At 47.3% G+C, this 71,469-nt stretch overlaps 1 protein-coding gene across 1 annotated transcript; it reads left to right on the forward strand.

Annotated features, from left to right (window-relative positions):
• Positions 1 to 6,325: 6,325 nt before the first annotated feature.
• LOC147627227 (phosphatidylinositol 3,4,5-trisphosphate 3-phosphatase and protein-tyrosine-phosphatase PTEN2A-like) lies at positions 6,326 to 55,470 on the forward strand. The gene is given in 15 exon segments (XM_086815896.1): positions 6,326 to 6,493; positions 7,901 to 7,941; positions 8,124 to 8,663; positions 8,892 to 8,993; positions 9,075 to 9,131; positions 21,341 to 21,406; positions 37,625 to 37,801; positions 37,951 to 38,037; positions 38,138 to 38,202; positions 38,301 to 38,377; positions 38,581 to 38,627; positions 39,294 to 39,424; positions 54,278 to 54,347; positions 54,446 to 54,595; positions 54,597 to 55,470. Coding segments are annotated over 13 exon segments (2,016 nt in total). The 5' UTR covers positions 6,326 to 6,493; positions 7,901 to 7,941; positions 8,124 to 8,174; the 3' UTR covers positions 55,095 to 55,470.
• The last annotated feature ends 15,999 nt before the right edge of the window (positions 55,471 to 71,469 follow it).

A 71,469-nucleotide genomic window follows, 5' to 3' on the forward strand; every position in this document is an offset into this window, starting at 1 on the left:
TTTGAATAACCTGGCTGTGTGTGTGTTGACCTCTAGGACATAGCTTTTACCCCTTTGTCGAAAGGATACAAGAATACATTATAGTTCAGTAGTAGCAAAGATCAAAAGAAATAAATTTAAAAAAAAAAGCCTACAATAAATGGCAATGCAAGTCTATTATGTGCTCTAATGTTGGCCTATCGCCTTATTGACACTTGGTAGGCGAGGAGTATTGATGCCTTGGTTGGTAGGGGGTAACCTTGCCTAAGGTGAACTAATAGATTCCTGGATAATGCTTTGTGTTAAACATGGTACCAAGATCGATGTTAGTTTTGCCTTAGAGAGGTCGCCATTGTGTGTAAAAATTATCACGTGCATAAAGAAATAAAGGCAAAAGGCTCCTGTAACTCTGATGTTTCTTGTGTCCCTAGGCTCGTGGTATTAACTTGTTCTTAGAGTAGACACATTGTGGTCATCTGATTATTTATTAAGCTTGGTTATTTTCCTTGACTTATAAACCTTGATTAACCTTTGACACCTTGCTAACTCTTGATTTACTTTCAATAATTTTAAACTCCTGTTAATTTGCTACACTAGCTCATTCATTGTGGTCATCTGTTTATTTATTAAGCTTGGTTATTTTCCTTGACTTAGGCCAGTTATAAACCTTGATTAACCTTTGACACCTTGCTAACTCTTGATTTACTTTCAATAATTTTAAACTCCTGTTAATTTGCTACACTAGCTCATTCATGTGACCCCTTAAACTAAGTTCTCATAGCAAATTCCATTGTGGTCTAACATGCTTGAATTTATTACACTTTATATCTTTTGAATTCCAACATACTTTCACTCTACTTCCCTGTTTTGCAGACGGTCTACCACAACAAACCCTATTGAGCTTACCATAGCATAGCTTCCGAGGAGACGGAATCTACATCAGGAAAGGGGGCATGTTAACCTATGAGACAGACATTGAGACGTACTATGTTTTATGTCATGTAATTAATTTAAATATTCTGAGTCATGGGCCGGGCTTGTCGGTCGGCACCATATATAAAGGATAAAGGGATTGGGTGATCGCCGATGAGAGGCGCACCTTGAATATCAGCAGGATAAGGGTTAGGATCACCCGGCCATGTATGGGCACTCATGTGTGAACGGCTAAGTCACCTATAAGAGTCAAATGTAACCCTAAAACTCGGATTCTCAATGTGTTGAATACAAAGTGTGCTCTTGCCTTACCTTCTCGTTCCCCTTCTCCTACGTATGTGTGTGTGTGTGAGAGAGAGAGAGAGAGAGAGAGTGAGAGAGTGATCGAGCACTGTGTGGCAGCACGGCGAGACGACGAGGCGGTAGAGCGACGACGGCGGCTCCTTCTTCATTGCGACGCGAGAATCCACGGCGGCGGTTTGAGCGGTGAGTGACACACCTTTGCTTTCTGTTTGAGCTTGCTAGGTTTCTGGTTGTATGCTTGCAGCCATTCGTGGCTCGCATATGGTGTTCGGCAAGGCCCCAGCTTCGACTCGTACGGTAAAAGTGCACATTTTTGGCTCATGTTAACCTATGATGACGGACATTGAGACGTACTATGTTTTACGTCATGTAATTAATTTAAATATTATGAGTCATGGGTCGGGCTTGTCGGCACCATATGTAAAGGATAAAGGGATTGGGTGATCGCCGATGAGAGGTGCACCTTGAATATCAGCAGGATAAGGGTTAGGATCGGCCGGCCATGTATGGGCACCCATGTGTGAACGGCTAAGTGACCTATAAGAGTCAAATGTAACCCTAAAACTCGGATTCTCAATGTGTTGAATACAAAGTGTGCTCTTGCCTTACCTTCTCGTTCCCCTTCTCTTGCGTATGTGAGAGAGAGAGAGAGAGAGAGTGATCGAGCACTGTGTGGCGGCACGATGGCGGCGAGGCGGTAGAGCGGCGACGACAGCTCCTTCTTCACTGCGACGCGAGAATCCTTCATGGCAGCGGTTTGAGCGGTGAGTGACACACCTTTGCTTTCTGTTGAAGCTTGCTAAGTTTCTGGTTGTATGCTTGCAGCCATTCGTGGCTCGCATACGGTGTTCGGCAAGGCCCCAGCTCCGACTCGTGCGGTAAAAGCGCACACCTACTTAGCATGTTTACATTATGGAGTGCTTGTATATAGTACTCTACTTCTTATATTAGTTTTAATTTATTTTTTGTAGACCTCTCTTGAGATCATCAAGGAGAAGAAGATTTTAGTCTTCCATTTATGTGTGTCATATCTATTGTTGTGAGTGTGTGTGTCAAGCTCTCTATTTCCCCAATCTTTTCAAAGCGAGCATTGAAGGATGTAAATAATAAGTAAGCTAAAACTTCAATCTCAAAGAAAGTAGCTAAAAGCCCAATACACAAGCCCTGAAGGCTATTGTAGTCCCTGAAAAGGCTAAAGGACCAGAACTTGAGGTCCAAAAAAAGAAGACATCGAAGAGAACACGAAAGTATAATGTAAGATGAATTGTCAAGGATAATGACATCGTGACCATTGAAAGTGCTTCGCACATGAGAGCTCTGAAGCTGACTCCCTCCTCACGATCTCCCATTCATGAGAGGAGAAGAAACAAATTGACTATGCTAACCTCCCCGAGAAATTGAAAGAGTATCCCAACTAGGTCTTGGAAAAGGAGCAAAAGTGAAACAAGCCCAAGAGCTTCTAATGGACTGAACTTGAGACTTTTCTTGAGCAATTGGTCATCCCCAGTACAACCACTAACCATGTATAAGCATGTTCTGGATCCAACTCCATAGCCAACCCTAAAACCAATAAGGGGACCTCATAGCTTGCCAAAGGCTCTAATTAAATCCATGACCATTCTTTAAAAAAAGAGAGCATGTTTCAGAGTCTTTGGCTTAAGAACTAATTATTCAATTGGATCCCACATTGCTAGATGCAGTAGAGGAGGGTTGAACGTTACCTCTGATAGGCCAACACAATATTTTCTTTGAGGTGATTGGTGATGAGTTTCTTTCATCCCCTTCAGAGGCATTACCACTTGGGTCAATGCCATGATGATAGGTCCTCCTCCGAGTGAATGTGAATATTTCCCATAGGATATAGTAGGCTTCACAACCTTCTTATCCTTGGAAGTCTTGGGCATGATAAAGGCACTCTTTTGCAAGGAAATTCTCAACTTTGGAGAGACTTATCCGAATAAATGAATGGGAATTTAAGAGCCTATATAGTGAAGCTAGAAGAGGATGATTTAGGCCACAATATGGACTTTGGTATGGATGAATGGGAGTTTAAGAGAGCCAATTTTGAACTGGTCTTCCCATATTACTAGATGCAGTAGACAAGGACTCAGAGGAAGGCCTATTGCCTCCAATGGGTGAACAAAATATTTTATCCGAGGTGATTGGTGATAACTTAATTTCATCCCCTTCAAAGGCAACATGTCTAAAGGGGAAGAATTAATGCACATTCCCTATTGGTGGCATGTCCTAACCCATCGTCGAGATTGAATGCAAATATCATATGCAAGACATAGACATAGTAGGTCTTATAACCTTGTTATCGAGGCACTGAGATAATCTCTCTTTTTGTAAGGAAATTCTCAACTTTGGAGAAACTTATTTGACTTGATGAATGGTAATTTAAGAGCCCACATATAGTGGGGTTAGAAGAGGATGAGCCAGGCCACAATGAGCGCTCTCTTTCCATATAGCAAATACCAAAAGAGTACCGAAAGTGACCATGAACAAGTTGGGACACTATTTGAAAATCATGACATGCTACCTATTATTGTGTAGAGGAAAAGATGGTCTCCATAATCTTGGATGGTGGTGCTAGTGTTAGCATAATCACTAGGAAACCCAAGGAAGCCCACCACTTGTAGGCACCAATTTTGTGGTAAAGCTTGCTCTTACAAGAACACAACAAAACCTTTGGTTATCCTTCAGGATACAAAAATCAAAACCTTTGGGTTGAGTTTTTGGATGCAAAAATCAAGACCTTTGGGTTGAGATTTCATCACTCATTCGTGGTGATGTATTTCCAGAGAAAAGGATTGTAAAATACGATCCTTGAAAAGCCTTACATGAGAGATGCAAGGTTGGTTTCACAATTGGGAACTAATCACAATTACATACACAAAGGTGACTAGAAGATAGACTTAAAAATAGGGAAGACAAATAGATCAAGGTATGTCTCGTAAACAAGCTCGATTGGATCGCTTCAACCAATATCTGTAGAGCATGCAACACACTATAGCTTTGACCACTTCAATTGATATTTGTAGAGCTTGTAACAAAAGCTCTTGGATGGTGAATATGATGAGGACTTGGAGGATTAGATATGACGACCATGGAAACTTTCATAGAAGCTTGGGATAAGGTTTGCACAGTTGGACGATGCCAAAAACTCCCCTCTTCATACTAGGTGTGTTTAGAAATTGAAATTGTTGCCTTGAGCTACAGTTTTCTCAAAAAGACCACGTAGTCATGTGGCCAACCTTAGTTGACGTAAGGGCTAGTCACAACCTCATGTCTCAGGAGAGAAATGGACCTCATTAGGGTACCAGCCCCCAACACCATCTGCAATTACCCTCATCATGGTAAACAATTGCCAATCCATATTGTCATTGTTGTTGTTCCACATTTGAACTAAACCTACATCTTGCAAGTTGCAGGTACCATGGAAGAGAGCATTATCCTTAGGGAGATGGATTGCGGCGGTCACAATTGAACTGCTATAATTGAGGGGATGGATTTTAATTGAGCTTTCCTTGGGATGGCTACCATACCCTTAATGGATGAGGACACCCCGAACCTTACAATATCCCAACCCTTGTCTTCCAAATAGTGCTCTCATCTATATCAAGTAGCTTCTCAAACTTAACATTGCTCTCACCTCGTCGTGTAATCTATCCCTTCAAATCAGTATGGTAATTTAAAACCGTGTCGAGAGAAACAAAGACCACCTCGTCAAACTGAACAACACCTCAAAGAGGCACCTAAGAGCACTCTGCCTAGACAAAGATGGTACGATGCCTAATTGAAAACCTGACAGCCACCATTTAACTAGAAGCCTTTCCACGAGGAGAAATATGCCAAGTGAGCAACACAACTTTACCGACAACATGAGCCTCATTGGACCCCCATTAAGATGCGAGAAGCTCAAGACTTCTATGAAGGGAACCCTTCCGTTTGTGTGCCAAAAACCAAGCCATTTGCTGCCTAAGCGAAAGAAAGTTACGCAATAGCCCTAAACCTCAATTCAATTCTAGCATCCCTAACACCTTGTTGGATCTCAAAAAAGCTATAAGTATGTAAAGCAGCCGCTATCGCCTCTATTCATGAGAGCAACAAAGAGGTTGAAAGATCCTATTGAGCGAGCATTGAACACCGAGCAATAAGAGGCAATCCCCCCTCTTTATCTATTTCATTATGTCTTTTTTGTTTTTAATATATTATTTTAATCTTTTAATTTATTTTAGTTTTAGTTTTTTCAATCCCCCTTTTTGTTTTATTATTTTCACCCCTCATTTATTTTTTTATATTTTATGATTTTTATTTATTTTTTACTTTCATTTAAAATAAAAACCCCTAATTTCTAGCCCTCCCTCATTTTTCATCCCCCTCCCCCTAGTTTCTTTTCACTTCTTACCTTTTTTAATTATACTTTTAAAATTAACTATCTCAATTTAATTTATTTTAAGTATTATTTTTTCCCTTTAATTAATTAATTTATAATTTAAAAACATTTAAACCTACCCGGTCCCTTCATTTAAACCCACCTTGGTCTCAATCAAACCTACCCTGGTCCCAATCAAACCCACCTACCCCTACCCCTCCTACAAACTAGACTTGCCAATCCTAACCCCCCTATAAACCCAAACCCGCCTCCCCCAAAGGATACGTTAGATTTTAGGTTGTTCAGAAGTTCCAGTGCTAAAAAAGAACTCCCAAAGAGAAAAAAGATTAGGATTGGACCGTAATCGATTTCTTTAATCAAATTCCTATGCTTTGGTGGTTTTTTTTTGGGGATCTTTATGCTTGCGTGCTTTCATACCGTCGTCAACACTAGCATGCTTTGAACCCATCACCTCATGCATGGAACTTCAACACCTTATCACTAGGCTGTGTCTCCATTGGCTAGCTTTGGTGGTTTTATGACTACTAAGAATGCAAAAATTTCATTGGTGATGACAAGGTAACTTTGGGCCCTTTATTTTGGTTGGGCTCATTGTTTTTTAAAATAATAAGGATAATAACTCCCAACCCCAATACCGTTTGAACACACCCTAAAGGACGTGGAAGGAGTGGAAAAATACTTTAAATAGTAGACTATTATTATTATTGACATGAAGGTTTATTAGTTAGAGTTCCTATATTTATCTGCTATATGTATCTACATCTAACCAACAGTATTAATCATCCAAATGGAGACTCTCAACTCAGCTGGCGATCTAAAGCATTGTGCCCAGGATTGGACTTCCGTGCCTTTTGCAACAGATCTGTGAACTTCGAAGAGGTACTTCCCTCACTATTCTCATCTGTTCTCTTTTCTGAAAATTTGAAGTGTTCACAGCGTTCTGAATAACATACAAATTTTTTAGAATGCTGCACCTCGTGAGGGATCCTGCCAGAGGTAGAAAGAAGCTTTTTTTTGGGGAGGAGGAGGGAGGGGGATTTTTTTTTTGTTTGACCTAGGGTAAGCGTTTTATACCCAAGGTCTCATCATGGCCGCACCAGCTGAATGGGGGAGGGTTTTGAAGAATAGGGTACTCTAAAATTGTGGCATCGCAATGGAAACGGTGAGCTTCAAGATAGCTTGTCAATTGTTTTGCGGATGTCAACTTTGCAATTTCATTGGTTCATTTAGTGGAATGGCAGGCAAGTGGTTTTGACAAATGGGACGATCCTTCTCCTCTTGCTTTGGGTGGGAAAAGTTATGGTCGTCATCATATGGGGCATACACAGTTAACAGTGAGTTGGGTGGTATCATGTTAGTAGGATAGTGTTGCATACCTCAGAAGGGCATTGAGACATTTCATTGGACTTAATTGAGAATTAACTGGAGAACGAAACAACGGGTAGCACATAAATCAATCAAGAGCGCTGTTGGCAGTATGTGGTTGAGTATACAGGCTTGGAAGGATACCTTTTATGGGTACCAAGTGATTTTGTTACTCACTTGGTCCCAATGGTGTCTCCACGTGCATACAAGGTTTCATGAGGTGTGATTATATTTTTCTGTGCCAAGATTTAGTTTGTATTGATTCTGATGTTGATGCCAATGCTAATCTCGATGTAGATGCCAAAGTCAATGTCGATCCACTTGATTTCTTTGATAGGTGCCAATGCATGCATTGAGGCCTTTGCTTCTACACCATGCAACATTTTCTTTTGATGTCTACCCTTTTGGAGCCAGTGAAGGCCTCACTGTTCTGCCACTACAAACCAGAGAGGAGCCCTTGAGTCCCGTGACCTCCTGTGTGCTCCCAAGTTGGAAACTTGGAGGACCTTGTATGGCAACTTGGACTTGTATGTCAGCATGTCACTCACGCTTGTGTCACCTCATGTATGGGTTGTGTCAACTATATGGACAGCTGCTTGGGTGCTGATGTGAGCACAGTGCTGTTGCATAGGGGACTGTGTAGGCTGCATGGATCGTAAAATGTTGGAGGTTGCGGGATCTTGCAGGTGGGAGAAAGCGTGATGATTGTTGCTAATCGTACGGTATACAGGCTTCTGTGCACACGATTTGTTATTAGGCCCTAAGAGAGGGTAGTGGTAATAGTTTTAACTCATGAGCATACTTATGTGACATACACACGTGAATCAGCAGGTTTGTTCTTGCAATCGAGGGTATTTAAGCATATTTTCTAAAATTGAATACAGCGTGACTGAGATGCTTTAAGACCATTGCTTTTTGCAGGACCAGCAAGGGCTGGAAAGTAAAGGGACACTCTACTTGGGGTAACTTTTCTGCAGCATCTTTTTGTTGCATTTCTCTGCATGTTACTCTTAGGGTGGCTACGGATAAGGGTGCACCTGCAGTGGGGTGCCCGTCTATGTGTGATTGCCCATCCATCTCTTAGTTTGCACCCTGGAAGGTGAGATTTGTGTAACCAGCCTTATACTGTCCTTCTCTGCCTCAGGTTGGCCACGCTAAAGTAACCATATCAGCAACTGGAAGTGCAGTGGTCATTATGGAGGAAAACACAGATTCAGGTGGAGGAAACACCTTGGAGAAGAACCCCCCTGTGACTAATGAAATCTTGTACAGTAACGATCAATCTGCTGTTCTTGAAGAAAATCAATTACACTCGAATATTTTACCAAAGAGCACTACTGGATTTGCTTCAGACACATCTGGAAAGTTCTCAGCTGCTGGGCTCGCTAATTGGGCAAAAAGTCTTCGAATCAATCCGAACTCTAACACTCAAGAAAATGCTGTTTCTGGTGAAGCAGTGAAGAACCCCTTCACTCTCCTTAGCAATAGCTTTGGCAGACGAGCTGCTTCAAAGATTCCAGTTGTTGAAGCACCAGTTGAGAGCCCCTCATCAGTGTCATCTGGCTCTCAAGAGGGAGCTTTTGGAAATCTTGCAAAAGGGCTACTAGATACATCCAAAAATGCCATGAAGGCAGTTCAAACAAAAGCCCGCCATCTTGTGTCTCAAAATAAACGAAGATACCAGGTAATGCATTGGCTCATCCACCTTTCCTTCTTGTGGTTTTGGTGAGAACATAGATTAGTCCCCAGGATTTCGGCTGGACAACTCAGTTTTTTCTGTTATTTTCTTTTCTGTGTGCACGTGCACGTGCACGTGTGTGTGTGTGTGTGTGTGCGTGTGCATGTGTGTGTGTATTCGGGGTTGATCGTGGTTTTTTCACTGCAATACATTGACTTAGTTGAATCTATATAGGAGGGTGGCTTTGATCTTGACTTGGCATATATCACCGACAATATAATTGCGATGGGATTTCCTGCGGGTGATTTGAGCTCTGGTATTCTTGGATACGTGGAGGTGAATTTTATGTGCACATGGGTTTCTTGTTTTTGAATACATAATTAGCATCAGCTCTGCAACTAAAAAAAGTTGCTGCAGGGGTTTTACCGCAATCACATGGAAGAAGTCATCAAGTTTTTTGAAACCCATCATAAGGTAATTCCTCTTGCCTGTTGGTTTCTTTGTTTTTTTTTGACCATCTTTCCATCAATTTGTCACATGCCAGTGATTGCTTTTTAATCTTGTCTTGTAACCAAGCTTGTCGGGAGAATGCTGTTGCAATGGCTGGTGGCTGTGGAGTCAGCCTGCATTTGTTTAAGGGGGTGGAGGAGTGGGAAGAGGAGAGATCTCAGATGATGTCAGAAGGATAAATCCTTACACCACACTTGAGGTTGTTCTGTACTCTTAAACTGCTCTAAAGTCACCTTGGATCTACTCCCTTTGTTGGCAAGGAGAGTGGATGAGATACATCCAAGTCATACTCATCCTCGCCACATGCAGGGTGTTGGTGGCCGTGAATGGTCTCTGTAGACCTTGTCCAGCAGGGTTTGCTTTGAGTTGTGCCCAGTGGGAAGGCTATAGTTGGTCTCCCTCTACTCAACCTTTCCTTGGGATGTGTTGTTTCTCAATCACAGTTATGGAAATCGTTTTCACATGAGTGATGCAACGAAAGGCTTAAATATAGATTAACAGTAAGCACATTAGAGATTAACGCTAATCACATTGATCTTGCAAATGCACAGAAGACGAGAGATGTAGTCTTAATCTACTGTATATTGCAAAACATGCTATTGTTACATGTGTTGCGGAAGCATGATCTTGATCTGAGCAAGAGAGATCAAAGCTAATCCTATTTTTCTAGCAAACACACTTAAAACAAGAGTAAACCCTAACGTACTGTTGGAGGTTGCTAGAATTTGACGAACGTGGTGGAGCATCCCCCATCTGCGCACCTGCTGCCCTTTGCCATCGCTCCTCTCCCCTCTTCCCCATCCTCCTTCGTGCTGCCCCTGCCTCCCTCCTCCTGAGCACACCTGCCCCACCATTGCCTTCACCCACCTTCCCCTCCTGCGCGCTGCCCTCCTGCGTGCTGCCTCTGCCGTTCTGCCCGCACCTTGCTTCTTGAGCGCCCCCTGCCTTCCACCCTTCTGCCCGCTTCCTGTGTGCTGTGGTGCTGAGGAGGTCTAATATAGCTGTTTCTCTGACCATTCTCGCATCATCCAGCTCCTTGAAATTCCTTGTTTCTTCTTCTTGCGCACATCTGGCAATAGCCTCCCTTCCCTGAGCTTTTGTGATTATTTGAAGCCTTTCGGCGGCCAATCCTTGACTGTCTTGTAGCTGTTGGGTTACTTGTGCCATTGCTTCTTGGTGTGCAATCATCATTCTCTTCATTTCAGCTTGATTGGTGCTGATTGTGTCATTAAGCGCTCTTATCTTGTGCCTTTTTTCTGGAGTGGACCTCCAGCTCCTAGCATCAATAGTAGCCTCTCTGGAAGTCTCAACACTTGTATTCAAGATTGTGGGTAGCTGCCTAACGGGCAGCCAGCTTCGTGACTTGCTCTAGGCCAGCCTCCTTGGCGAGCCAGGCAAGATCATAGATATCCTTACCCTCGGGTGCAGTTACTACGAGGTGGAGTTCAACACTGTAGCAGCTTCGGACTGTGTGCTTCAGTTGAGCCTCGTTGCATTGTGCATGGCCCAGGCATTTTTTGCATGTTGGCAGCATGGCTTTGATCCTGCCTCCGACTCTCTTGCTGGTGTATCCAGATTCCCAGGCACAATTTGTTTACAGGCCTCAAGAAGGAGTACCTTCCGCTTCTCCCTATTATTGGGAGAACGATAGGGCAAGTGCCGGAATCCCACGTGACAACCGGCCTCGATGTTGGCATATGTGGCTGGGATCCCTTCACTTTGTATTAGCATTTCTTCACTGGAGATAGTATCGCACGTCATTTCTCTTCGATGCCTCCGAGTGTGTCACACACCTACGAGTATGCAAGGTAGAGCCAAACATCATATAGCAGCGGACGGGCAGAATTAGACAACGCATGTGACACATTGCACCGCCACGTGGCAATGATGAGGTGGCGATCGGGCACAGCTAGCTGACAACAATACTACTGGCTGACTAGGAGCATTGGTGCATATATATGCATGGGTAGCCAATTGTCATATTCATCTACTTTCCTCAGTGTGGGACTTCAAAGAGCGTTTCTCCGTAGACGAAGTGCTAGCTAGAGTGTATAGTAAGTAGATCACAGGGCCGTGATTTGACATCTTCATTCTCAGCCACATCTTGTACTTGAATTTCAGCTATATTACTTCTTTCTTGTACATAATACAGAGCGGTAGTTTAGGACTCGTGTATGTGGTATGTGTGATTCCTCGGCACTCTTCTTTCTATCTTTGGAAAACCCTAGCACATAGGCACAAGTGTTCTACAGTTGGTATTAGAGCCTAGGGAATCTTTCTTTTCTGGCACCCATGTGCGTTGATTGCTTGGATAGGGCAGAACACCTAGATTCCAAGAATGCACAAGTTCGAGTTGGGGGAAAGTGAATATTTGGGTTCTCTTCATTGCACTTGGGTTAATTGAGGTATACTGTGCTTCCTTGCCCCACCAAACCCCCACCAAACCCTCGTAGGGCTGATATTTGTCATGGACTTACAACTCATTTTGCTTGTCGGCATGAAGGCATCCATGGACGCACATGTAGATCAAATGAAGGCTATTTTTCCCCGTCTTGACAAGATGGAGTCGGCATCTTGAGCACCTAGTATTTCGGATCTAGAATCTACAAGGGCCGGTACTTAAGAGCAAGTATTGGACGATTCCGAGGCCGGCGTTGCAAAACTTTTTGGAGGAGGATTTTTCACTCCTTTGGATGCAAGCAAGGATGTACTGGATGAGCTTCACTCCCAATCCGCAAGTTATCATTCTACACCTGCGTGTAGTCGGTAGGAGAGAGACCGTTCGTGTCACCGATGATCTCCTTCACAGAGTCCCTCCCCACTGGATTCTTTGGATAGTTCTCACTCGCCTTCACCAGCTCAACACCGGGGGACTTTCGGTTTGGCGAGTTCCTCCTCCATGTCTCGTGAGGAGAAAGGAGCTCAATTATTGAAGCTTCTGAAGCCTCCCAAGTTCAACGGGTAGTTGGACCCGTGAGATGGTTGCCACGTTGGTAGCAACAAGTGGTTTAGATATTTTTCAGCTCCATTTGGTGCGGGTGCTACTCTCTTGTGGTGGAAGACCACCTTAGGCACCACTCTGTGACTTGCTAGGATGACTATCACAAGGCGGTCTTGAAGCAATTTATTCTCATAGATTACGAGTGTGAATTGAAGAAACAATGAAAGCATTTTATGCAGAAACATGGCCAATTGATAACCAATTATCTCGCTTGTTTCTGGAAGCTTTTGCTGATGCTCCCAAGGACCGTTCGAGGATCGAAGGAGATTGAGCGATTTGTGGATGGTTTGAAACCGTCTTTGCACATAGACGTTTGTGTGTCAGAATACGTAGCGGAGATGATGACCAGATCTGGGAACACGAGAGCAAAAAACGCATGCAAAAAAAAAAACAGCACGAGAGAGAGATGTAGGCGTGTAACTTTGCTCTGATATACACAAAAAGATCCCGTATATGATACAAATGTGGTATGGGGGCTGGGGGCCTATTTATATGCCCCCAGATAGGCAGTCGGCCTGCTGAAGAGGCCTCCACGACTGTAGCATCAGTCGGCCAGCACTGAATGAAGCCCACGACTGAAGGCCAGCAGCACAGGGGTCCACGACTGCTGTTGGGTCAGTCTGCCAGCTACTCAGTGCTCCTGCCAATTCAGAATTGCCTCCCAAGCCACAGAAAAATGGGAAAAATAGGGGAAAAATGCGGAGAGTGGGGAAAAATGATAAAACACCTGATAAGGGCGGGCACACCCACAACAAAGGCCCTGGTGTATAAAACTGGACAGGAGATGACTTCTAACACCCCCTCTCAGCTCCTGGCTGTGAGGGGGTGTCAACCACCCCCTTTGAATCCGGAACCACAAAGCTTGGAGAAACCACCTCCTTCTGCAAGTAATCGATTGCCACCTGCCTGGCTTTCCGAAAGGTTCCCGTGGAAAGAACATCCTCATCTATTGGAGGTTCTTTGTCCCGAACACGATGAGACATCAGAGCATAAGTGACCTGTTCAGTTTCCTCTGACTCACAAACACAAGAACCACCAACATCAGTACTGGAAAGTTCCTGCCAACTGCTACCATCTACTGGCAAGCTATCCACCACCTGGTCTCGGAAAGCTTGCACCTGTAGCGTATCCACACTTAAGTGGCCATTACCAGACTGTCACTCATCACAAACGTGAGGACGTGGGAGAGAGAGTGCTGAAAGCCTGTAAACTCCATTCTCCACTCCGCCTTTCCAAACCACTTGGCCTGTTGCTTTATCGCGGAGAGCAACAAAATGCTCATCAAACTCCACCCGTACGCCAGTCTTGCAAACCTGATGCACTGACAACAGATGAAAACCAAGTGCCGGAACATATAACACGTGGGAGGAAAGCTTCCCCCCTCTGCCATCGGGAACTATCTCCATCCTGCCCTCACTGTGAACTGGGATAGTGGATGTATCACCAGTAAGAATATGACCAGAAAGCCTGCAGAGATCCTGTAAACCGGAACGGGAAGGAGTCATGTGCCTGGAAGCACCACTATCGAGAATCCACTCCCGAGTATCCTCTGCGGAGAGTCCTCCAATCTCCTCCCTGCCTGAAGAAAATGAAGCATCGGTGTCCATCACCTCCAGGTGCACAAAAGCCGGAGTCTTCATGATTGCTGTTGAGGAGGCTTCACCCTTCTCGTTCTTCCGCTTGGGACACTGCCTCCGATAGTGGCCTTTCTCGCCACAATCATTACAGGTCCTCTCTGCCTTCAGTTTCTCGTGGTCAGCGTCGGACTTCTTCTCAGAAGACTTCTTCGATGAAGCCTTCCCTTTGCTTGAGTTACGGCCTTTCGACCGTTGGCCAGTAAAGGCCTCCAAACCTCCACCCTGAGGAGGGTTCGTGAATCGTTCCTCCTGGTCCAGGACCATGGGCCCAAGCTCCTCCCACGTGATGGTGCTGAGCCTGCCATTGGTAATCAAAGACGAGTAAAATGCTGAGTACGAAGAGGGCAAATGTGACAGCAACGTTATGGCCATGTCCTCTGACGATATCTCCTTCCCAGCTTGAAGAACTTCTTGTTGAAGAGCCTGCAGCTTGTTAATATGCTCCCGCATCGTCGACGACTTTGTAGGGCTCATAACCCGCATCTGTACTTCCAAGGAAATCCTCTTCATGGGCGATACCCTGTTGTAAAGAGAAGCCAAATGCTGCCATATACCTCTGGCCAGCGTCATATGCTTTACATGATTGATTACCTGCGGTGTGCAGTTGAGGAAAATAAACGAACGGACCTTGGCGTTGACACGATCCCACATCTGTGTCTGGACCTCCCGGTCCTTTCGGGTTGACGGTAACTCCCCTTCCTCTACTTCCGGCCGTGGAACACCAACAACGACGAAATCAGCGAGGTCGTAAGACTCCAGAACAGATTCCATCATAACCTTCCATATGCTGTAGTTGCTACCGTCCAACTGACGGTCCACCGGGAACGTGGGGAGTGTCGGGATCTTCACATGTCTCTCGGCCATCTCAAACAGATCTGCCATTGCGGGGATGTACTCTGAAAAGGGTGGGTCGGTGGGAACAAAGAAGAACTAACACCTGCAAGTGGCTGTCCAGCAAATCAGCCCGCCTTCCTCTTGCTTCTCCTCTTCCCTAACAGTCCAAAACAGTCCACCAATCAGCCACAAAACAGTCCCCCTCTTGCTCACACAAATCCCAAGACCTATCTAGAGCCTAGGGCTCTGATACCATGTCAGAATACGCAGCGGAGATGATGACCAGATCTGGGAACACAAGAGCAAAAAACGCATGCAGAAAAAACAGCACAAGAGAGAGAGATGTAGGCATGTAACTCTGCTCTGATATACACAAGAAGATCCCGCATATGATACAAATGTGGTATGGGGGCTGGGGGCCTATTTATATGCCCCCAGATAGGCAGTCGGCCTGCTGAAGAGGCCTCCACGACTGTAGCATCAGTCGGCCAGCACTGAATGAAGCCCACGACTGAATATGCCCAGTCGGCCAGTAGCACAGGGGTCCACGACTGCTGTTGGGTCAGTCGGCCAGCTACTCAGTGCTCCTACCCACGACTGAATATGCCCAGTTGGCCAGCAGCACAGGGGTCCACGACTGCTGTAGCATCAGTTGGCCAGCACTGAATATACCCATGACTGAATATGCCCAGTCGGCCAGCAGCACAGGGGCCCACGACTGCTGTTGGGTCAGTCGGCCAGCTACTCAGTGCTCCTACCAACTCAGAATTGCCTCCCAAGCCACAGAAAAATGGGAAAAATAGGGAAAAAATGCGGAGAGTGGGGAAAAATGATAAAACACCTGATAAGGGCGGGCACACCCACAACAAAGGCCCTGGTGTATAAAACTGGACAGGAGATGACTCCTCGTGTCCGGATCTCCTCCCCAAACCGAGTCACTCCAACCGTGGAGTCGGACTCCATCCAACAATCCCCCTCCTGTGTACGAGAGTCCATGATCCTTCGCATGCCACAGAAACCACAGGAAAGGCAATCCTGCCTCCCAAAGAGACATCTGCAACCATGAGCTCAACTGCCTCATCAGGAAGCTCCCATCCAATCTGGTGTCCATCAACCAGATCAATGAACCTACAGCTTTTGAGTCACAGAGACATCACACTGCTCACAAGGATCAACACTTGTTATGGTGCACAAACAAGTCTTGGAAACCTTATGAAGACCAAGCAAGGCCTTCTGAAACCTGTCAACCACCCCCTCTGAATCCGGAACCACAAAGCCTGGAGAAACCACCTCCTTCTGCAAGTAATCGATTGCCACCTGCCTGGCTTTCCGAAAGGTCCCCATGGAAAGAATATCCTCTTCTACTGGAGGTTCTTTGTCCCGAACACGACGAGACATCAGAGCATAAGTGACCTGTCGAGTTTCCTCTGACTCACGAACACAAGAACCACCAACATCAGTACTAGAAAGTTCCTGCCAACTGCTGCCATCTACTGGCAAGCTATCCACCATCTGGACCCGGAAAGCCCGCACCTCCCAAGCCACAGAAAAATGGGAAAAAATAGGGGAAAAATGCGGAGAGTGGGGAAAAATGATAAAACACCTCATAAGGGCGGGCACACCCACAACAAAGGCCCTGGTGTATAAAACTGGACAGGAGATGACTTCTAACATGGTATCAGAGCCTAGGCTCTAGATAGGTCTTGGGCTTTGTGTGAGCAAGAGGGGGACTGTTTTGTGGCTGATTGGTGGACTGTTTTGGACTGTTCTTCGGGAAGAGGAGAAGCAAGAGGAAGGCGGGCTGATTTGCTGGACAGCCACTTGCAGGTATTAGTTCTTCTTTGTTCCCACGCACCCACCCTTTTCAGAGTACATCCCCGCAATGGCAGATCTGTTTGAGATGGCCGAGAGACATGTGAAGATCCCGACACTCCCCACGTTCCCGGTGGACCGTCAGTTGGACGGGAGCAACTACGGCATATGGAAGGTGATGATGGAATCTGTTCTGGAGTCTTACTACCTCGCCGATTTCGTCGTTGTTGGTGTTCCACGGCCGGAAGTAGAGGAAGGGGAGTTACCGTCAACCCGAAAGGACCAGGAGGCTCAGGCACAGATGTGGGATCGTGTCAATGCCGGGGTCCGTTCGTTTATTTTCCTCAATTGCACACCACAGGTAATCAATCATGTAAAGCATATGACGTTGGCCAGAGGTATATGGCAGCATTTGGCCTCACTTTACAACAGGGTATCGCCCATGAAGAGGATTTCCTTGGAAGTACAGATGCGGGTTATGAGCCCTGGAAAGTCGTCGACGATGCGGGAGCATATTGACTCGGTTTGGGGAGGAGATCCGGACACGAGGAGATCCACACCTGATAAGGGCTCTGATACACATCGGCCTTGTGATCTTTCAGACGTGGTACGTCATATGTCATGACCCTGTGAAAATGGAACAGCACAAGTGTGGGCATGGTGGTTGCTGAGCATAATAAATATTAAATGATTCGTATTTGGGGTGCCCGGACAAAGAGAATGATGTGTGGACATCTCCAGGTGTGAAGGGGAACCAAGAACATTAATATTATTAATGTTTGAATCATGGGTGGCCCCTAGGAAACTTTAATAAACATTAAAGTAGGGGGCCTAGGATAATTTTGGAGAGAGGGGCAACTCCACTTTTGGAGTTACATGCCTCTCTCATCTCTCTCTCTTGCTTTTGGAAATACGTGCAAGTTTTCATGCATGGAGGGGAGGAGAAGCAAAGTCGACTGGTTGCTGCTGGTTTTTGGCTGCATACAGAAGTGCCCGTACAGCCAGGCCGTACAGCCCACGTGTAGGCTGCCCGTACAGTTGGCTGCTGCAAGTACAGGGTACGGCTGTTGCAGGTACAGGCAGCGCCGACAGGGAGTGAAAGCAGGTACAGTCCGTGCTGCAGGCTTTGGCGTCGGCTGTGCTGCAGGTACAGGTGTACGGACAGTACAGGGTCTGGCGGCGTTGGTACAGTCTGCGCTGGCAGGAACAGACAACAGGTGGCTGCTGTGGAGGTACTGATCTATACTATACAGGCGGCTGCAGAGACTGTACGGACAGGTACATTGGAGATTTACTGACCTGTACGGACAGGTACAGTCGGTTTCAATTCTGTTTTAGACCTGAACAGTAGTGGGCGGTGCATCTACAGCTGCACAGCAGGCAGTGCTGTATGAGAGCTTATTTGGTGCATCAGTCAAGTGGTTGCAGGGAGGAAAGTACAGACTGGTACGATCGGCTTCACGAGTGCAGAACCACGCACTGATTTGGTAAGCTCTGAACTTGTCCATCTTTCTTTCTTTCCATTGGCTTATGTCTGCAGACCTGTGTTATCTGGCCCCTTGTGAGAGGAGGGGAATGGAAGATTGAAAGGGTGGAAACAGAGATTGGACAGTGGATGTATATGTGAACTGAATTGTGGAACCATGTACTTGGGATATGCCAAATGTGTGCTCAAGGCTGCCCTGATGAATGGTCTTGGCTGATCAGAGGGAAACACAGAGTGTTGCTTTTGTGGGACACAGATCTGTTTGTGTGAATCCTCTGTGCTAAGAGGTCTTGTGGGCTGCCAGATTGGACATACAAGTGTATTCTCCTGGCTGGTTATGTTGTACTCAGTTTTACATCACTTTGAAATTGAATAAAGAAATACCGAAAGGGGCGCCAAGCTTTGGGGCCAACAGGTGTCGTTCTCATTTCAGTTTTGGGGCACTCTAGCTCCAATTAAATTTGTTTTTTTATTTGGACCTACAAGTGGAAGGGTGACTACTAGTCTACCGCACTTTGGTTTCTACCAGAGGCCGGTTTCATCATGCTACAACCCTCAAGATGCGGGAGAGTTCCGAGTCTGGGACTCAACAACAAGGGCAACAGAGAGGCAAAGACAAGGGCGCGTGTCCAAGGCCAAGGATGGTAAGGACAAAGTAAGTGGGGGAGCCTCAGCGATTGCCTCACTCTGAATAGCGTAACGCCAAGATGGCTACTAGACTGCTTTTATTGTGACTCCACCGAGCACATCGAGAAGGACATTTGACGACCTTGGAGGAGCAATCCGAGCAGGAGGCTTCTTCAAAACTGGAGGAGCAGTTTGAGGAGGAAGCTTCTTCAAAACTGGAGGATGGGTGTAAAGGAGATGCATGTGTGCGTGTCTCAGCTCTTTTCATTTCTCGGGTCGAGCACACACCCACGGTGCTTCATTGCATCAAGCCACAGGTATGAACAAAGGAATTTTTCAGCCAGGTCTCTAAGGGAGAGTCTTCAGAGTTGCCGTTCCCACTTAGTGGGAGAATCTTTGGCTTCAATGGCGTTGCTTTAGTTTCTGGGGCACTCAGGAGAACTCTTCTCACCTGTAGTTTGCATTGGGTGGAGTATCTTTAGTGTCTGATGTGGTGGAAGGACCACATGAGGATATGTCATTAGATTTGTCTTCGTCCTGGGAGGATAGGCTAGTTGGTGTAGCTTCACAGTTTGGAGACTGTATTGACAACAATCGAGGTTTTGACTTTGGTGTGTCAACGGATGTATTACTTGGAGTATGTTCCACAAGACATGGGTGGTTTAGACATATAGGTGCCGAGCAGTATTGATGGATATAGATTTGGTGCAACGTTTTTGAGGAGTATTGTTCTTGATTCTACTTTCTTTCTTCAGGGTGCATTGAAGCTGATGCAAGCAGTTCTTGTGCTCCATCTGAGCCGATGCATTTGTGGCTAGAGTTTGGATAGCGGAGTTTTGCTCAGCCATTCTTTGGAGCGTTCTTTTCGTGGGCTACGAGAGGATACTTAGTGGTTTGCAATGTTTTTATATGGACGGTTGGATAGACGGAAAGTGCTCGATCCGGTGGAAGTTGGTCATGTGTAGGTTTCTTTGCAGGTCTTTGTGCTGACGCGGTGGTGGCGAGGACGGAATGTGAGTGCCATAGTCTATTGTCTCTAGAATGCGGATACTAGAAAATAAACCATGTCTACATAAATATAGCTTGGGTAGAGGGCCCTAAAGGCTGAGCTGCACATGTGACATCCAAGGTTGAAGCCTACGGCTGTAATATGCGGAAGCTTCGGAGAAGAATCGGTAACTTCAATACTCAGAATTCAGCACTCTTTTCGCGACGGACATTAACGCACAAACTGAAAGGAGATGTGCAGAAAATAGAGAGAGAGAGAGAGGGAGAGGTGGAGAATGAGATGAATGAATGGGATTATGGGCAATTCTATTTATACTACCCCATCAGGAGTAGTCGGCCAGTGCTACTGGAGTCGGCCAGCCCCCACGACTGGAAATTCAGCTTTAAATGCTGAATTAAATCTCATTAAATGCTGTGTTTTTTTCCTAAAAGGCTTGGGCAGGGACAGCCGGTTGTCTCGTGTGGGCCAAGGTGGCCCGGAGAGTGATTATCCAGCCTTGTCATCGGATTAGGCATTATTGATCCAACTATTCAGAGCAGATCCTTGTTGGGCAAGCTGATCATTCGAGGCCTTTAGCCAGGGGGTGAGCCATGGAAGGCTTTCCTTGTTACACAGATGTTGGTCCACACTCCATCTCTTGGTGGCCCCTGGAGCCACAGTGTGCGGTGGATATTTGTGGAGGCCTCAGTTCCTCCTTCAAGGACCTCAAGTCAGCGCTCTTCCAATTGCCTCCGGCCACAGATGAGGAGAGACTCCGCCAGCCTTTGATATGGAACCCCTTCTTCAGGATGCCATGTGTCCACCCCTTGGGCACTTGCTCTCACGTTGCCTAGGGTTCCCTTTGCATTGGTCCCGCTCAGTCTTTGGGAGAGTGGGCCAGCTTCAGGTGACTGCTCCTAGAGATGCAGGACAGATGCCTTGCTGGGATCTGGCGCAGAGCTTAGATTACCTTTGCCATTGGCTCAGACCCCCACCCCCCCTTCCCGGGCTCGACTGGCAGACCTCTGCACAGGATCCTCCCCTCCATAGTGGCTCGGCGCTTTCACCCGCCATGATATCCCCCTAGCAGTCCTCGGTTCAGATGAGGGACCTGCTCTTATTTTCTCAGTTGCTCCCCAGGGCTGGCTGGCCCTCTCCCTCTCTAAGATTTCAGTAGGAGAGCTGATCACTTGGGAAAGGCAATCTTGGTGCTAGGGAGCTTGATATCGGTATCCCGTGGTCTTGGAGATATTACAATAGGCAATTCATGGTTGCATGACCAATTGTATCTGGAAAGTCTCTTGACGAGGGTTAATACACTCTCCTTGAGGGAAGAAGAAGACTGTTGTGAATTGGATGTACCAGCATTTTATGCAATCTGGGGTTTACAGGGACTGATGCTGCATAGACTCCCCCTTGTGAAGGTTTGTTGTGGCTGGGTTAGCTGCTGCCCCCAGCTTTGGGGTGGTATGCTGCATCTGAGATTTCAGAAGATTCTTTCACATCTCCCCTTGTGGCTGCATGCGTAGGAGTTAAAAGGCGAGAACACATCGCTGCATGTGTGGGTCCTCAGTGGCCAGTCCTCTCTGATGAGGAGGGAGAATTCGGGTGTCCCACACTGCTATGGCAATGTTCCATCAGCTGCCACATTGGGCCAATGCATGCCTTGAAATATAGAGGATTGAATAAGAAATACTTGTTTGCAGCTTTGTGGGGTAAACTGTTTTCCTTTTTTCAAGCTTTTCAGAATATGTATGAAAATATTTACAAGTGCTCATGTGTTGTCAGGAAAGGTACAAAGTGTACAATCTGTGCTCTGAGCGACTATATGATGCTTCACTTTTCGAAGGAAAGGTAAAATTAATGATTTGACACCAAGAAGATCAGTTCTAATTCTTTTTTTTTTTTGGCAGAATGTATATTATTTAGTTATAGTGTGTCTGTGGATGTAGACTGGGTCACAGCTTGTGAGGCCAACTTTCACCACCAGGCTACACGCTGGTGGACAAGAAATTAATATTTTTTTCTCCTGTACTGGTGGACATTGAGTCAGGAAGTGGATGGCACATGAATGGCTGTTCAGTCTCACTGCACAACAGCAGATCTGGTAGCTAAGCATATCCCAAGCTTGGTGCCTTAGGCTGAGCAGAGGTGGAATTTTGATGGAAGGGTTGCTCAAAGTTGCAGGCTGCATTAGGCAGCCCACAGTTTGCATCCTCAGGCGGAGGATGCCAGGTTTGGTAATGTGTTTCTTTTGGTTTAGGAATTGTGTATTCAATCAGCAAGAACCAAATTTTAGCAAGAATGAAACGTTGAGGGTGTTACTTAGACTCAAGGAGTACTCAAGTTGATCTGATACCAACCGAAGCGCCCACTTATCTCCCAAGCAACTCCAGTAGGATTTAAACACACAAAACCAACACAAATATAGTGCTCGTGGCTCACCACTCAACTATAGGTCCTCCTGGAGCACCTACGAGTTATGAGGCTAGACCGACATTGCTACCATACTCTACACCACACCCCGGCATCCCATACCAGGGGAGCCCACCCATCCAGGTGTGTGGCTAGAGCCACGCCAAGGCCTCAATTGGGGGGTGTGCACTTATGGGCCAATAACTCACTTATATAGGTCTTGTGCTATAAATAAAGCAGGGAAACACACTCACTAATAAATATAGCAAAATATACCTTTTTACATTAGCCTTGCCAATAAGTGCCCTTAAGTCACTTCTTACCTATGTGCTCCACCCTAGGCTGCCGTGAGTATAAACCTAGCCTCAAAATACATGCCAACATGTTATGACCTTTTGGGGTTGTAACATTGAAATTTTGAAGATTGTTTGGGTATTTAATTGAGTCCTTTGTGTAAGAAGTTCAAGATTATGTTGGTTCTTGATTTATAGGGTGAGGATCTTGAACCATAGAGAGTAAGATTTCAATGTTGTGTATTGGGCATTCATGATTTGCGAGTGATAGTTTACTTTCCAGCCAAGGCACCATTTTGTGCATGATGTAAGCAGTGTGTGATGTGCATGTCTTGTTAAGGACTTGTTTAGGCGAAGACTATCTCATACAATTGGGGGGGGGGGGGGGGGGGGGATAACCACACAGGTGGTCTGCAATGCCAAGTGGGCTCACCACCTCTATATGTAAGAAAGGGACCATGCTGCCAGATCCTGAGGAAGGCCTCCCGACGCTTCCTCATGTGGTCTGAGCCACCTTGAAGTGTGCGGAGGTATGAATGATATCGAGCGAGATGCTCTGAATAGACTCCGTTGGCAGGGTGAGGGTGCCTTCTATGGCTTTGTTGCATCGAGCTCTCCATATATGCCACACAGCTATACTGCTGCAAATCTCCCATCTCTGGCAAGAACCCATGAGCCAACAACCGATAGGTGGAGCTAGAATTGGCGCAATGGAAATATGAAGGTGAGAGACCTGAAGGGCTAGTCCCCCACCTTCCTCCTTGTACGGCATGATGATCACAGCCTCAGTGGCCCAAGCAAAAGTGTCCCATGTGACCGTACGGGTGGGTGCCTGATCCATAGTGAAAATGCACAAGATCCTCTGCCAGACCGCTGGGGCACTTGATTAGCCATCGGGGGTAGACTAGCATTATGTCAGAGGTGTGGCCATCCCCAAGAGTCTTAGCATCACTATCTTTGGAAATTGGAATCACCCAAAGGCAACTACTAAGCTCCTATGTGCCAGCTGCTGTGACATGAAAAGAGTGATCTTCGCAGGTGAAAGCTGTCCCAAAGCCGCTTCCAGAAATCTGCTGTGGCGGGAGGCCCTGGGACTCCAATGTGCTGCTGGTGGTGGAGTGCCCTCCATCTCTGACATATGAATCCTGTGGCCCAGTCGTGCAGTGTAAGCAAAGAAGGGGGTACGAGACGACTCCTCTGTCCTTTGGATCCTGCCATGTCCACTCTCTCCACTGGAGACTTGTAATAGGCCAGCCCTCCCACATCCATAGCCGTTAGTCTCTCTGTGGCCACCTTGGCTGGTGGAGGCTTGTGGGCTTTGCATACAACAACACAATGCATATATCTACGGGAAAGGCCTTGTTTGAGATTGTTTATGGTAAGGTGGTTTTGCCACCTATCCTTTGCGCAAAGAATGAGATATTTGTAGTTGATGAGTATGTAAGAGACTTGGATATTACCTTTTCTCAGGTGCGGACAGCCATTGCAAGGTCACAAGAGAAACATAAAAAGGCTGCCAACAAGCATAGAAGGCAATTTGATGTTTCCCTAGCTTCTTAAAAGTTGTCCGCCGCAACTTTAAGCTTCAAGCTATATATCCAAGATATAATCATGTCCCATTAAATAGGCGAGATGAGACAGTCTCAAAAATCCAATATAACTGAAAGAATCCGTGTCCCAAATAAATGGATGAGACTAAATAAGTCTCCATAATACCAATATCAAAATCATGTCCCAAGATAAATGGGCGAGATAAAACAGTCCCATAAGTCAATATATCATAATCATGTCCCAAGTAAATGGGCGAGACAAAACAGTCCCATAAATCCAAATATTATCACTCTTTGTCCATGTTCCTAGAGTATATCCAAACAAAATAAGTTTTGGTGTCGGTGGATTATATCATCTCCAGAGGGTCTACATCACCTTTTTTCATGCTTGTATTGGCCATTTATGAGGCCCTGCATTGGCATATCTTAGTAGAGATTATTCAGCATTTTTCTACCATTTTTTGGTATTTTTAGGCAGTTTTGTAGCATTTTATGCTACTGTCTTGCGGTCGACCTGCTACAGTTGGCTGACCAGCACTCTGGGGGAATATATAAGGGTTGACTCCCTTTCCCCCAGTTTTTCTCATTTTTCAACATTCAGTTGAGGTCATTAGCAGCTGCTTTTGTTTCCTACCATTGTACAGCACCTATGGGCTTCCCTTGTGCTCCGTTTTCAATAATAAACATCAGTTTCGAGCTTTTACAGGTCCAGTACCTGGGCCTACATTTGTGTTTTCTATTTGCTTCACTTTCTTTCATGGTTTCAGAGAAAAATGCTAACTTGTGAGTGGAAGAAAGGTGCGTTTTCTGTTTCGGAGTAGAGGCTTCGACAGTTTGCTGAGTTTTCTGCAGTTTTCAGTGTAGAAGGTGCTGCGTGTTTGTTCGGGAGCAAGGGCTTCCTCATGAGTGTTGCGTTTTCTTCATCTGACACTTGGGACTGTTGTATTTCTGAACTTTAAGCAAAGATTGTTGATTTTTTTGATTGCTTAAGCCCTCTTCTAGGTGTTGAGGATAGGGATCTACATCTTGGAGAGATCTTCTTCCTCTCCTTTTAGTTTCCCACCCTCGCTCCCTTTCTTCTTGCTGTGCATAGCCGGAGAGGAGGACTTGCTGATTTTTTTCAGCCCCTTTCTTCAGAGAAGGTTTCTTGTCAGAGGTCATGGCTTCATGAGGTTTCGCTACTGTTGCTCCTTCTCCTGTTGATTCTCCTGCACCATCACAGCCTGGATACCCTGCTACCGTCGCTCCACAAGTGGTTCCTATTCCCAATCTCTCCGCTTCGAGTTTCTCTCATCGAGTCTTGCTTGTATTATCACCTCTAGAGGGTCTACATCACCTTTTTTCAGGCTTGTATTGGCCATTTATGAGGCCCTGCATTGGCATATCTTTGCAGAGGTTATTCAGCATTTTTCTACCATTTTTTTTGGGGGTATTTTTAGGCATTTTTGTAGCATTTTATGCTACTATCTTGCTGTTGGCCTGCTACAGTTGGCCGACCAGCACTCTGGGGGAATATATAAGGGCTGACTCCCTTTCCCCCAATTTATCTCATTTTTCAGCTATTAGTTGAGGTCTTTTTTTTTTTTTTTTCCCGAGAAAAGATCCTTTCATTAGTTATGTAAAAAAAAACGCCCGTAGGGCTACAAAAGAGATCTCTCCTGCTCCTAACAGAGAGAAGAGCAGTGACTACATCATGGCAGCCCGGGAGACTCTCCCTAGGTGCTGCAAAATACAAACATCAGTCTAAAGGACTGAACGGCTAAATCATACAATGGGGGGGGGGGGGAAGAGCCAAACAGGTGGCCTGTAGTGCCAACGGGGGGATCCCGTGTGTAGGGTGTAGAACGGGCCGCAGCGCCAAGTGGTATGAAAGGCCTGGCGCCGTAAGATCGCCTCATCCGAGTCTCCCCGGATGCGGTCGTACTGTCCTCGCAGGGTGTGGATCAACTCCTGCCAAATCCCTCGAACAGTCTCTGCTGGTGGCTCCAATCTCCCCTCAAAGGCCGTGAAGCACCGGGCCCTCCAGGTGAACCAGATGGTGAGGCTGCTGAGGAGCTCCCATCGTAAATCCCTCTCCTGTGTCCAGCTGGCGGACGAGTAATCCGGTGCCGGAACCAGGCGAGGCTGGCCCCTAATAAAGCTGATGGCCTGACTGCCCTGCTCCATCTCATAGCCCATAGCAGGCCCTGACGAAGTCGACCAAGCAGCGGCACCCCACGTAAACATACCCTCTGGAGAGAGGGGGGCCAGAATACACAGCATCCGCAGCCAAATCTGCTGAGCCTGAGGGCAGTCCCAAGGGCAATGTCTCTGTGTCTCCATAGGGTGGCCGCATCGGACGCAGGCCGCCGGGAGACCGCTGTAAACAAGCCAAGTGCCAACTGCTGAGCCCCTGTGGGCGACCAGCCACTGAAAAGCCGAGATCCTGCGGGCCTGTCGACTAGCCCAGAGCCGAGCCCAGAAATCCTCCAGGAACTCCTGTGATAGTCCCTGCAATCGCCAATGCCCCGATGCCGCTGGAGAAACCGTCCTCCTCGCCGTCAAGATATGCCGTCCCAGCCGAACAGTATACTGGAAAAATGTGATCTCTGTGGCCTCAAGGGATGCATAAGGATCATGCCACTCGTACTCTCCGGGGTCCCACTGCAGCCGGGCCAAGGGGCGCGCTGCATATGCCCATATGCGCCAATCCGGGAGCACGTCAGCAGGGTCGGGGTCAATATGCCACTTCCGAGAAGCGGCAGCCACTACCCGAATCCTCTGAAAGGTGCACTCTGCAACCAAAGGCGACTCCACCTCCACTCTCTGGAGTCGGCCCTCATCCTGAATCTCATAATAGAGGCATCTGCCATCCTCAGTGCTAGCTCTGACAGCAATCAGGATCTCCAACTGTGTGAAGGCACCCATCCACCGTGGGGCCACTGGCTCGAGAGGTGTGAACCACTCCTCTGTAAGTGCCTCCTGAATATCATCCCTCATAATCAACCCCCCTCTGAAGTGACTCAGCCTCTCCACCTGGGTCTCCTCTGGTAGACTGCAGAAAGCCTGCCAGTCTCCAAAACTACGAGCTGGGCCTGCCGCTAAAGGTCCCCAGGCTAGACGAGGCCGAGAACCCAGCATATGACCCTGCTCTGTACGAACCGCTGGGCTCCAGATGAGCGGCTGCTTGGCCCGCTCCTCAACACAAGACGGAGGCCGCTGAGAGAGCCCCGGTCTCAGTAGCTCCCAAGCTCGCAGGATACTCAAAGCAAATCTGTCCTCCCATCCTCTACTGAGGCCTGTCCTCCTCATCTCTATGAATATCCAGCGAATCTCTGGTGCCCAAGTACCCCCTGCAGGAGGCGCCCGGGCCTGCAGTCGCTGCAAGAGGAGCTCTTTCCAAGGCTCAGCGCCTGGAAGCAACCCCCGAACAATAAGCTTCCCCAATAAGGCTCTACTCTGATCGACTGGATCTATAATGCCCAAACCGCCCTGAGCCAGCGGAAGTGTAATAACTGCCCATGCAACCTTTGCCCGGGCTGGCTGACCGTCCCGCCCAGACCACAGAAAGTTCCTGATCAGCCTCTGTACCTGGCTGATGCAAGAGCTCGAGAAAATCCAGCAAGACGTAATGTACCACATAGTCGCTAACAGCACCTGATTTGCCACCACCACCCTCCCAGCCAAGGATAGTCGAGCTGTACTCCAATACAATAGCTTCTTCCGAATGCTCAGAAGAAGCGGGGCAATCTGCTGCTCAGGTGACAAATCGAGGCCAATCTGGCATCCCAAATACCGCACTGCTGTGCCGGAAGGAATCCATCTAAAACCGGGGTCCGGACTCCATGCCGGAGTGGGAGCACTACTGATCCAAAAGGCCACTGTCTTGCGCCAATTGATCAATGCTCCCGAAGCTGCACTAAAAACCTGGAGCGACTGCTCTGCCCGAATAAGATTGGCCTCTTGGCCATGCAAAAATAAGCCCGTGTCGTCTGCAAACTCTGCATCAAGCAAATCCTCCCCCCGGACTGGGAGCTGAAGTCCTCTCAAACCAACCTCCTCTGCCGTCAAATACATACTCATAGCCTCCGCAAAGAAGAGAAAAAGGAAAGGGGCGAGAGGACACCCCTGACGGACTGATCTGGTCAGCTCAAAACTCGGCCCCCGACCTCCTGCAATCAGCACCTGGCTGCGAGCTGTGGAATACAAAGCTGCCACCCCTCTGATCCATCCTGGCTCAAAGCCCAGGCGCAGCATAGTGCCCTCTAAGAATCCCCAATCAACTCTATCGTATGCCTTCTCAAAATCGAGAAGCATCACGACCAAGTCCTCGCCAAGAAACCTAGCTCGGGCCGTCGCCTCCCAAAAAGTAAAGATGTTGTCAAGGATACTGCGCTCCTTGACAAATCCTGTCTGAGTAGCATGAATCAACTCCCCCAGGAAGGGCTGGATCCTCAAACTCAAGGCCTTTGCCAAGACCTTGTATACAGTATTGAGGATCGTAATAGGCCTCCAATGCCGAATGTCATCCGATACTCCCTCCCCCTTGGGGATAAGATAGATCAAGCCCTCTGAAAAGCTCTGCGGCATCACCCCAGTGTCCAAAACATGCTGAAAGCCCCTGCGGAGGCCTGGCCCCAAAAGGTCCCAATAGCGCATAAAAAAGGCCGGCGTCAGTCCGTCCTCCCCTGGGCAACTATGTCGCGGCAGGACCCTCAAGGCCTCGGCAAGCTCAATCTCTGACAGAGGCGCACCTAGAACTGTGCGCATATGGTCTGTGACCCTCCTCTGCACATGGGCCCACACTGTCTGTCTGCATACATCTCGATCCTCAGTGGCTGGCTCCGCTGAAAGCAAGTCACGATAAAAAGCAGTGGCAATGGCTCTGATCTCCCCGAGCTCAGTAGCTATCGATCCATCCGGTCTACCAAGCTGGCGAACCCCTGCACGCGCATGACGGGGTCCAGTGATCTCAAAAAACTCCCCAGTCACTCTATCACCAAGCTGCGTCCACTGAGAGGCCTGACGACGATAGTAAAACTCATGTCTCTGCTCCTCTGCCTCTCTAACCTCCTGGCGTGCCTGGCTCAGCTGGGACGCCACCTACTCACATGCAGGCTGCTGCTCCTGAAGGCGCTGTAGCGAAGCAAGGCTGCGTCTCAGCCGTTGCTCCCGCTCGCGAATCTCTCCCAGTCGTGTCAAAGCTGCAGCGTGTAGAAAAGAGCTAAGATCAATGAGTCCCTGGGCACACTGGCCCGCTGCATCCTGGTCAGAGCACTGACTATCATGCCAGATCCTCTCAATGTCCTCAGCGAGACTGGGGTCTGCAAGTACCCTCTCTGGGATCCTCAACTGCAAGCTGGGCTCCCGTGTCCCCTCCTCCAAAGTCAGTATAACTGGCGCATGATCTGAAAATGAGGTGCCAGCAAGAATGCCGACGGAGCCCCCTCGCTCCCCCAACCAATCGCCCACATAAAAGCGATCAATCCGAGATAGATTAGTCCCTCCCTGCCGGCGATCCGACCGAGAGAAACTAAGACTGTCCTGAGACCGGGAGAAAGCCCCATGTTGCCATGCATCAGTGATCCTCAATGTCATACAAAACCGGTCCCAAGCTGCAAGCTCCGTGCCGTGCACTGTTACATGACTGCCTCCCACCCTATCTGCCGGGTCCTCAAGCATGTTGAAGTCTCCCCCAACACACCAATGTGCGGCCTCTGGCAATGCATCTGTAACCTGAGTCCAGAACTCTGCTCTGGCACTAGCATGATTGGGCGCATAGATGTTGAGCACACCCAATAGCTCATCATGCATCCTCAGAATGACATACTGTGCTCTACCAGGCACAATGATCCCTCGATCCACAATGGCCTGCCGCCATGCATCTGCAATAACCATGCATACTCCCCCCTGTCCTCCCAAAGGACCAAACCCTGCAGACCAGAAAGTATCCCATCTACCAGGCATCACCGAACCATATCTCCGGATCCTGCTCTCACCCAAGTGATGCTCCTGCATCATCAGAATGTCAATGCTGCCACCAACCAGGCATCTCTGTAGCTCCTGCCTCAAGCAGCCTCGATAGCGTATAAAGTGTGCTCCGCCAAGGCCCTGTACATTCCATGAGATGATCCTCATGGATGTCCTACTGAGGTGGAGGCTGTCTCAGCCGTGCGGCGGGCCTTCGCAAGCGGCTTGGATGGAGAGTAGTCCCCATCCGAACGGCTGCGAGTCTGCCCACCCGGTGTACTGCAAGAATCCCGGATCAGGCGCCAGTGGCTGTGACCCATGACGACTGCCTCCTGCTCGGACATAGTAACCTCGTGAATACTCACATATCCTGGGTCGCGTGCCAAATCTGCAACTATGCGCACGACCAAATGCCGAATCCCGGATGTATCCACACCCTCGGGATCCAAGACAAAATGAGCCAACTCCCAAAGTCGGCCTAGCACATCTGTAACCTCCAAGTCGCTCATGTGATGAGAAAACTCAACTGCCTGAGTCTTCAACGTGCTGAGAGCGAGCTCTAGAGTCCACTCCCGATCACAAGGTCCACATAGAGGGAACGAGAAGGCCACCGCTGAGTCTAGTGCCTCCTCCCCGCGGGCCGGGGGTATCACTACATGCACTCGGATGGGTGCTGGCTCATGGGGGCCCTCTGCTCCAAAAAGCCGTGTGAAGGTATAATCAAACGCCGCCGAGCGCTGTCGAATGCCGAGACGACTCAGCCGACTGCGGATAGATGAAATCCGTGAGGCCCTACTCGGCATAGGTCTCCTCTGTGATGCTCGAGCGAGGTCAGTGCTCAGCGCCCTCCGGACTGCAGGTGAGCGCCAGGGAGCTGCCAGAACCTCCCGGGAAGGCGAGGCGGGCGGAGGGGGAGGAGGGGGAGGCGAGGGAGGAGGAGAGGGAGCCGCTGCCGAGGCCGGAGCGGGGACGGGAGGAGGCGAAGGTGGAAGCGAGGCGGTGGGAGGGGATGGGTGTGGGGGAGGTGAAGGAGGGGGAGCTGGCATCTCCTGGTCCTCGGTCGCTGCAGGGGTCTCCTCCTGAAGGGGAGCAAATCTGTTCCTCACGGGAACCCAGTGAGGCTGAGACTGTTGCTGCTGCTGCAGCGGTACCTGGGCGTGCTGCTGTGGCTGTCTCCCTCGACGGCGCCCCTGTCCAGGCTGCCACTCCGAGGTCTCTGTGGCCTGAGCAGGTGTCCCTGAGGCAGCCTGCCGAGCCGAATCTGTGGGCGGGCCATCCGTGGCCTGCTGCTGTGGTGAGGGCCGAGGTCTCCTGCGAGGGCAGGCCTTGGCCAAATGACCGACCTGCCTGCAAATGAAGCACTGGTTCGGGAGCCCCGAGAACTCCACTCTCTGATCTATCCACCCCCCCCCTATCCTAGGTAGCTGAATGACCTTAGGAAGGGAGGAGATGTCAGATACCAACACTCTGACCGAAGGTAGCCCAGCTGCTCTGGCCACCACTGAAGCTGCTGAGGGGCCCGTCGCAAGAACCGAGCCCACCAATGCTCCGATCCTGGAGAGGAGCGGAAGATACTCCCGGCGGAGACCAGGGAAACAAACTGTAATATGGAAGAGGCGCTCTCCCTGCTCCGCCGCAGCTGGGTCAAATCCATGCTGCCAAGGCCTGAAGAAAGCCCGAGCACCCCTGATATCCAGAGGACTCATGGCAAGGACCTTGGCAACGCTCTGGGCGGCCTCGAACTCGATCTGATAATGTCCCCGGCCCAAGAGCTGTACATCAAGGATCTTGCCCACATCTGCAAGAAGGCGAGCTTGAAGTAGATCCCTGATCTCCCCTCTGCTGGGGCGAGTGCCGACTATACGGCAGATGGTGGAGTGAGCCTGAAGGCGTTCCACCTCTGCGGTGAGGCTCGCTTCCTCTTCCGGCGAAAGAGAAAGCCTGATGGGGATGACCTCGGGGGCGGGCGAGGGGGCTGCGGAAGAGTCCCTCTGAGGCGAGGCGGGAGGAGTCTCCATCAGAGTCTGAAGCTCAAGCGAAGGCGAGGCGAAAGCGAAAAACCCCAGCAAGAAGCGGGCTGCACACCAAGAGGCGGAAGACGGATGACGAAGAGGGAAAAAAAAAAAAAAACCAAAAACCCCCAAGGGGGGAAAGGCAGCGCGACAGAGGAGGGAAGGGGGGGGGCGGCGAACGCGAGAAGGAGAGGGGGGGGGGCGCTGCTGAATGGAGGCGGGCGAGATGAGAGCGAGGCGGCGGGGGGGCAGCAGGCGGAAGCGGGGGGGGGATGGCGAGCAGGTGGAAGCGGGGGGGATGGCGAAAAGGCGGCAGCGGGGGGGGGGGGAACATGCGGAAGCGGGGGGGATGGCGAGCAGGCAGCAGCGGGGGGGGGGAAGGCGCAATGGCGCAGAGGGGAGGGGGCGAAACAGGCGAAAAGGGGGGGGCGGCGCAGCAGCGAGGTAGGAGAGGGGGGGCGCAGCGGCAAAGGGGGGGGGGGAGCGAAGGTGCGCAGAGCTGGGGGGAGGCGGGAGCTTCAGCGAGCAAGTCTCCTAGGCCGGGATTAGTTGAGGTCATTAGCATTTGCTTCTGCTTCTTACCATTATACAGCACCTCTACGGGCTTCCCTTGTGCTCGGTTTTCAGCAATAAACATCAGTTTCCAACATTTACAGGTCTAGTACCTGGGTCTACATCTGTGTTTTCTATTTGCTTCACTTTCTTTCAGTCGTATCCACCAACTCGAAGGAGCAATCTCTCGTTTCCCAATCCCCAGTGTCACGTCAAACGGATGCTATTCTCCAATGGCTTCCATGCTTACACATGCAAACACTAGGTCGAGAAATATAAGACCGATTGCCCGTCCACGCGGACGTAGAACGTCCACTAGATTTGAGTGCAAACATCAGGTCCCCAGCATATGAGATTCCAGTCTATTGACACTTGGCGTAGACATAGTTCTTTGCCAACAAGGTGTCAGTCCGCATGACCCTTGGCGTAGACATAAGTCCCCTGCCAACCAAGCGTCATGTCCACTCTACCACTTGCACTCCGTGTTGGTACTATGACCACACACCTGGGAGGAGAGGTGGGCTCAAGTGTGTAACATAAGATAAGAATCACTCATCTCAAGCATAGATATCCTTTGTCAGTCCTCATGACCCTTGGTGTAGACATAAGTCCCCAGCCATCAAGGCGTCATGTCCACTCTACCACATGCACTCCATGTCGGTACTCAAAGGACACACCTTAGAGGAGAGGTGGGCTCAAGTTCACTCTTACCACTTACATTGTGAGTTGGTACTCTGACCACACACCTTGGAGGAGATGTGGGCTCAAGTTCACTCTACCACGTGCACTCCGTGGTGGCATTTTGATCACAAACCCGGAAGGAGAGGTGGACGCAAGTGTAGAACATAAGATGAGGATGAGTCACATGCATAAATATCCTAGTTCTCCATAAGCATATCTGCAATATATAGTTTTACAGGCATTTCGGCCGCCAATAGTTTTACAGGCATTTCGGTCGATAAAAGAAATCCATATAAAAATCCTCGATCCATGAGTTCCATGAGTCCGCTGCATCCCAAATAAAGGGAGCTAAACACGTACTCCATCTAAGCAAAAGCAGCCAATGATAACCATATAGATGCGCCAAACCATCGTATATGTATAAATCCTTGAACAAAGATATGCCAAAAACTTAATCCATAGTTGTTGAACATATCTGTATGAAAAACCATATAAACCAAGCTTTTCAACCATAATGTTTGCTTGAAATAGTTCAAGGCAAACAAACAACACACAATTCTCCTTGTATGGGCATACAAGGGTTAAGTGTCCAAAAACAATTGCAATGACGTGAGAAAAAGCATCAACTTTGTAACACACAATTCTCCTTGTATGGGCATACAAGGGTTAAGTGTCCAAAAACAATTGCAATAACGTGAGAAAAAGCATCAACTTTGTAATACTCAAAGTATACTTAGCTTTTCTTTGCCAGGTTCATCATGTAGCCAGAAGAATTATCTCCTCATAAGATATCTTGAGATATAGCTCCATATTACTTGTATGTAAGCTTGATAATAGAATCCACAATATCCATATGGAAAGAGTGCTAAACACGTGCACATAAAGCCAACTCCATACTTCCAAGATAAAATTTTGTGAATTCATAAATCCTTAGATCAAGAAGCTGTCTATTGCTCATGCTCTTGCTTCATAGGCTATGAAGCGGTTGGCCATGCTTAACAACAATGATGGTAAGTGTGGTCCCTACTTGAGATCTTGTCTCTTCCTTATTGATAGAAGGAAGCCTCCGCTTCCAAGAAAGCCTATGCTCAGATACCAATGAAACTCGCGGTGCTTGGGGGACTAGGGCCTTTGACACACTTGTAGATACCATCAATGAATATTAAAACATTTAAACATGGCCACAATCTTAACACATATCCATTTGCATAAAACATAAAAGCTAGACAAAACATCCACAAATGCTAAAGTGGAGCTTGCACATGTGACACCACATAGAGGCCGGAATCCCACCCCCCCGCCCCTCTCTCCCTTCTGCATGCATCCTATATAATAGCCCCTCCCCCAACCCCATTCTCACAAGTGCTCATTGCTCAACCCTCCCCTCACAAATGCTCATTGCTCAAGATCAATCCTCTCCCTCGAGCTTTCCTTCAAGGCTCAAGCCTCTCTCCCCTCTAGGCTCTAGGCTCTCTCAACCATCTCCCTCTTCCTCAAGCCTTCCCCTCCCTCTCCTTCTCTCTCTCTCTCCCTCTTCCACAAGCCTGTCAATATATATTTATTATTTATATTTTATGGACCGTACCTCCCTCGTATTTTTATTTTCAAAATTTAGCGGTGCGTTCCGAGACCGTATTTGAACGTACCGTATTGAATCGAACTTTTCGTACCTGACAACTATGGTTGGTACATTCGGTACATCAAGTACAAGGGCTGGACAGTAGGAACAATGGCTAGAAATCATAATAAAATGATTAAATATCTTTGCCTTCAGTATTTCTTCGCAATGGAAGCCTCCAAAACAGTCCCCAACAGCTGCCATACTTCATGGGCAGCCTTCAAGAGAGAGAGAAAGAGAGTAGCCATCATTAGGGAAGCCTGTACAGTGTAACGGTTGTAGAGGCTAGTGTGCAGCAAAAGAGCCTCCCCAAATGAAGAGAGAGGGCTTCAATTTATAGATTTGGGGATCCTGTGAGAGAAAATGTAAAGAGAAGGCTATGATGACAAGTGGAGAGCCACACAATAGCTGAAGTGACAAGTGTGAGGTCACTTGTCTCACTTTTCTTACAAGTGTCAGGCCGCTTGTCTCACTTTGGTCCACTTTCTTGCCACATGTCCCAATCTAAGAGATGGGTCCTCTATAAACTTTGTCTTTAAAATCCATTTGTCATGGGTACTTTGGAAACTCTTGGTATTTGCTCAATTCCAGATGTAATGACGCAAAGAGAAATTTCCATCGGAGTCAGGCCAAAAATAGTAACCCTCCTAGACTTTAGGAGTGTGATCCTTTGTATTCCAGGATAATCCCACATTCCCAAAGCTTGTACTTATTTAGATGTCTTGGAGTCCACCAGCTAGGAAATGTCCAGGAGAGAGAGAGAGAGAGAGAGAGAGAGAGAGAGAGAGAGAGAGAGAACTATATTAACGTCCTTTAGAGGCCACATCTGACCTATAGGACTAATTAGATACATCCATGTGATTACATTCCACTTCGGGGGCAACAAAATGAAAATAGAGATAAAACTAAAAATAGTTCAAATTCCCTACATGACCGTAGGAGAATCTTAGATAACATGAAGGATTTCTCTAGCAGCTACTCTTCATTACTACCATGTTTGGTTGTCGTGAAATCTGCAATAACAGCTCTACCTCTACAGTAGACTGCCCATTTTCCTTGTTTCCTTGCTTCGTATACTTTATTGAGTTCTTGTTTCCTGTTTTTTAGTTGTGTGGTTGTGAGTTCATCCGCCATCCACACCTTCATTCCCTTAAGTGACCTTGTTTGCTTCATGACTTTAATTTTGTCTTTCATATTTGCGTACCTCAAAACCACATGTTTTCCTTTGATTGCCACTGAGGGATCTCCAATGTCGATGAAAGGGATAGCTCTGCACAGCTTTCTTTGTAGAATCTCACATTCCGGGACATAAGTATCATTCGCAATCTCCTCGTCGTCCTCCAATACCTCCACCTGTTCCCAACCCTCTGACAAACCACCCACCCTAATTTCTTTTGCAATCCATTGCTGCTCGTTCTCTTCATTAATCTGTGATATTACTTCTTTAATGAGAATTTCTTTAGGCTGTGGATCAAGTAAATTTACCTGTGTGATTTTCTCCCTGTTTTCTTTTTCGTGTTGTTGGTCCTTAATCTGTTTCTCCAGGGTTGAAAGATGTTGTTTTGTCTGATGTAGTTCATTTTGCAAGGCTGAATTTGTTTGCTGAAGATGTTGAATCATGCTCAGGAGGTACCGCTCCCATGGTGATGGTTTTTCATTGGGTTTGGTAGGAGGGGAGATAAGGGTTTCGGAGAAGGTTTTCTTGTTGGCCATGCCAAACTGCTGGACTGTTTGAGAGGTTGCTCTTCACGAACCCCACCCCCATGAGGTGCAAGCCCTTACCTGCTTGGAGGTGGGTTACAACCCTACCCTACAACTAAGGTGCGCAGGTGGGCAATAGGTGCACAGGTGCATATGTGAGTAGCAGAGGAGAGAGAGAGAGAGAGAGAGAGAGAGGGAACTTACAAGCTACAACTAGTTTTTTGTAACTAAGAGAAAGAAAGAGAGATAGACAGAGACTACAAGAGAGAGAAAATTATCTCTGCCACTTGGAGTCTAAAACTACGAGAGAGACTAAGGCAAAATTTTTAGGTTTGTGTGCACCGTATAATAAAAAGAGAAGGGGTTTGTTCAAATAATGTTCTGAAGCCTGAAGCTGAAGCCCGCGTAGTACCAACCATAGTTGTGAAGCCTAGCATGTCAACTTGGCAGTGAGAGGATGGAGCTGAGGGTGGGCACGCAAGGCCTTCAAAGTACATGCATGGCAGCCGCTGACAGGTGTACACGTATGGAAGGTGGTGGGATCTTTTGCGTTTCCTAGGCTCTTTATGAGCAGGTGGCCACGTGTGCTTGAGTTGCCAACTTAGCCTTATAAAAAGAAATGGCGCCTGTGGCCAAGCTAAATGACATGCGTCTCTACTAAATTAAACAGTCACACGAAGCGTGGCGGAAACGTTTCGAAAGGGTCCTAGCCGCTGTTTCCAATGTTATGAAACATTTCTGAACATGAAACACGTTTCTTTCACTCCTTTTGACGTTTCGATGTTTCCTCTCCTAAAACACCAGTTTCGTGACGTTTCCCTCTTCTATGGTGCGAGCCATAGTTTACTTTAAGGCACTGTTTTGTGCATGATGTAAGCAGTGTGTGATGTGCATATGTATTGCTGAGGACTTGTACTGTGTATATGCATGGGGGTGGTAGTTATAAGAGAAATGCCCTAATTTGTAGATTTATGTACTGGATTTACAAGTTTTACGGTAAGATGAGAGTGTTTGCAAGCTCTATGGCAAGGTGTCCATGGGGAGGTGAGTGTTTTTTAGTGAACTGCTGAATGCAAGGGGTAAAAAGTGGGTTGTATTTTAGGAGAGTGAGGAATGGGACATGGGAATTCAAATGCTAGCCAGGTTCCAGATGTGCTCATGCTACTACTGCCTGGCCAGTGTAGTAATGTGGTGAAGTTTTTATAGCTTTATGATTGTAGTTGGATAGTCTTAACAATTTGGGGAAGCTACATGGTTTGCATTATGCTGAAGTTTGGAATTTTGTGAATAATTGAATACAGGTTGCTTGCTTTCCTTTTAATGATCACAACTGTCCACCTTTGCAACTCGTAGCAGCATTTTGTCAAAGTGCATACTCATGGCTAAAGGCAGATCTAGACAACGTTGTGGTTGTGCACTGTAAAGCTGGAAAGGCCAGGACAGGTCTCATGATATCATCTCTGCTTCTCTACCTAAAGGTCTCAATCTTTGTATCATAATTTCAGTGTTTTCTTTCAGCACATGCTCTCTGCTAAGTTAATCTACAGAGAGCACAGTTTGGTACCGATCGCCTAAGCCAGTCTTTACTGACCACTGCTATTTATGTTTCCCTACTTGAGAAGTACAGTTCTTCCCCACAGCTGAGGAATCAATTGCTTACTACAACCAAAAACGCTGTGTAGATGGGAAAGGAATCATACTTCCGAGTCAGTTGGTGAGTATGCTTGCATAAAGATAAGCTGCGGCAACCAGTTCAAGTCTCAATTCTGAAGCAGTAACTGCTACATGTGTCTGTGTGCAATTTGTTGTAACAGCGTTATGTGAAATATTTTGAGCGGGTTTTAAGGAACTGTGATGGAGAGACTCCCATGGGGCGGAAGTAAGTTCAGAGCTTGCTTTCATCCTTTTGCATGTAGCCTTTTATTGGCTAGTCCACTGGTTTTTGTGACATTTTTGGTCATGGTGTTGGCTATGCAGGGTAGTGCTAAGGGGTTTTCGCCTCCACAAGTGTCCATATTGGATTCGGCCCTCTATTACAATCTCAGATCACAATGGTAAGATGTTGTCAACTAGGTGGTTAAGGGCTATGGACTCGCAATATATGACGTGCATGCATTAGCAGTAGGGTGAGATTCTGGAAATTGCTCACATGTTCAAGGCTGGTATCAGAAAACTTTGCTTGGTTGTTTCGAGTCTTAGGAAGTTCCTAGAAGGATGGTTTGTTGACTATAGGGTCATTGATCTTTTTGATAAACAGGGATTGTGTTTTCTTCCAAAAAGCATCCAAGAACAAAGGATATGATGGTAAGTTCTTATTCAATAAGAACTAAGATGAACAAAGGGTATGATGTTAAGTTCTTTTTCAAAAAGAATTATGCATCCGCTCTTGTAACCTGTGAGGTAGAAATGTCCATTCTTTTCCTAGTCCTTTTGATGCAGTTTGCTTTAAGAAAAGGGTCTCATCTGCTAGCTCTTGTTAGAAAAGTGTATCGTGGTTATGCTTTTTTATGAAGAAGCTTTGGCTCAATTGATTCCTTGAGGCACATTAGTGATCTGGGCGGCTGTTTGCCTACTCTTTTTGACCGATACTTTGTCTGGACTCCTTTGAGGAATCTGTATGGACCCGACCGACCTCACAATGAGAAATATTTTAAAAGAAGTGCGTAGGACTGTAATGCTCTTGGTCTTCCTTTGGGAAGCAGATTGTTGGTTTGGGGAATCCAACCTCTGAGAGACGGCATGAAACTACGATGCCCAGCGAAGCAAGTGATAAGAGTTACGCTATGCGAGGATGGTGCTTTGGAAGGGCCCATTACGTGGGGAGTAATACCATTCAATTTCAATGGCGCACTTTTCACGTTGATGGTGCCTTGGATGCTGCTGGGAGTTTGGATACCATGTATATTGTGCTTATGTAAGTCTTCCAATTTGCAATGCTGTTGGAATTACTGATATTTAGCTTTTGTGCAGCCTGAAGATATTTGGTTCAATGCACCAAGGAAAGGAATTATGGTGTTTGCATTGCCTGGAGAGAGGGGCCTTGCAGATTTAGATGGTGACTTCAAAATCTTCTTCCATGACCGGCATGGAGACTTTTACTGGTTGGATTTCTTGACTCAAAATGGGTTTCTTGTGTGGTAAAACAATGTTTTCTAGTTCTTTGTCTCTAGCACATTGGATTTCAAAAGAAAGCCTAATTTTTCTTTCCATTCATGTTTCTTAAAAACCACTTGGTTGCTCCCACTGGACACAAGCCAAGGGTGGCCTCTTCCTAGACCTTAAGGCTCTAGCCAGGGCCCGTATAAGTCGGGTGGGTTTCTAGGAGATTTGCTTTACTTCTCATAGGGTTAGGTTTGCATGTTGCCCATAGTTAAGGAGGAAGGGTCTTTGTGTCTCCTGATAGCAAGATGACTGCTTTAGGCAATATACACCTATTTTTCAAAGAACAGCTGGCTGAGTGATTTCTTTGGAGGTGGTGTGACACCCCTCAGTTGTACAGGGCCCATGGGCAGGGGTAGGTGCCACATGGCAATGATGATGTGGCGACGACGACATGTGGCAGGTTGTGGACCTGGCCGACAACAGTAAAATAAACCAACCAGTAGCATTGGATTTTCTTAGCCAAATTGTAGGTTACTAGGTAGCCAAATCGGCATAATCATCTGCTTTCCTTAGCGTTGGATTTCGCAGAGCTTTTCTTTGTAGGAGATACTTCTTTCTTGTACATAATACAGATAGTATTTTAGGACTCGCTTCAGGGTCTCAAAATAAGCATGGAAGCCATGTCTAACCATCTTCATCGAATAGAGTTGGCACTGCCTCTTGTTCTGGATTTGACATCTAAAACTGAGGCTTGTGCTTCTCAGCAAGGGCTTAACGATTCTGATGACGTAGTGGTGAAACTTCCTAGAGGAGGTTTTTTCACTCCTTCGGATGTGGATAGGGATGTAGCGGACGAGCTTCAATGGCGGCAGTCGCTTCAAGTTTTGGGGTTGTCAAGAGGACTCTTCTCACGTGCCATTTGCAACGTGCATTGGGTAGAGTATCTTCAATGTCTGATGTGATGGAGGCACCACATGAGGACACCTTCGTCCTGGGAGGATAGGCCGTGGATATATCGTCACAATACACAGATTTCTTGGAAAGTGTGGCTTCACACCAAAAACACACACATAACAGATAAGTGAGTGTTCACATCCTTTTTGGGGATGTACACACATAGAGTCACTAGTGGACACACAAACATATTTACACACACATACGACTCCGAATCCCAACAAACCCCCCTTCGGAGTGAAGGTGGTATCTTATGAAGTGGCCTTCATACTTAAGGTGATTTGGGCTCACTAGCACACATGATGCAAAAGATCACAGTGGTGGTACTTGACATGATACAATAGATCACAATCAAGCTTGCAAGTGGAGCTTGACCACTCATAAGATTCCTTAGCCCTTCTAGACTACCCCCCTGACTCATAAAAGGTAATTGAGGAAATCACGAAGCCTTTTATAACAGAAGGGGATACAAACATTTAGGTGGGACAACAAAACACAAGATTATTTTTCAAATTTTTGGGGGATATCCCGGGCAGAGAACCCAACTCAAACACATAAAGAGATGAAGATGGGCTAGAAAGCCTAATCGGTATCTATTTCTGTAACGGAAAGTTCAGCACAAAGGGCTTTATCAGGTGCTCCCGTAGAAGTCTCTGGCTTCTCTTGTTCTTCCTCCTTTGAATCTACATCTTTTGCCACCAAGTTTGCATAGTTCTTCTCTTGTTCCTTGGCCATTTTCTTGAAGCACTTGTCTTCAGTATGCCCAGCTTTCAGCAATACATACACTTCATTGCCTTGCTTGTGAATTTGCTTCTTTGTTTTGAGAAGAAGCTTTTCTCCATGTCAAGGACCACTGTGTTCTGGTCCTGTAACCTCTTGTCTTCATCAAGGACTGTTATCATGCTGTCGTAAGTCATTTCTCTAGACACTCGTAAGTGTAGAGAGCCCTTCTTTGAACTTTTCTATGTCCTCGAGACTAGAGAAGAGGATAGCCTTCTTGTTGTCTTCATCAATGTTGGCAGTGAGGGCACCAAGTTGTTGTAATAAAGAACCAATAGTGTGCAAGTGTTATTGAAGTGAGTGATGCTCCTTCATTTTTAGTGTATAGTATTTTTGTTTTAAAAACACTTTGGAGTTATTAATTTTATTGCCATATAGATTTTCCAACTTGTTCCATACCTCCCTTGCAGTTTTGTCGAAGTCAATGTGATGTATCAAATTATCTGCAAGACCCATACCAATATGGGTAAGCTTTGTCATTGCGATCTACCCATGCTTTTGACATTTGGAGAAGTGGCAGCTCTCTTGGGCTTCTCATCTGTTCCGTCAACTATGTTCCACATACCATCTCTCATGAGGATAAGTCTCACTTTGGTTTGCCATGTTGGAAAATTTAATCCAGAGAATTTATGGAAGGTGATGACTAATCTAGGCAAATCCATGATGAGTGAACTTGTGCAACAAAGAGAACTTGGTTGACCGCAACAGAGAGCACTTTTGATCGATGAACAGAGGGAAAGTTAGCAAGATATGAAGTAGGTGGCACAACATCTGGATTAGCCAAGTACACCTATACTGTAATTTCATCGATCGGTGTGGAATGCTTGGTTGAACACAATGCTAAGCAATACACTTAAATACACCAAGATTTAATGGACAACAAGCACAATACAAGATGTAATTTACTGAATTTACAAGAGATGCACATTGAGCCGGAACGGCCGGTCCCTCCCTCAAGTAGAGTATATTAATCTTGGGAGAATCAAGTACATAGTGTCATGGGCATTTCTGACCAGATTTCTATACCAATGCATATGAATACAGTATTGCAAACAATATGGTTGTCGGTAAAGATCCGCAACTCACACTACCCTCTCAAGTGTCCATGTTCCCTACCATCTGCTCTCTATTGTTTCCCCAACACATGGTAGTAACAATTTGCAAGAGAGCACGTAGGACAAGAGAACACTACACAAGGTATGTGAACATGGAATTTTGCTCCTCCTGTTGGAATTAGGGTTAGGGTTTCAACAATGCACACACACAAGATAGAGAAGCTTGAGAGCACACAAACTCACTAGAATAGAATGAACAAATGTGTGCCAGATACAAAAGATAAGTACACACCCTAAAATGAGTAGATAAGAGGATGTACATACGCACGGGGGAAAAAATACCCTGGCGGTCCTAAGTGTATTCACACACATCACTACCATATAATTCTACAAATCCTCTCTGGAGTGATAATGTGAACATGTACAGGGTATGGCCGATCAATCTTGAAAAGGCAGTAAGTCCAAAGCTTTACGAAAAGCTTCGAACTTTTCACGAGGAAGAGCCTTCGTGAATAAATCTACCATGTTGTCATGTGTAGGCACATAGATCAAGCTGATCTCTGCAGAGAGTCTTTCCCTGACATAGTGGTAATGCACCTCGTGCGAGCATGAAACACTGGGTTTCTCGTAACTGCTAATGCGCTCTAGTTGTTAGTGAAAATGGTAGTGCTAGATGACTGTCCAACACCCAAATCAACCATAAGACGTCTGAGCCCCACACACTCAACTGTAGCTGTAAAAGCTGCCCTGTACTCAGCTGTGACTGTAGGTTGCTTCTTGCTGAGCCATGATATACATGAATCACCAAGGCGAAAGCAAAACCCACTAGTGGATACTTGTGTGTCATAACATCCAGCCCAATATGAATCACTAAAAGCATGCAGCTGTGACTCACCTCCCTTTGGATAAAACAATCCAAAATACTGAGTGCCTTGCAAATAGCGAAAAACCCGCTTGACAGCTTGCCAATGCTTCGTACCTGGGCTATGCATAAATCTGCTCAACTGTGAGAGTGCATACTATATATCTAACCTCGTGTTGCATACATAAAGAAGGGATCCAACAGCCCGCTGATACAAACTAGCATCAAAAGAGTCTCCTGCATCTTGAAGACGAAGTCGAGTATCTGTCTCCGTAGGTGTAGCCACAGGTTTACAGTCTTCAAGATTAAACCTCTTCAATAGCTTCTGTATATATTTAGACTGTAGCATAATAATGCCGTCATTGCGCTGCATAAATTGAATCCCCAAATAATAATGCAAGGGTCCCAAATTTGACATCTCAAACGATGACTGCAAATCAGCCTTAAAGGTTGAAGTTTGATCTATATTGGGTTCCGTGAGTAGCATGTCATCAACGTATAGAATGATGACCAAAAATGTGTCCTTATTCCTCTTCACATAGAGGGTACTCTCTGTTGGACTATTGCAAAAATCATTTGCAACTAAGTATGCATGAATCTTCTCATACCATGCTCTAGGAGCCTGCTTAAGGCCATAAAGAGCCTTTTTCAACCTGCATACTTTAGACACTTCCCCTTTCACATCAAAACTAGGAGGCTGTGATACATACACCTCCTCATGTAAATCACCATTCAAGAATGCAGTCTTAATGTCCAACTAATATACATTCCACCCATGATGTGCTGCCAAAGCAATGAGACACCTAATGCTAGTCATACGAGATGTGGGTGCAAAGGTCTTATCATAATCAATGCCCTTTTGCTGGGCATACCCCTTTGCAACAAGTCTAGCCTTGTAGCGATCAATGCTACCATCTGCTTTGCGTTTTAACTTGTAAACCCACTTAGTACCAATGGCCTTCTTGCCATGAGGTAGATCTGTCAAATACGAGGTGTCATTCTTGAGGATAGAGTTATACTCATCCTGCATAGCATGCATCCAATGATAGCTTCTCTTCCCCTCGATGCTAACTTGCTCGCTCTTTGAGGCATGCTCTGATACCACTGTCAAATCCCCAAGGGTCTCCTCGTAGAGCAATCCTCAAATAAGACCCAAAACTTGTAAAGCAAAGCCATAAACCGTGAAGGGGGTGTAGGCCTGACTCACCACCCAACTATGACAGTCGTGGGCAAAACCCACAAGACTTGGCTGTCTCCACCGAGCCATGAGCTGAGCTAACTAGCAAGACGCACTGACCAATCTCTACCCCGTGACATCCCATACCACCACGGAGTTACCCTCGCGGGCCTCAGATGCATGAAGCAGGTGCACGTCTGCACTAGATCCAGGCTCCTAACTACAGAGCTCTTGCATGGATTTGCGAGACTCTGACTAACTGACTGACCTTGGCCACCCTTTTATAGGCTCTTGGCCGGTCACCGAGCGTCCACACATGGGTGCCCGACCGTTAGTCCATCCTTAGTCCAGCTCGCCAATCAGCTTGCCTAGCTCCAAGCTACCCCAAGCCTCGAAGCTAGTCTTGTGTGCATGCTGCACACGATAGATACACTCTGTGCACATGACAAGGGGTCGAATTCCCAAGGGTCTCCTCGTAGGGCAATCTTGAAATAAGACCCGAAACACGCAAAACAAAGCCATAAACCATGAAGGGGGTGCAGGCTTGACTCACCACCCAACCATGATAGCCGTGGGCAAAACCCACAATACCTGGCTGTCCTTACCGAGCCACGAGTTGAGCTAACTAGCAAGATGCACCGACCAATCTCTACCCCGTGACGTCCCATACTGCCACAGTGTTACCCTCGCGGGCCTCGAGACTGCTGTTGGCCTCGGCTGCATGAAGTAGGAGCATGTCTGCACTAGATCCAGGCTCCTGACCGCAGAGCTCTCGTATGGACTCGCAAGACTCTGACTAACTGACTGACCTTGGCCACCCTTTTATAGGCTCTTGGCCGGTCACCGGGCGTCCACACATGGGGCACTCACCCGTCAGTCCATCCCTAGCCCAGCTCGCCGATCAACCTGTCTAGCTCCAAGCTACCCCAAACCTTGAAGCTAGTCTTGTGTTCGTGCTGCACACACGATAGATACACTCAGTGCACATGACAAGGGGTCCTCTAGGGATAGAATAACTGGTGTATGATCGGAGAAAGTAGTGCCTGCCAAAATACCAATTATGCCACCATGACCACAAGCCCACTCATGTATATAGAACCGATCTAATCTAGACAGGTTATGGCCTATACTCTTCGTGTCAGATCTTGAGAAGCACAGATTCGTGGGGCTGCGTCAAACTCCGGTAAATGCCAAGGGTCCAGCCCTCTCAAAGCCAAAATTAACTCCTCCCAAGTTGAGTACTTTGTACCAGAAATTGTAGCCATGCCACCTCCGATCTGTGGTGTGCTGACTCTTAACATATTGAAATCCCCACCCATACACTAGAAATCCGCATGTGGCGGAAGAGACGGACGAATTGTACTCCAGAAGGTGGCCTTGCTGTGGCATTCGGTGCATATACGTTCAGAAAGCCCACACTGTCCTCTCCAATCCTGATGGTCACCCACCGAGCTTGTCTAGTGACAATGGTGCCTGAGTCAATTACTGCAGTTAATAGCTGCTTGCTGACAGAGATAAATGCTCGTAACGGTTATAGCCTAAGACGCTAGCCAGAGGGTTGTAGGTTGGACCGACCAGCATCCTTCCATCATATATAAGCAGCGCTTATAATTCAGCATTGATCATCCATTCTCAAATCAGTTCATGGCAGTCTCCAGCAGGTAAAGTGTGCCTAAAGCCATTGGCTCCCTTGTGCATACTTGCAGCAGCATTCCCAAGTCTTCCACGAACAGATTCTTCAGCATTCAGCCAGCATATGTGCATCCCTCAGTTTTGGGATTGCATAGTGGTCATTGAAGATCAATTCAATGGAGCTTGCGTTTGGTCTACATCATCCTTGTGTTTGGCAGTCCTCAGTCATCATTCATATTCATTGTAAAAGGTCTTCAAAGAAATATAATCAAATACTCCTGCTTATGTGTGCACGCGGGGGGGGGGGGGGGGGGGCTGCTTTAGTGGGTAAACTGGGACCCAATACTGTGTTGACTACTATCTGCTTTCTCTCTCTCTTCTCTTCTCTCTCAAATTGGAATTTTTTTTTTCCCAAGAAAACGATCCTTCTATTAGTTAATGAGAAAACGCCATAAGGCTACAAAGCTCACCTCACAAGGAGGGATAAAAACACACAGTGAACACCTGAGCTCCACCCCTGTGGCTGGCCGCTCTCTGGGGGGGGGGCTACCTAGTAGTACATGTGGGAGGTGAGAAAAGCCAAACTGGAGGCCTATAGTGCCAAGTGACATCCTCGCCCCTCGCCATGAGGAAAGGGCCAGGCTGCCAAGTGCGGAGGAAAGCCTTGCGGCGACCTCTCATGCGATCCGAGTCGCCCTGAAGTTTCCCCCAGTGTCCTCTCAAGGTGTGAATGATGTCCACCCAGAGGGCCTGTATGACCTCCGCCAGTGGAGTCGCCTGGCGGTCAATGGCCTCCCTGCATCGGGCTCTCCATATGTGCCAAGACGTCATGCTGCTGATCATCTCCCATCTGTGCCCAACCCCATCCTGAGGGACTGCCGAAGAGAAGTGTGGCGTCGGAACCACCGCCATCGCCCTGTCAGAGACCTGGATGGTCGCACTGCCAGGGACGTCCTCATATCCAAGGGCCGGGCCGTTGTCCGTGGCCCAAGCCACCGCACCCCACGTCACCAGCATCTCACCTGGCGAGCCTGCAAAAACCATCCTGAGAGCGCGCTGCCAGACCTGCTGTGCCTGTGGGCAATCCCATAAGCAGTGCCACTGCGACTCCTGTGCATGGCCACACCGAGGGCAGGATGCTGGGTGTCTGCCAAAAGCTAGCCAGGCCCCCACAGCCAGTCCTCTATGTGCTGTGAGCCAGAGAAAAAGCATCACCTTCCGGGGCCGGAAGCTGGCCCAAAGGCGCTGCCAGAAGTCCCTAAGAAAGGTAGGGGAGAGCCCCTGTCGCCGCCAATGCTTGGCCGCCGCCGGGGTACTCGCTATCCTGTGCCTCTGAATCCGCCGCCCCAGCCTCGCTGTGTACTGAAAAAAGGGGATGCCTGGGCTGGTAGGGGCCGAGTAGGGATCTCGCCAAAACCACTCACCTGGATCCCACTAAAGGTGAATAAGAGGCTTGCTGTCCCAAGCCCATAATCTCCAAGAACAGTCCTCCCCTATCGAGGCCGGTGAGGGGTCTACATGCCACTGTCTCTGATGAAAGCCGACCACCCGCACCCTCTGAAAAATACAACCCTGGAGCTCACCCTCTGAAAAATACAACCCTGGAGCTCATCCCAAATCTAGTCGTGTCCTCTGAAGCTGGCCACCCTCTCCCACCTCGAAAGTGAGTGGGGCGACTCTCTCCGTTGTGCCGCAGACCGCTAGAAGGATCTCATGCCGAGTAAAGACGCCCATCCACTGTGGAGGTGGAGGGTCCTGTACTGGGGTCCGCCACTCCCGGGGGATGGCCGCCTCAATGTCCTGTCTCATCAATTCTCTGCCCCTCATCCCACTGAGTCTCCTCTCCTGAGCCTCTAGAGGCAGCTGCTGAAAACATATCCAGTCGTCTAGGGACTGGGCTGGGCCGGAGCTCAACGGGCCCCACGACACGTGAGACCGCGATCCAACCATATGGCCACTGGGAAGTTGAATCAAGGGGTTCCAGATCAATGGCTGCCTGAGGCGCTCCTCATCGGTGCCCGGGGGAGTCTGGAAGAGTGACGGCCTCAGATGCGCCCAGGCCCTCAGAAGGCTAGCTGCAAAACGCTCCTCGAAGCCAAGGCCACTTCCTCTTGATCGCTGCTCTGTAAAGATCCACCTGATGCTGGGGGTCCAGGGGCCGCTAAGAGAAGGAGTGCGGCTGAGCATCCTGGAAACAAGAAACTCCTTCCACGGCTGAGCGCCTGGTAGGAGGCCACGAACCACCAACTTGCCAAGCAAAGCTCAGCTTTGGCAAATAGGATCAACAATGCCCAGGCCGCCTCTCTCCCTCGGCTGAGTGATCACAGCCCATGCCACCTTGGCCCTGGCAGGCCCGCCCGTCGCCACCGGACCAAAGAAAGTTCCTGATGAGCCTCTCCACCTAGCCAATGCACGCCGGAGAGAAGGGCCAACAAGAAGTGATGTACCACATGGTAGCAAGCAGAACCTGGTTGGCCACAACTACTCGGCCAGCCAGAGATAAACGAGCGGTACTCCAATACAGAAGCTTCTTCCGAATGCTCAGAAGAAGGGGGGCTATCTGCTGCTCCGGAGATATGTCAATGCCCACATAGCATCCTAAATAACGCACTGTAGTGCCGGGGGGCAGCCACTGAAAACCATCAACTGGCCTCCAAGTCGGGGGGGGGGGGGCATAGAACTGACCCACAACCCACACGACTTGTGCCAGTTGATCAAAGCGCCTGAAGCTCTGCAAAACCTGTCCATGGCTGAGGCGAAGCGGCGGAGGTTCTCCTCTCCTCCCTGAAGATAGACAGCAGTGTCATCCGCAAACTCCGAGTCTAGGAGCTCCTCCGAGGTGCGGATGGGGAGCTGGAGGCCCCGCAAACCTGTATCCTGTGCCGTCAAAAAAGTGCTCATGGCCTCCGCCACAAAAAGAAAAAGAAAGGGCGCCAAGGGGCACCCCTGCCGCACCGAGCGCGAGAGCTGGAACCTCTCTCCGCGCACGCCCTGAATCAGCACCTGGCTATGAGCCGATGTGTAGAGTGCAGAGACCCCACGGATCCACTGAGGGGGGAAGCCCATCCTCTCCATAGTGCCTTCCAAGAAGGCCCAGTCCACCCGATCATATGCCTTCTTGAAGTCGAGAAGGAGCATTGCCAGATCCTCCTGCCGAAATCTAGCCAAAGCCGTAGCCTCCCAAAAAGAGAAGATGTTATCCAGGATGCTCCTATCCTGGATGAAGCCTGTTTGCGTGGAGTGGATGATGTCCGGAAGGTGAGGCTGAAGCCGCCTGCTGATCGCCTTAGCTAGGACCTTGTAGGCCGTGCCTAGCAAGGTGATCGGTCTCCACTGTCTAATCTCCAGTATGTCTCCTCCCTCTTTGGGGATCAAGTGAATCAACCCCTCTGCCATGCTGTCCGGCATGACTCCCGACTCCATAATCTCCTGGAATGCTAATCTGAAACCCTTATGTAAGAGACCCCAGTACCTTTGGAAGAAAGCCACTGATAGACCGTCCTTTCTTGGGCATTTGCCCCGAGGAAGTGCCTGAAGAGCCTCCTCCAGTTCCGTATCCGAGAAGGGGGAGAGAAGGGAGTGCTGCAAATGGGCCGGCACAACCGGTCTCGTGAAGCTTCAGACTGCCTCCCGAGCCTCTCTCACCTTGTCATCTGCTGGCTCAGCAGAGAGCAGATCCCTGTAAAAATCTGTGGCTATTGCCCGAACCCTGGGGGGATCCACCACAACCTGGCCATCAGCCTGCCGAAGACGCCTGAGACCCTCTCGTCTGAAGCGAGGCCCTGTCGCCTCAAAGAAATCACGAGTCACTCTGTCTCCAGCCTGTGTCCAAAAAGAAGCCTGAGCATGGAATCGGAACTCCACCCTCCTCTCCTCGATGGATCTGATCTCTGTGCGAGCTGACTCCATCTGCTCTGAGATCCAAGGGCTCGTAGGATCCCTCTCCTGGAGTCTCTGAAGGGACGCTAGACTCCTCCGCCGCAAGCTCCTCTCCTGCTCTCTGAAGGCCTCCAGACGGTCCAGGGTAGCCTGCCTGAGCATCCGACTGATCTCCTGCAAGCCCCTGGCAAGATCGCTGGCTGCCGATCCTCTCCTGAACTGCAGCTCCTGCCAGACCTGCTCAACTCTGGTCGCAATCTCGGGCTCCTCTATGAGACAATCTGGAATCCGGACGCTCTGGCCTCGCTCTCCTCTCGTAGGGTCCTCGATCTGGAGAAGCACTGGAAAGTGGTCTGAAAACGAGGAGCCTGCACGTATGCCCACAGTGCCACCTCTATCACAAGCCCACTCATCAATGTAAAACCTGTCGATGTGGGAAAGGTTAACTCCTGTGGCCCGTCTATCCGAGCGCGAGAAAGATAAACTCCCCTGAAACCTGCCTAACTCCGGGAGAGTCCACGGATCCTGGCCTCTCACTTGTAGCACTAGTTCCTCCCAGGCAGCGAGCTCCGGCCCATGAATGGTCTCCTGGCTGCCCCCCATCCTGTCCTCTGCATCCTCTAGCATGTTGCAATCCCCCCCTAGGCACCAGTGGTCTGCCAAGGGGAGGGACTGCTTAATGGTGCTCCAGAACTCGGCTCTCCCGGTCGCCCCATTAGGGGCGTAGAAGTTGAGGAAGCCAATGCGGTCTTCCCCAACCCGAAGGATGATCCACTGCGCTCGACCCTGGACCAGAGTGCCAGAGTCCACAACCTCGGATAGAAGCTGCTCGCTGACTGAGATGCATACTCCACCCTGGTTCCCCTGGGAGCCATATGCCGGTGACCAAAAAGTGTGACTCCTGCCTGGCAAGATCTTCCCGCAGGTGCGGGTACGCCCGGCAGAAAGGTGGTGCTCCTGGATGAAGAGGATATCTATGGGTCCTCCAACGAGAGCCCTCTGGATCTCCTGGCGAAGTCTGTCCCGACCAATGTAGCAGCGATGTCCACCGAGACCCTGGATGTTCCATGAGAGTCCTCATGGATGAGCTATGGCAAGTGAATCAGCCGCCACTGGCTCACCCCTCTCAGCCGGCCCGGATGATCTGCCCTCCACTCTGTGAGTCTTGGGCGCCGGCTTGGAGGGAGAATAGTCACTGTCTGTCCAGGTGCGGAGTCTCTCCAAAAAGAGGGTGACCTGTCTCTGTGTCCAGCCCCACTCCGCCTTCGCCCTGTCCAGGGCATAGGCGTGAGACCAATCCTCTGCATATATGTATCTAAAGGTAGGCTGCACCCTCGGGGCGGCATGGAGGAGAATCAGTAGCACCGCCTCAACTGAGTTGTGGACCGGGTCCGCCCGCCAATCTCCTATACCAAACAAGCTCATGCGGGCTGAGTGTAATCGGGTCTGCAATAGGTCCGTGAGCCCCAAGTCACTGAAGTGGTGAGAAAACTCCAGTATCTGATCACGCAAAACTTCCTCTACAGAGTTGCAATCCCATGCTGTGTCTGGGGCAACACTGAGAGGAAAGGAGAAGGCCACCATGCTACTCACCACTGAAGGAGAACGGGAGGGATCGCAAACCACGCAAACTCGCAAGGGCGCGACTAGCGTCTCGAACGGGCCAGCATCCAGCTGGAGGCACCTGAAAAAACCGTAATCCACTGGGAGCCCCATCACTCGCGGGGGCCCCCCAGGGGAGGCTGGGGAGAACTCTGTGGGGCGGGCGAAGCTAGGATCGCCATCTCCACCGGCCCGGAGTGGCGGTGGAACAGCCGCTGGACAGAACTCTGCGCTGCCCCGGGGCAGTGGGTGGTCTGGCGAAGTATCCTGGAGAGGCCGAGGGAGGGATGGGGGCTCGCGGAGAGGAGGGGGGAGAGCGAGGAGAGGGTGGAGAGGCATCTGCCAGAGGATAGGTGTCAGGGGGGGCCGCCGGGGGAGGCGGGAGGGGGGGGGGGCTGGAGGGGGGGGGGAGAGGGGGGGGTGGAAGGAGTGCCCTCCGGGTGAGGGGAAGAGGAGCCGGGGGTCGCAGAGTGCGGCCCGGGATCCTCAGGAATCTGCTCCATGGAGGGGGCGGGACCCCCCGCGGGGGAGGCGGGAGCGGGGTCTCCACGTGGGAGGCTCCACCGGCGGCCTCAACGGGCACTGAGTCTGAATCCTCGTCCATCGGGGTGGGTCCTGCTGGCTGCCTATCCCTGACTGGAGCATAAGTGCGGGTAGGTGCCTGGACGCCAGCCGGAGTCGCTTGTCCGCCAGCTTGTGCTGCTTGCTGGCGTCTGCGACGGTCCCTGCGGGCCGGGCGTTTCCGCCGGCGAACCTCCTGCCATCCGCCAGCCTCCTGGGTCTGCGCGGCATCCTCCGCCGGGGCCTGCTCGTCAAATGATGGCGCCTGCTGAGGCGAGCCAGGGATGTCCGGTCTCTGAGGTGAATGGCCACCCCTCGGGTCTCCTGCAGGGGTCCAGAGGCGGCATAGCGTGAAGGGTGAACCCCCTTGCGGGGACAGGCGCGTGCGAGATGGCCCATCTCCCGACAGGTGTAGCACTGGCCGGGGAGGCCCGAATACTCCACGCGCTGTATCAGATGTCCTCCAGAAAGACAAGGGAGGAGGATTGTCTTCGGGAGGGACTCCGGTGACGGAACCACAACACGAATGGCTGGGAGTCCTGCTGCCCGAGCTATCACTGAAGCCGCTGTTTGAGGTGTCTCCACCACCTGCCCGAACGCCTTGCCAATGGATGACAAGAGGGGCAAGTACTCCCTACGGAGTCCAAGAAAGCAGATAGTGACGGGGAAACCTGTCGCGCCTGCTAGCGGGTCAGAAGCGGGGTCGAAACCGTGAGTCCATCGCGCCAGGAACGCCCGGGATGAGTGGAGGGCAATGGGGCTCCGAGCCAGCACCATCTGAGCTGCCTGGGGGGACTCGAAATCCACCTGGTAGTAGCCACGTCCTAAAGAATCTACGCTGACGATCTTGGCAGGCACGCCAACAAGGCTGCCTTGCAGAAGGTCGCGAAGCTCTCTCCGCATCGGACGGCTACCCACTATCTTGCAGACCAAGGAGGAGGCCTCAAGAGCGGATACTGTGGAAACAAACAACTGATGATCTTCAGCTGTGAACTCCAGACGGAGACTGGAATCGGCAGGGGTAGTCGGAGCGGCTTCCATGGAGTCCTCCAGAGGGAAAAGGCCAGAAACCGGGGTCACCAACGGGAGGGACACAGCCCTGCGAGGAAAAGGAGAGGCGGAGGGTTACAGGCTAGCGGGGGCGGGGCGGGGGGGGGGGGGGGGGGCCTGAGGCGGGGGAGCTAGCGGTGGGGGGAGGGGCGAGGCGGAAGTGGAGGAGAGGGAGAAGGCGGGGGGGAAGAGCCGCGCAGCGGCGGAGAAGGCGGAGGGGGTAGAGATGGTGGGCGAGTTTGCTCGGCATCTCCGGAGCTCTGACAGAAACTCAGTACACAGACCTTTGTATGAATGTATTCTGTGTGCGCACGTGGGGTGTGTGTGTGTGTGTGGGAGCATATATTGATACCAAGTTCTACACCCACCATTGGACACTGATGACGTTAGTTGGGATGTCATAGTATCTAGTCCATACTATGCATGATGGAGTTGCTGGTTTATTGACTACCATGAGGTTATAAATTTCACTCTCTTATAAGGTGAATTTGGGCATATTCTTGGATTCATCTAGGTGTATATACATGTCCAATCCTTTATGGGCTCACGTTCGGTACAAAAATTGTGTTGAGGGGTACCATGAAAAAAAAGAAAAAGAAAGAAACAAAAAGACAAGAAAAGAAAAAAGAGGAGAGTCGAAGAACGCAAAATGAAAAGTGTCAAAGAAAGTAGAGTGCTGTAGTTTTCACGGGAAGAAGCTTCTATGTGGGCCCACCTTTTGCCCCATGTGCTTTGCATATAATACACATCGGCGTTGTTCTTTCACTAATCTGCATTGAGCCTCATCGTCGACAACCCTCTAGGTACAATTTTGGATGGGTGGACCATGGTGGGCACAAGCTTGGCCCATGACACAACCCATCGTCTGGACCTTCCTCAAATCAGCAGAAACCTTCCGTGACCTCATCTTGGACCACACCCCCCATTTGATCCACACTGCCTCTATCCCAAGTACTCAACAACCCCGAATCCCTCGATCCATAGAGGCCTCCAAGCTCCATTGCAGCTGTGGCCCGAGCCATGTGCACAGGAGGGAGGCGGGGGCAGTGTGGAGGAGGAAGGGGAGAGAGGTAGAGGGCAGGTGCGCAGATGGGGGGAAGCTCCAGCTCGATGTTACTTGATTGCCCGCTCCAAAATGAAGCCTTCTATTTTATAGCCCATTAGGCTAAATTAACCAAGGATCAATAAGCATGTGTGAACAAGCATGCATAGAAGCTTCTTTCAATCAGTACGTGTGATTGTGAATTGATTGTTCAGTTTCAGTTTTATTTCTACTTCTAATTGACTGTGCGTGTAACAGTTGGCTTAACACGAATATGATGGAGAACAGAACTATGCTAAGTCCTGCTGATCTGGATGGTTTTGAGAAGGTAGCTTTTATGCAACGGCTTACACTGTTAAGTGTGACAGTTTTGCTTGTTTAGTACTTGCTTTATGCTATTAAGAGTGCTTGTTTTGTTAATTGCAGAGAAGGCTACCATCCCCAGGTTTTCAAGTGGAGATCGTTATATTGGAGCGTGATGTTTCTTTGAATACTAAAGTAAACAGAGAGTCTCCAGCGAATTCAGTACCACCAGCAAAGAATGACACTCCTCTAGTTAGTTCGGGAACATCAGGAAAACATCTCTAAAACAGCTGGAGGGAGCGAGCCAGGCATAGAGGAGAAAGATGATGTATTTTCTGATACTGAAAGCGAAGGTAGTGTAAGAAAACACAGTGGTGGCGGCGAGAATATTCTATCAAGTCAAGCTTTAGAGGGAGTGAGACACTCTCAAAGAGCTAATGAGGAACACATCGCACCTGCAAATCCAAGCATTGGTGGAGGTTCGGGATTGCCAAATGCAGTCGAGAGAGCAAGGGTTGTGCAAACGATTACCATAGATACTTCATCTCCGGAGGCTGCAGGTGGTACTGATCAGCACCTTAAAGACAGCTCCTCTGTGCAAAGCTCGAGGATTGAAGCTCATGAACCGTCCTTGTCAGCTGATCAGAATGTAAGTAAGACAGACACACGACTTCCACCTAGTGACTTCAAAGCAATAGCTGCAGCAAGCGCAGCAGATGCCTCTGTGTTTACATTTGGTGATGAGGAGGATTATGAAAGTGAAGATGATTAATGGTGGCTCAAGTTAAGAGAACTGGCATGGGGATTGTTACCCTTGTTTGTGCAAGAAATTGGGGTTTCTTGAAGGAGGATGATTCTCTTTTCAGAGAAAATAGGTGTTGTGGATTGTGGTGATATAGTCGTTCAATAAATAATACCTCACCAGGTGGAATGGTTGGCCTTCTGTAAATGTTTTACAAGAAGTTCGAACCTGAAGTCACGATGAAAACTGTGCAGCCGTGTGTAAATCCATGTATGTGTCCTCCTCAGTAAGCACTAAGTTAAGTCCACGCACTCTGGACTCTTTTGAAACCCAGTGAGCAACTTCCACTTGGGTGCTGAGGAGAGCATTAGCATTGCTTGGTTTAAATCAGCTATTTTTGTATAAACTAGTTTTGTTGATTGAAGCTATCTTGCTAAGTTTTATGTTAAATTAACAGTTAAGAGGGCTGAAGTGGTAGATAGGGATTTGTGGAGTCTATTTTTAGAAGAAAAATAACTCCAACTACAAGTCAGGCAGCCATTTTAAAGCCCTAAATAACATGATAAACATCACTTAATGCTTTTTCAGTCTGATGGCAACCCTGACATGCTAGTGTCTATAAACTGCCCCATTTTATCAACTGTTATTTTTTCTTTATGTGATTGTAATCTTTGCAAAAATTTTCAGTCTTTTCCTTGTTTTTGTGTGGTTAGTTATATTCTGAGTCTCGAAAGTGGTATATGTTCCAATCTTATGAAGGTGTATATATTTCTGTTTGTAAAAAGGAAGTACTAGTTGGCAAACCAACCTAGATCGTGATTTGCAAATATCTACTTGTTGGGTAAAGTAGGAAGCCTGCGAGGATAAAAAGTCATGTTGCAAGGAAAAACTTGAGTAACGTAGGAAGCCTGCAAGGATAAAAAGCCATGTGGCAAGGAAAAAAGCAAAGACAGTAATCTGAAATAGCGCTTGCTCAAGCTCTCCCCTGTGCTGGCCTGCACACTAAGACCTTAATCTCGTTTGTTCTGGCCCTCCATCTTTTCACGGAGACCCTAATTCCGCATGTTGCCAGTGCCTTATCGAAACTTAAGTTTCGCCATATCGGTGAGCATCACAATCCTAGCATTGCAAGCATGCCTTTTTATGATGTTTGCCCATGCTTGTTTATAATTTCGAGTTGCCAAGGGCATGCATGTGGTATTGCTGGAAGAAAGCAAGGGTACCTTGGAAGCCCGTGTGATGAGTCCCCATCTCCTTCAATGATTGACTTGCTTAGAAGTTTTCAGAACATTTGTCTTTCATCCTCAGGCGCTCCTGCTTCCTCCTTCAATTTCTCTAGCACAGCTTGCTGTTGTGACACACGGGGATCACAGCCCGGAAGCTGCCTCCCCATGCATTCACCAAGGATTGAAGGGGGCAGCTGTGGTGTTTCGCCTTATTTATTTGTCAAAGGCATAGAGGGGGTGAACTGGCCGTCGTGTGCAAAGTCGGTGCAAGGCGAATTGGTTGTTGGATGCACCGGAGGGAGGGTCGGTAGGAGTCAAGGAGTATGGAATAGATGTTCGGTGCAGCGGCGGGAGGTTTTTTTTGGAGCAACCTGTTTGTCATCCCATGAAAGAAAGAGGTGGCCCACAACTGTTTGTGATCCTTATGATTGCAACTAATGACTTTGAACAAGGCAAAAAGTCACTACAACCAGCTTTGCCAAGTCTTCATCTTCGAGGCTGTTGCACACTTCCATATGGAGACATGTTATTCGAACATGTCTTCAAGTTTTGTGCCAATAGAGTGACAATCAACCTAGTCATGGAAGCATCACCCACCTCGATCAGCCTCAACTTGTTAAGCGATCGAGGACTTATTCATACAGTCCCCCTTAATGCCATTACAAGGCTCCAAGCCAAGACGAGGGCAATTGGGAAGGAAACATCCAAAGCAGTAAGGTCTAGCTTCAACTTCGAAGCTAGTAGCCAAAGAGCTTGAGGTGCGACCTCCAATGGTTGCACATAGCCCTTGAAAAGACTTCAAGATCGGATCCCAAGGTCCAAAAGAAGAAAATATCGAAGAGTATGCAGAAACGTAATGCACGATCAGGTGTCAATGACAATGATGTCGTGAACATTGAAAGTGATTTTGATGAGAGCTCTGAAGCAACCTCCCTTATGGAGATAACGAGTGACCTCCCGCTCAAATCCGCTCTTCCCAAAGAACATAAGCCACTTGACTTCAAAAACCTTCTGAAAAACTCAAGGAGTGTCCCAACCTCGTGTTAAAGGAGAGAATGAGAAGCCTAAGAGCTTGTAAGGAAGCTGCAAGCTGAATTAGAGTCCATCCTTGAGAAAGTGGTCGAATACGAGCAATTGACTCCATGTGAGCGTATCCTAGACCTAGCTAATCATAGAACTTGTGAGTGAGCCTCAGAGTGTGCCAAAGGCCTTAATTGGACTTGCAACCATTCTTAAGAGGTCGCTAAAAGAGCGAATCCGAACGCCTCTACCTTTGGAATCAATTCAGCGAGCCCTTGCATTGTTAGATGTAGTGATGAGGGAGTATTCAGTGGGAGGAGAAAGCTGGCCTTCCATGGTCTGTCATAGTCACTATAATATTTTCTTTGAGGTGATTTGGTGATGACTTTATTTCGGCCTCATCAAAGAGGCACACCACCTTTTAGGAAGGATCAATGCACATCCCTTACACATTTGGCAGGTCTAAGCCCACCCACCTCAAAGTGAGTACAAACGAAGTGAGTGCGAATGTCCCGAGCGGAACATAGCACGTTTCACAACCTTCTTTTCCTTGAAAGTCCAAGTCTCAAGTAGTTCTATTTTACAAGGGAATTCTTAGCTTTGGAGAGACTTATCCGAGTAGATGATTGGGAACCTAAGAGCCCACACACTTGAACCTAAAGAGGAGGAGGATGAGCCATGCCACATTGAGCATCCTCCTTTCTTTTCTAAGAGCCCACACGGCCTGAACCTAAAGAAGAGGAGGACGAGCCATGCCATATTGAGCATCCCCATTTCTTTTTTAAGACAAAAAGAGAGCTAAAACTGCCCATGAACAAGGTGGACATTACTTTAAGAGAGACAAAATGAACGTTGTGTAACCTGCATTTATAGGAATGACGGTCTTCACAATCTTGGATGGTTGTGCTCGTGTCAGGACCTAGGGAATTGCATCACTCGTAGACACATCTCGTTGTCAAGCTTGCGAGCGAGAACACAACTAAATCATTGGGCGTCTTTTAGGATGCAAAGATTGAGACCTTCGAGCTAAGTTTTCACCGTGCATTCATGGTGATGGATTTCTAGAAGAGGGTTGTACACCACGAGCCTCGAAAGGCCTTGCATTTCTAGAAGAGGGTTGTACACCATGAGCCTCGAAAGGCCTTACATGAGAGAAGCAAGGCATGCATTAGGAAATTTTGGAGGTCATTTCTAGGGCCTTGTAAGAAATTCATAACTCATATTTTCTCTCTATATATATATTTTTAAAGATACCCTCATTAAATGTGTACTTGACAAGAAACTGTCGCAAGTTATAAAAAAATGGATCTGACAAGGTATTGAAATATGTGCACTAGCTACAAGTCGCTCTCAACTTTTTGGGTTTGCAAAAGGTACTTATGTCATCATATGGCACCTTTTCCAAAAATTTGATGCTACTCTCCTATAAACAGTCTACACTTAGTTGCAGTTTGGTGTAGAATTTGGTGCTTTTGACATCACCATTGCGCCCAGAGTGGCCAAAAACCCCTATGAGTACTTTTGAATCACTTAAAGCGGACACCTAGAGAGGCAGAGACGACCAAAAGAAGGGGAGAAGAGGCTTGTGCAATTTGGTGCGCATTCCAAATGGAGGCCTCTATGCGCTCCAAATTGCACAAGCCTCTTCTCCCCTTCTTTTGGCCATTTCTGCCTCTCTAGGCATTCCAAATGGAGGCCTCCATTTGGAATGCGCGCCAAATTGCACAAGCCTCTTCTCCCCTTCTTTTGGTCGTTTCTGCCTCTCTAGGTGTTCGATTAAGTGATTCAAAAGTCGTTTTAGGAATTTTTGGCTGCTCTGGATGTAATTTTGATGTCAAAAGCACCAAATTCTACATCAAAATACCATCAAAAGAATGTATAGACTCAAGTGTCTACAAAGTTTAGCTTCGAAGTGTTTTTTCTTATCCAATAATAACGTAAGCCATATTTAATAAAGTAACTCTACCTCATTTGAAAAAGATACCCGCATTGAATGTGTACGCAATCGTTTTTTTAAAAGATACCCTTATTGAATGTGAACATGACTAATTTTTTAAAAATTTTCAATGAATTAAGCTATTTTTCAATGTTACGTTTGCTTCTTCCTCATTGGTTGTGCTCTGTTTTCTCTCTCCTCTAAAAGGCCCTCCAAATGACCTCTCAAATTTCCTAATGATTGGGAAACCAATCACATTTATGGCAACCAATCCTCGAAAATAGACCTATTAAAAGTCATCCCATGGGTTAGGGCATTCTCGCTAATAAGTCTGCCACAATTTTCGAGCCACTTTGGTCGATATTTGCAGAGCATAAAACACTAAAGGTCACATCATGTCAGTCACTATCTATAGAGCTTGAATGGTGAAGATGAGGACCCAAAATATGAGCCCCTCCTGAAGCCTGATCACTCTAAGGACTAGATTCACGTTCTGTGGCGACAATGGATACTCTTCCACATAAGCTTGGGACTAGGTTTCACGATTGGACAGTACTGAAATCACATCCTTGTTTGTACTAGATATATTTGAAATATAACCAGTAATGGGAACTTACTCACCTTGAGGTAGTGTTTACCGAAAAGACCACGTAGTTGTGTTGGCATAGTGGAGCTAGTCACAATCTTTTGTCTTGGGAGACATGGACCTTATTAGGCCACTCATCCCTTGCACCATCTTCAATGACCATTATTGCGTTTAAACAAGTCCTAATCCATAACTGTTGGTTGTGAATTTTGCACAGGAACTAAACCTGTATCTTGCAAGTTTTATGCAACCCCAGTAGATACAATAAAAGAGAGTATCATCCTTGGCAGGGAATGGATCATAACCATTGATTACATAGTCAGCTTGTAAAGAAGGACCACGACACTTGAGCTCCCCCATGGAATGGTCATGTACCCTTGGTGGGATAAGAAAACCTCGAACAAATCAATATCCCAAGCCTCATCTTTCGCTTGCAGATCGTCACCTCATGTAACCACTAACACCCACTTTTCTGTTGCCTTGCCATGTTAACTACCCACTCAAACCATTATGGAGATCCAAAACCTCTTCGGTGAAGATGACGACCGCCCCTTCAATGAGGTCAGCAAAAAGGAGTGGGTACATAGGAGTCCCTTGGCTAGCTAAGGAAAGTATGATGGACAAGGAAAAACCTAACAACCACCACCGTTTAGCCAAAAGTTACCTTTGAGCAAAGATCTGGCAAGTGGGAGCCTCACACAAAACGTCTTTACCCACAACCCGAGTCCTGTTTGTTGGTGGATTCCTGTTAAAATGTTAAAGGCTCCTAGGATGGAAACCCTTCTGTTTGGGCCTCAAAAACCTCGCGGATTGCATTCCAATCTCGAAAGTCAAAGAGAGTCAAGCGGAGGTCTTGAACCCCACTTCGAGCCGAGCAATCGACATCCAAGCAAAGTGCAAGTCTTGTAGCACCTCTTAGCAAGTGTACAGACACATGTTCTTGAGAATGTTAAAAAAGTATAAAAACCAAAACAAGACTATAAACAACAAAAAACTAAAAGAAATGCACATGCTCACATACAAAGAAAACCACCTGCACATGTGCAGACATCTCTCCATTAAAATTTTGAGGAAGACCCACCCTTCTCTCAACTAAAACAAACACACGTGCATCCACACACTTGGAACACACACATACTCGCACGTGCACCCACACTTGCACGCATATGCCTACACATTGATATATGCAAACATGTGCAATGCACCACAATACACTTGCACACACATTCATAAATACACCCACACGCACCCCCCCTCGTGGCACGTGTGCACTCTACACACACATTCGCACACCCATTATGCACACACATGCCAACACATGCACACACACGTGCACACTTCCCCTCTATCTGTACACCACACACCACACACGAGGACAGCCTCCTTGAAAACGACCCCCCATATTGTGCGCACACACCACACACCACATAGAAGCACACAAACCCCACCCCCATAATTTTCCCTTAACCCCTCCTCTCCCCTTTCCCCCCTAATTTTTTAAACACCCCGCCCTCCTGTTTTCCACCCCTCCCCCCTCTCTAAATTTTCTACCCCCCCCCCTTCAAAATTTTCCTTCCCCCCTATTTTCTACCCACCCTAAATTTTCTTAGCCCCTCTCCCTATTTTAACTACACGTGTCTTCCCATCTTTTTTTCAATTTTTTCAAAAACGGGCCCCTTCTTTTTGTTCAAAAATAAATTAGTTTTTTAAAAATAAATACTTTTATAACAATAATTTATTTCAAAAAAATAATCTTAAAAATTATAAAAAATAATGAATAAAAAAGGTTAAAAAATTGGCTACGCAGATTGGACCCAATTGGGGGCCCATCCTCGTCATTGAATGGCACAGGCTCTATAAGATTCCCTCTAGGAGGGATCTATGGCTACAAATAGGCGCCATGATTGTCGCGACAATTTTGGATCGTTGATTTGCCATTGGAAGTGAACTAGGGGAAGCGATCTTGCGGGTGAACTAGGGGTGAACTAGGAGTGAACTAGGAGGGAGGGGGAGGGGTTTGGGACTTGGATTTTTTTTGAGAAAGTGCAAAAGAGGATTTGAACTCACTACTTGCATTTTGGAAGTGAGACATCTAACCACTATGCTATACTTTCTAGCAAGTAGTTAGGAGCACAAAATCTTTTTTGATTTTGCTAAAAAACTAATCTTCCAATCCCCTTGTTCACCCCTAGTTCATCGCAAGTTTATTCCTCTAGTTCACTTTTAGTTCACTCTCTTAGTTCACTTTTATATGGAACGATGCAAAGTTGTAGCCATAGATCCCTCTTGGAGGACCTTGTGCCATTTAGTGATGAGGGGGGGGGCCATGGAGGCCTTTCCTGATCGCCCACTCGCCTAAGCCCCTTGGCTCTCGGTACATACACGCTCTTTGTTGGTGCTAGCGTGCCAATGAGAGAGAGAGAGAGAGAGAGAGAGAGAGAGAGAGAGAGAGAGAGAGAGAGAGAGAGAGAGAGAGAGAGAGAGAGAGAGAGAGAGAGAGAGAGAGAGAGAGAGAGAGAGAGAGAGAGAGAGAGAGAAGGGGAAAATGAAATGAAATGATATATTAACGTCTTCAGAAGGCCAAAATGACCTATGAGACCAAAAAGGTTACAACAATTGGTGGATCTGATATAATGTCTGTGTAAGAAAAGCTAAAAACAACTAAACAACTAACTCAAACTGAAACAACTATGAGAAAAAGTACGGTACTAGGAGCTCCCAATGGATAACATTTGGGAGGAAAACTCCAGCAACAAAGGTAAGCATCGTACACATCACTATCCAAAGATGTCTCTCATCGCGGATATCCTCAATGTCCTCCATGGTAAGTACTCTGACTGGACATCTCCCATGCCGTGCTAGTATGGTCCTGATCCTCTGTTGTAGTCTGGGCCCGTGTCGAGATGGGCCTCTCATCTTGGGGTGCCTGGACCGCCCCAGCTCTATAGCCCGATCAATCTAGTGTGGCTATACTCTGGGGCTAGCTGCAATGCCTGCTAGCCTGACTGCTCAATCTCTGCTCGAAAGAAGTCTGTAATCTGCCTCTGTAGGTGTCTCTCCCTCTCTGATCCCCTCCCTCTCAAGAGACCCTCTCTATGTCTACGAAGCTCCAGCAAGTATAATCCAAGGCATCTCTGATCCTGGTATCTCATGACTCTAGAAAGTGGTCCGAAACCCTCTCTAAACAGGCAGTGAAAACGGCCTCGTATCTCATAATATACTGGACAGTGACATATGTAATGTAACTCTGTCTCTGCTCCGTCTGGCATAGCTGACAAATCTTGGCCTCAGCTGCTGGTACTCCTCTGAATCTGCCAGTCTCAATCTCTAGTTGGTGTGAGGATGTGCGCATCTGACCAATAGCACACCGTACCCCATGAGAAAGATAAGTATCCATGTAGCTGGGTCTAATCACAAACCCATCCTGCGTGAGCTGGAGAAGATGATCTCTATAGAAAGCCATCTTCGTACCAAGCTCCTGTGTCGGCTGTATCCATGTCCTCCTAGTGTCCAGCTGAATCAAGTCCTGCTTGATAAGTCTGGTAAGAGAGAGAGAGGGAGGGTGCATCCACCAGGGAGTACTGAAATGTAGGTAGCATGTCCATACTAAAGCCATGCAACTGGAACCAAGCTGTCATCTGTGCATACCAACATGATTCGTCTCCCTGTGATGCCAACTATCATGATTCGTCTCCCTGTGATGCCAACTATCATGAAGACTCCAGGGCTAAGCGAGCATATCTGTCTCTAGGGAGAGCCCAAGTGCTATGTATAAAGGAGACTGATCGAGTGAGTGCCTCTACTACCAATGGGGGGGCAGCCATCTTTGCACGGATAATATCATGTGGTACGGAGGCCTTGGCCCTAATCATCCGGGAAATCATGGAAACCAAGGGCCTCTCCATATGTCTCCATCCATCAGTGCTACCAGCTCGGCTGTGGTGATCCACTGAGGGTCCCCATATCTCCACTCCATATAGCATGGCTGAAGTGACCAAAGTGTCAAAGAGCCAGAGCTTTGTTTGAGGTTTTTGAAACTGAACCTGCGAACACATCCTCTCTAGTCTCCCCAATGCTGCATAAGCTCTGGTCAATCTGGTCTCCGCTGCTCTCCTCAAGGAAAATAGTGGGCCACTGAAAACCACACCAAGGTAAGTATATGCATCTGTATACTCCACTGTCTCCTGACCATATGTAAAGGTGGGTACTGACCTCCTAACCCACTATGCTGTGGTGTTAAACACCATCACCTTGATTTTACCAAGGTTAACAGACAATCCACTGTCCTGTGCAAACATGTGCAATGCATCCAAATGATGCTGCATCCCCTCTGGAGAATCTGAGATCAGCACAATATCATCAGCATACAATAACAACGGAATCCATGTCCTTGCTAGCTATGCTCCTCTGTCACCCTCCCGCTCTACATAGTTTGAAACCTCATCCACGTACATCCCAAATAAGGTGGGAGAAAGGGGGCAGCCTTGTTTCACCCCAATAGTGGAGTGAACCATCTCAGATATACCCTGAGTAGTACGTACCTGCCCCACAACTGTCGTGTATAAAGCCATGATTCCCCAAATCAGCTCTGTGGTGGGCACTCCCATCTCCTGTAGTCTGCGCATCAGTCTGGCTCTCGGTACTCTGCCAAAAGCTTTGCGAAAATCCACAAAGCAACAATAAATCCTCTTGCCATATAATCTGCCCTCCTCCTCAATAATAGCTCTGAGTGTCAAGATATGGTCAAGAGTGGAGAAACCTCTCCTGAACCCTGCCTGCCTTGATGCACGTATGCCCTCTCTCTCTGCCCATCTACTCAACTCCTGCTCAAGAATAGATGCATATAATCTAGCCAATGTGTGACCAATCATGATGGTACAATAATTCCCAGGAAGCATGGGATCCCTTGACTTGAAGATAGGCACAATCGTGGACATATTCCAAGTCTCAGGAAAACCCTCACACATGGCTCGGTTAAACATCATAGCAATAAGCTCTGCAAGCATATCTCTGGCATGAATAAAGTGCTCTGCTACCAAACCATCATGATCATATGCTCTCCCAGTCCTCATCCTGTCAATAGCTTTCCTTACCATCTCAGCAGTAAAGAAAGCACATGTCTCTGGGCAATGGGTCTGGCAGAGGTGGCTGTCCTGCTGCTATGCAGGGATGCTGCATACTCACCCCAAATCTCTGTGGAGGTAATGGCTGGTGATGGTGAATGCTCATGGAATAGTCTCCATGCCTCGCCTGAGTCCTGACTCATAAATAACTGATACAAATCCCTCTCTAACTGAGCAAGATAAGCCCTCATGGAATAGTCCATGCCTCGCCTGAGTCCTGACTCATAAATAACTGATACAAATCCCTCTCTAACTGAGCAAGATAAGCCCTCTTCTTCCGTCGCACTAGGTGCCAGAAGGTAATCCGTGATGACTGTCTGTGAGTGGTAACACCCATGAGCACCTCTCTCTGTAATTTGATCCTCATCTCTCTGCACTCCTCATCATACCAACTGTTCTGGGGCATGTTCCCAGATCGTCTCCGTGTAGGCTGACTATGGGGATATGCCTCTGATGTGCAGCATGAAGTGTCTCTATCAATATCTGAGTGAGCTCATCTAATGGCCGTCCCGGCTCCTCGGCACATAAGCGTGTGTATATCTCATCCGTGTACACGGTGTCAGTTTCCCTTGTAAAGGTATAATGAGTGTGTGTGGAGACCTGCCCCAATGGAGCGGTGCTGAACTGAAGTGTGAGAGTGAAGGACAAGATAGCATGATCCACTGCTATTCCAAACGGCCTAGTGCCCACCATAAAATCCTAAAAAGAGGGAATGAGACTGGGCTGAGCCATAACATAGTCCACTGTACTAGCACCCTGCCTATGTGGAAAGCAAGTGAAACCGCCTGATGTCGGGAATCTCTATAGGCCATTCAGGATGGCCAATCCATGTGCAGTCCCCATGTCTATCAAATACCACCCATACACTGTATGTTCCTCATCCTGTGAGAGTCTAGATAGGCCCATATCCCTAACATCAAGCTCCCTCAACATCTCCTCTGAGGTATCATAAAATACTGTCTGGTTATGGGCGGTCCTGGCATTGAAGTCCCCCAGGAGAATGATGTCACCATCCCTGGAGAACTCCCAAATGTCATCATCTAAAATAGAAAAGGGAGACTGCCTACTAGGTGATGCATACACTGATGTACTAGGAGCACAATAGCATATAGCAATGTAGAGATATCTGCCCGTCTCTGCTCCCTCAGTCTAACCCACATGTACCTAGCCTGCTCATCTTTGCGGACTATATGTATCAGTGGTGGCTGTAGCTCTCCTCTAAACAATACTGCCACTCCTCCTGAGCCCCGTCCTCTATGCTCTGAACGAGTCTCCTGTCTACAAGCTGTCTCCTATCGGTATCCACTAACATGTGGCATGGACTGTCCAGGAGCCTGATGCGTCTCACAGTAGAAGATGATGTCCCTCCCAGTGAAACTGTCCTCAAAAGCCCCTACATCAAGACGTAGAGGTCCATTACAATTCCAAGTAGCAACTTTGAGTGTAGTCCCATAGGTCTCGTGCCGTCATGAAGAGCGCCTCTCCATAATCACCACTCTACCATCTCTATAGAAGGCCACTTTCCCTTTCTCTCGGGCTGCCTTTATCTCTGGCATAACTTCTTTCATGTGGGCAAGTTGCGAGAGTGTGAGGTCATCTCCAAGAAATATTCCCGTCTTCTTGAGTGTAGGACGTCTCTTCAAGAAGTCCTTCTTTGCTTCCATGGAGGGGAAACGAATGATAAGTGCTCTCTCCTTAGAAGATTCGCCACCACTACCTTCTCTCTTCTTTCCCACTCTCCATGCCTTTGTGTGCGTGGCTTCAATGCCCATCATAGAGAAGAGCTCCTTGGTTTCCCCTTCCGCATCATCACGGTCCTTTTAGACCGGACACTCGTACATGTAAGGCCCAGGTCTTCCTCCTTGCTCCTCTTCAAGGGTCATGTTGATGATGGTGGGAGTGGGGATGGGTGGCGATTCTTTACCTTTCCCTTTCTTGGCGACCTTGATCCATTTCTCCGCCTCGTCCATCTTCTTTTGTGTCTTTGTGATCACCTCCACCCATGAAGATGTCTTCTCTTTATGTTGCTCCTCCTCCTCTCGAATGATCCTCATTTATTCCCTGATGGTATTCAGCTCTTCAATAAAGGAGGGCTGAAATTTTCCATCCTCAAGATTGCTTTTTGAAGTGGCTTCCAACTCCTTTTTGAGGGCTGAGATTTCAGCCGCTTGACTCTTAGCATGCAATTTGGCCTCCACTAGTTCCTCCTTTAAGGCTGAAATCTCAGCCTCTTGCTTGGAAGATCTCTCTTCGAGCTCTTGGATTTTGTCAAATCCCTTCTCGAGTTTGGAGAGGCGGTTGATGATTGCGGTGACGGAAGAGTCGACCATCTTCCAAGAATTGTTCATCCCATTGGGAAAAACCTAGGCATACTTTTTGGGGAGATCAATGATACCATATGAAGCACACAATCAATGTGTGGAGACACCAAAACAAGTGGCCCACAACATAGTACACTCTTCTTAACTCATGAGGATTAGAGAGCTATGTAAGTTTTGTTGCTAGCAGTTTTTGTTATGTATTCTAGGAGGAATGTTGCTTAAGATGGGATGTGGTATTACTTTGCTTATGAGAGTTTGCTAGGTTATGGGGAGGACATGTTTCTCTTTAATATTAAAATTATTAAAAATAATAAATTAATTTAATATTAAAAAGAAAGATTATAAAAGGGCCTTTATACCATAAATATTTACGAATAGATAATATTCTAATTAAGAAAGACCAGGCCTTTACATAAATATAAACACTTTATGTCTTAATCTCTTCATCTCTCTCTTGCTAGTCACACCATGAAGTGATGGAGGAGGGAAGATGATAAAATTTTCATACCATCTTATTGGTATCACTATTGGTATTGATACCACCACCCCCATACACACGGTCACGTGCATGTGCGTGCCATGCGCACGGTCACGTGCATGTGCGTGCCATGCGCACGAGCGCAGACGCGCACGTGCGCGCGCGCGCACACACACACACACACAGGGGCATTGATATCAATGTAATATCAATAGATATTTGAGAAAGGTGTGTGTGTGTGTGATACATTTTAAAAAGTTCAAAGAATTGGTAAAAATTACGAAAAGATAAAAAATTAGAATTTCTCCTTTCTTTCATTTGTAAGCTAAAGTTTCTTCTACATTAGTAATACCACCACATAAATACAAACAAGGAAGGGAGGGATATCAAGGCAATGGCAGTAGATATCTATGAGTGATGTGTGCAATGAATATATACACACATGTATGTATACACACACACATTAGGTAATACATTAGTAATACCACCACATCAATACAAACAAACAAGGGAGGGATATCAATGCAATGGTAGTAGATATCTATGAGTGATGTGTGCAATGAATATAGATACACATGTATGTACACATGCGCACACACACACACACACACACACACACACGAGATTTCTTCAAAGCCTTGAAGGCTTTTGTGCATTCATCTATCCACTAAAAGTACTACAAGTAGATGACACAAGGGTTGGGCTATCTCGACATAGAAAATAATAAAATGGAGGTAGTGTCCCACATGGCCCGCAAATCTTTGCACTCCCTTGTAGTTTTTGTGGGAGGAGGTGGCTCTAAGATGAGGCATATCTTACCCTCATTGGTGGAAATCCTATTTTTATAGGGTGGCTTTCACATCTACAGTAGTAGTGTATGGCTGAGAAGGTTATTGATTGAAACTTATGAGTGTTAATAGACACCAACAAATGATTTTCATCGACAGTCAAAATTCTATTGTGGTTGCAAAAAATCGAGTATTTCATGTATGTACCAAGCATATCAAGGTTCATTACCATTATGTTAAGGAGCAGCCACATGTTGGGGATATCACTTTAATTGATTGCCCTACATGTTGGGGATACCATTATGTTAAGGAGCAGCCACATGTTGGGGATATCACTTTAATTGATTGCCCTACACATGAGAATGTTGATCTATTTACAAGGCATTTCCTCAAGAGAAGTTTGAAGCTTTTCGCAAAGCTTTGGGTTTACTCTCTTATAAAGAGTGATCTGCTATCTTGTACATTTTGACACTACCACTGCATAGGGGGTTTGGAGACATGGACTCATGTAGTAGTGTACGTGTGAATACGGGGCATACCATTGGCACTTCCTCCCATTGGGTTTCCCCCTTGGATATCTAGTGTGAAAGGGCACCTTATCTTCTAGGTTTTAAACCTCAGATATTATTATATGAATGTCATAGAGTGCATACTACTATTGCACGCTTACCACCAAAATCTTATGTGTTTTGTTCTTCTCCATCTTTGAATCTCTGTGTGGTACTTTAATCATTCAAACACATGACACTCTCCTGAGCAAGTTTCCAAGCATGCAAACTTTAAGCAAGAAAAATCACGTGGGATGAGCTATCCATCTAGAAATGTTCCACTAGTGTAATGCATAGTATCACTGGTCGTAAAATTTTTTCTTATTAGATATAGAAGGATGGAACTGGGGAAAGATATACATTGTCATTTGGCCAAATAATTATGCTAGCTGCAACAAGAGCAAGCCTCACAAGGTCAACTCAGGAATACCTAGTAGCCACTACTAAATAGATGTTACTAATGGTTCTCCTCCAATGCTAGTTAGCTACAATTAGTGCTAATATCATCAGGAATACCTAGTAGCCACTACTAAATAGATGTTACTAATGGTTCTCCTCCAATGCTAGTTAGCTACAATTAGTGCTAATATCATCAAGAAAGGCTAGAGGGAACTACTAGCTAAAAATATAGCACATACTAGGGCAATGCATAGTATCAGTGGTGGTAAAAATTTTGTTTATATTATTATTAGATATAGAAGGATGGAATTGGGCAAAGCTATACATTGTCATTTGAAGTCAATATTAGATAATTTGGGAATTATCTCACACTTTGGGAATCAACTTCTCAATATAGTTTTGGCCATATCTTGAGCATACTAACTCCAAATTTGTCGGAGATTTTGGATTTAGATTCTACTCTTAAAGATCTTTCCAACGATATGTCACATGAGATGGTTTTGATAAAATCTTGGATAAGTTCACCATGATCCCATTTTTCAAATAGGAATGGGATTTTCCCCAAATTATCTAATATGGTGTTTTTGGGTAAATATTTATTCTAGCTGCAAAGAGCAAGCCTCACAAGGTCAAGTAAGCAATAGTAGTTAGTAGCCACTACCAAATAGGTGCTACTAACGGTTCTCCACCAATGCTAGTTAGTCAATTATGGTATTTAGCCACTAATATCATCAAGAAAGGCTAGGAGGACATTAGTAGCTAAAAACATAGCACCTACTAGGGAATAATAGCAAATACAACAACACTAGCAAGCTTGAGCACTTCTAGTTGGCAAGCACTGCAATCTAGATGACACAAACTAGAACCGAGAGAGAGAGAGAGAGAGAGAGAGAGAGAGAGAGAGAGAGAGAGAGAGAGAGAGAGAGAGAGAGAGAGAGAGAGAGAGAGAGAGAGAGAGAGAGATGGGCAACACTAGCTAGCAGCATTAAACACTTGTGTAGAGAAGCAACTCTTGTCATTCTAGTAGCATTAAACACCTGTGTAGAGGAGCTACTCTTGTCGTTATAAATCAAGAAAGTAAGTGCATACAAATGCTGAGAAAGAGTGACTAATAGACTATAATGGAAGGACTACCTTAGACATAGATTATGATTCAAAGTCAAAAATCTAGCAAAGTCCATTATAAAAGAGCACTAAAGGTTTAGCATGATTGTTGGTGTAATAGGGTCATCTCCAGGGAGCCACATTGTTTTGTGCATCCGCTTACATTTAGATGTGCTTTCACTTATAGAAGATATGGATACAAGATTGAATTTTTGTCCTAGCCTAAGTGTTGGTGTAAGTTGTGCATAGCTCTCTTGCATTATTTATCATCCATGTATGTTTTGAGTGACTAATCTATGTGGTTAGTGATGTCTTGTAGTCACTGAATTCTATATTTTACTTTTGCCTAATTGTCTCATGTGTTCATCAAATCCATTCATTTTAGTCTTCTTTTCTTTTTGCTTTGGACATGCATGAGATACTAGCATACAATCAAATTTTTTAGGAGATACACTCTAGTTGATCCCCTTGTGGATTATATAAGTTTGTGTCATGGGTTTAGATTCCTATGTAGTATGTCAACTTTCTTATCCAATACAATGATGGTGCTTCTCTATTTTTCTTGGATTGCATACTACACTTGTACTCCTACTTGCTTGTTTCTAATGTTCATACATTTTTTTACTTGAAGAGGTACACCTATCTTCAGTATGAGAATTCTACTAGATAAGCATGTAGATGATTCATTTATTGTGGTATTTTTTTTAGTGGATCTTTTGGATTATGTTTACATGAGTCTTCACCTTTCATACAACCTCCTACTATGTACTTGTCAATCTATTATGGATGCTAGTGTTACTACATTTGTAACCAATATACACTTGAGTGACCTAATAGGGTAATTAGTTGGGGGTAGGCTTTAGGCAAGTATTTGTT

This window comes from Cibotium barometz, chromosome 21, assembly GCF_041138505.1.
Source record: "Cibotium barometz isolate CiBa-2024 chromosome 21, ASM4113850v1, whole genome shotgun sequence".
Classification (NCBI taxonomy): Eukaryota; Viridiplantae; Streptophyta; class Polypodiopsida; order Cyatheales; family Cibotiaceae; genus Cibotium; species Cibotium barometz.